Below are 72,089 nucleotides of genomic sequence, written 5' to 3'. Positions count from 1 at the left end.
ATGCCTAATATCCTTCCCTCTCTTATATTCTGTTGTTGAAGCTTACCTCTGTAGTTCATTTCAAATTTCTACTTTTTGCATTTTCAGGATTCCCTCAGTTGGGTTTCCTTATTGATTTGCTTTCCATTTTCAGGTCTTGAACAATTTTATTCATTTCCTTACAATCTTTGTGCTTTTCTGAATTTCATTATGAGACTTCTTCATTTCCTCTTTAAGGATCTCTAACACCTTTATCCAGGCAGTTTTAAATGTGTTTTTCCTGTACTTCAGCTACGTTGGAATACTCAGGTCCTGCTGTGTAAGGCTCTAGTGCAGTCATAGTGTCTTGGCTGTTATTGGTTTTGTTTTTCACCTTGATATCCAGGCATCTAGGATTGGGAAAATATATTTCTATGTGGTGATAGCTGATTTTGTCTTTGTTGGGTAGGTGTTTTGTTCCTTACTTTCTATTTTCTCTTTGGTTTTTAGGAGTGGATGGTGTTTGTGTATAATCTGCTAGGATATTTTCTGTGGGCTTGTAGGCATCTTTCCTGGGAGTTTCAGGTAAAATGTGTTTCTGGGCATTGGGAGCCGACACTTAAGAATGGGATAAACTAGGTATGTGAGAGGGTTGCAGGAAAGCAGACTGCTTCACCAGTGTCTGCTTATTTATTGTGCTTGGAATGGGGGCAGAGAGCGAACAGAGGACACCCCAGTAGGTCTGCCATGAAGGGTAAATGAGACGGGGAGTTGGAACAGAAGGAGAGGTGGAGATCTGCAGTCAGTCTACTTGTGTTCCATGCAGAACTGGCCTGAGGGCTAGCAGGGAGTGCCTACTGGAGTTGGGGGCTGAGGCAAAGCAGCAAAACAAATCTGGGTAAGAGTGGTCAGGAGGGGAAGGATTATGGGATTTACAGGAGAAGTGGGCAGGTAGGGAAGAAAGACTGCAGCAGGTGTTCTGTTGCAGTGCTAGGGCAAACTTGGGGATTGGCTATAAAGGAGCAGATGCAGCTGTGAATGTTTGTAGTCAGCCTTCCTGCTTCCCTGGAAGTAGTCACCTGGGGTTTAACAGGGACTCACTCGAAATATAAAATTTCTATCCTTCAAAGAACACCATCAAGAAAATTTTAATAACCTGCATTGGGAAAATATTTTCAAGTACGTATGATTATGGATTGATTTTAAAGTGAACATAAATAATAATACAAAGACAGCTCAAGTGAGAAATGAGCAATCAGTGTCATGATTTTTCAGAGAAAAAGGTGGAAATGGCAAATAAATACATAAAAAGTTGTTCATATCATTAATTGTTATTAGACAAAGGTAAATCACAGACCTCTTGAAATACCAGTACCTCTAGGATAATTCAAATAAGGCCAGATTGCAACTAGTCTTGGACAGAATGTGGACAATTTATAACTTTCATGTAAATGCTGATAGAGATGTAAAAGGATTCAATCATTTTGGAAAAAAAGTTTTGTTCCTGAAAATGCTAAACATGGTAAGCATTCTCCTACACACACACACACACACACACACACACACACACACACACACACACACAATATATATATATATATATATATATATATATATATATCCACACAAAACTTGTATATAAACACTTAAATTACATTATTCATATGGCTCCAAAGGGGAATCAATATCTACAAGGTCATAAGTGCATGAATATTGTATATATCTAAACAATTCACTATTTAGCAATCAAAATGAATGAAGACACACACACACACACACACACACACACACACACACACACATACATGAAACTTGAAAACGTGATAAGTGAAAGAGGCTAGACACAAATGAGCACCTACATAACTAAATCTACTCACATGAAGTGTATAATAATTGGCAAATGATATCAGTGAAGATAGGCTAGGATTTTCCTATGCCTGCTGGAACCAGGAGGAACTGAGAATGATAATGTGTGCAAGGTTTCATTTTGAAGTAATGGAAAGGCTCAAAAGTTAATTGTGATGATGTTCATACAACTTCATCAGTACACTAAAATTCATTGAGTTGTTGGTAATTCATATGTTTTGTCAGTTATAGTTCAAAAAGTTATCACATAAAAGTACAATTAAAAGTAGACACACAAAAGCAGAACGATTCGTGATCAGCAGATCCACAAAAGAAGTCAAAGGATGTCATACCGGAAGATGGCTAATTAATATAAGACCTGAGACTTATAAATAACAGTGTTTCTCTGACACAATAGGGCAGATACATATAGGAACTCACATGGACTGTGACAGCATGCACAGGACCTGTAGATGCTCCAGCAAGACAAAACCCCAGCATGAAGGAGGGGAGGTGGGTACAAAGTCTCATCCCTGGTTGAGGAACTACTGCATTTGATTGCTACTGAGAGAGGAAGAGTCAATTTGTTTCATTGGTGTGACTGACACCTGCTGTATCAATCCCACTTGTGTGCACATGCCCCACTCAAGAGTAATTGGCCTAAATAAACTGAATTAATTTTTTAAATAATGGGCAGAAAGACACAGACAAACATGCATACAGAGAAGGAAGGAGAGAGGAGAGAGAGAGAGAGAGAGAGAGAGAGAGAGAGAGAGAGAGACAGACAGACAGACAGACAGACAGACAGACAGACAGACATAAAGACAGACAGACAGACAGATAGACAGAGGGAGACAGAGACAGAGAGACAGAGAGAGAAAGAGACAGAGACAGAGACAGAGAGACATGGAAAGAGAGACAGAGACAGAAAGAGACAGAGACAGAAAGACAGGGAAAGAGAGACAGGGACAGAGAGATTATGCAGTTGGGTGGGTAGAGATGTGAGAAAGGATCTTAGAAGAGTTGGGAGAGAGTAGACATATGATCAAAATATAGTCGATGAAATTGTTAAATAATAAATTAAAAATTATTTTAGAAAAGTAAAATATAAGAGTGCAAAGATCAGGAGAAAAGAAGGTAAAGTGCACTACTTTGAGACGCTTATACTGAATAAACTAGTGTACAATCTATTAAAGATAAACAGAAAATGTGAAGATGCATGCTAAAACTCAAAATCAATCTCAGAAACAATCAAAATGGAGCTAGAGCTAATGTGCTAACAAATGAGAATAAATTGAATCATGAAAATGTTCACCTACACTTCCAATTCTGGCCCTATGAAGAAGATATACTTTATTTTTACCATTATGTACAACTACAACGCCAGGTATTTTATAGGAATCAAACAAAAGAAAGCCCCAAAAGGTGGAAGGGAGTCAGACTAGGCGAATTTTTCATAATGCCAAAGTAGTTTTTTCTTGTTTAGCTCATGTTTTCTAGATTGAATGCTGGAGAATCCAGAAACCAGAATCACCAATGGGCAAATCAAGGTGCTAATTAATAAATGGGTGGTTTTCCTAACTCAGAGACAGGGAATTGGCAATGTAGAAAGACAGAAAACATCTAGAAAAGAATTGTTTGGTTGTAGAGGCACACCCCTGGACATCCAGCCTTCAGGAAATGGAAACAATGATAACTGTGGCAAGTCTGGGCTACATAGCAGAGGGAGAAAGAATGAGGAAGAGGAGAAAGAGGAAGAGGAAGGAATATGAATACGAACACATTCTAATTGCCTCTCAAAATATACCTAATCCTTCAATTATGACCACAATTGTGAGATGAGTTTGGAGGCTCCCATTTGTGCTTGATTGTTGCAATGTTTTCATAGACATGAGGCTGTTCCCTTTCTTCCACATATAGTGAAGATACCTCTGAAATGAAAGCTTAATGGCTTATTTGAAGTGACTGTCAGTTAGGTGTTAAGAATCTGCTTAAAGGTCCCAGGGCAAGGAAAAGTGAGTAGCTGTCCTGCTTTAGCCATTTTCTCAAATGCCAATAAGCCATATTTTGGGGTAGTATGTCCTTAACTTTTTTAAGCAATCACACTATTGAGGACACAAAAGGAGCTGACCTAATGACTTCAGAACAGAACATTATGCTCTAAAAAATAAAGGAAAACGCTGCATATTTTTAATCTTACAGGTCCCTTGTGTATATATTATGGCTTCTGGCCCTGTTTTTTTTTTTTAATGGGATTTCTGTGTGTGCAAATCCATGTGCCTCTGTATCTATATGTGTTTATTGAAATTTTTCTTTGGCTCCCTTTTCTGTCTGTCTTGTCTTATCTAGCTTGTTTGTTTTTATTTTATTTTATTCAGGATGCCTGCATTCTAATGAGAGAAAAAGAAAGGGTGTATATTCAGATAGGCGGGTGTGTGTGTGTGTGTGTGTGTGTATGTGTGTGTGTGTGTGTGTGTGTGTGTGTGTGTGTGTGTGTGTGTGTGTAAGATCTGGTAGGAGTAGGAGCATTGGAAATCAGAACCAGAACATATTGTATAGAAAAACATTTATTTTCAATAATAAAATTAGCGTAAAAAAAGAATCTTAGGAAGATCAATTGAATCAGACATAGTCTAAGAAAAACTATGCTAACATGGTACATTTAAAAATCTCCAGCAAATAATCACCACCTCTATGGAAATGCTTCCCTTTAGATGCAGGGACTGAGACACCCATGGAGAAACTCTTCCCATCACTTTTCTTCTTCAGTCCATGGGTCAGGAGCATAAACATATCTTTGGAGACAGGATCCCACTATGCAGGTCAGGCTGCCCTCTAATGCATAGCATGTCCCTGCCTAGGTCTCCTCAGTGTTGGATTAAGGGTGTGCACCACCATGCCAGGATAATAACATAAGGATCTTTGGTGAGAGGACCTCTACCCTTCACTTGGCTTGTAGTTCTGTTGCATTTATTGGGCTCAGCAAGTGGACCAGCAAAATCTGCTTCTCTGAGCTCCAAAGCTGAAAGCACCTGGGGAACAGTAAGTACAGAGAAGGGTTTTCTCTTCCTTACTCGTCAACCTCAAAACTACATCTGTCAAAGAGTAGCATGGTTGTCTTCTATCCCATCTCAGTTCTTTCCTTGATCAAAGAAGATTAAACTGCTGTTAGAGAAAATGTCTGAATGCTCAATGTCTAAATCCATGCAGGAGAGAAAATAGCCTAAGGACAGAAATGTGTGACCCTTTCTTTCCCTCTCAGTTTATTAAAACAATAGACTCCAAAGAATTAAACTTTCCATAGGAATCTTAGACTAGGGCAGGAGAACAGTTGAATCCCTAGTATCAGCCAAAAGGGGATGTTTGTCTTCCAGGGAAAAGCTTCGGACAACTTGTCAGGTTATAGTGAAGGATAGATGGGAACCAGTCAATGATGGGTTAATGAAAGGTAGGGTTCCAGCTTGACCAGGACTGCTGGGTTATGCATACCTTTTGCCCTCTATTTAAACAAAAACCACATCTCAGGGTCTCAGAAGGCCTTGGGACCGCTAAACCAATTCATTTGTTCCTCTTCCTCATAAATATATACTGAATATCTCTCCTTTCTCTTTTTTTATTTTTTTTACTGCATGTCGTTTTAATTAGCATAGTGAGGATGAGTGGCTGAGCCTAACTTCTTGGTGTTGTCAGGACCCAAGCTTGTACCCTTCAAACCCCAGCAGCACTAACACCATACCTGCACCCCAATGCATATTCTGTTATTAGAGCCAACTTATCTTCCTCTCAAATTTCCTACAACTCCCATTTCCTTCTCAAACCCATAAGGGTTTGAATCTCAGTGGGTTAGTGAGTGTTATTTTCTGAGACCACCCTATGGATGTAATAAATGTGTGTCCTTTCTCCTGATAATCTGTCTACTACCACTCCATTTTTAAGTTTCAAATATCAAACATCTGGATGGGAAAGAGCATTCTTTTTGAATCCAACATAGTTCTGTTAAGTAGTAATTACCTAACGTTGAGTTTTTCTTCTGCATCTGTCTTAATAATAAAAGATCTTTGAATGATTTGCTTAAAATCTTGAAGGAATCATGATCTCAAACTTTTACAAATGCTTATAAATTAAATAATCTTCAGGCACTGTGGACATATGAAAGGCTGTGTTAAAGAAGACTGGATATTTCCAAAAGAATACAAGATCCAATGTGCTAGCATGCCAGTATGTATACCAACTTTTATTGCCCCCATACTCACACTTCCCAGTGGAAAAAATGTTTTTCCTTCTCTGAATCTATCTACTTTGAACTTTCCATGGAAAAGGATTATTATTGCTCTAGTGAGGTATTGAAGCTTCCAAAAAGGCGATTAATTCATGCACATGTCTCCAGAGAAGTCAGCTGTCTTTTTATTTGCTGAATGCATTCAGCATAAATAGCATAGGGAGTAAAGAAAATATATGTTCCTGTGAGCCATTACAGAAGAAACATTGATGCAGCTCATTTCCTAAATTTATACCTCCCTTTCTTCATTCATACTTTTCATGTACTTACTCAAAGGGAGGTACTGACAGAGTGCCTTTCAGCAGTCAAATGTCCTTGTAAAAATTGCCTGGTCAATCATAATTTCAAAGAGCACCTGTAATACTTCTAGTCATTTCTTTCTTGAGGAGTAGTAATAAGCCTAGTCTCTTCTACTCCCCGAATAACTATTATGTTATTAAAGGGCACTGGAATTTTAGATGGACTTTTAATGTTTTTATACCTTCAAAAAAAATTGGAGGTTAATGGTAGCTGATAGAGGTAGCAGAAATAATATCATAGAATACCTTAATAATTTCATTAACTTACCTATTTAATAAAAATGCATTGAGTACTAATATGTGTCAGTACTATGTTGTAAATAAAGTATTTAGTTACTGTATTTCAGTTAAAATACATAGAATTCATTTTTACAATATTAAATTGAAAAAGCATATGTAATATTAATGTGAAATGATCCATTTTTCATAATTTTTATCAGTATGGAAATCACCAACAAAACAGATTGTTCTTGGGCCAAATGCTGCACAAACATAATAGTATTATGAAAAAGGAAATATTGATAATATCAGGTTGACATTCACCTTACCAGTGAGAGATGCACATGAGAAATGTATAACAAATATAGCTAACGTGCCCTATCATAGGAAAGACTTAAATGAAGACCCAGGCAAAACTGTATTTTTATATTTCATGTTTAACTGTACTTTTGGTGAAGAATAGACATTAATGAAGAGATATGGTTTGACAGAGGCATGATTTAGCAATGATGATGCAATGGAAAGAACTCAGCAAGCCTGTTTATTCAAGTTCTCTTCTGTGTCTTTTCATGTCATACTTCCCTGAGTACAGGATAGAACACTTAGAACTTGGCAATCTCTAGGGGAGAAAGAAGTGTTAGATGATGACCTATCTAGATTGTATGGCTTTCTTTAAGGATGATGAGTCTAGAAAGCTTCCTGTTTTTGAGAACCTCCCAGTCTCAAACTAGTTTAAGATACTCTGCATACCAATGTGCGTGTCTGTGGTATCATGCATGGTATGAGATTCAACACTACTGTTGACATGCACATCATTAGCCAAGTACCTTCCAACATCCTATAACTCAAGACCTAAGACTAAATTGGAGATGCAATTTCAGACGTAATCAATGACATAAAACTCATAGTTGCCAGTTCAAGCCACCTTGAAATATAAACAGAGGACTGGGGTAAAGCAGGTCAAGAATTCAGGCTTACTCTTTCACTAGAAAAAAATCTAACTATATTAGAGCAAGCAGAATTTTCTAGCAGATATCTAAGTCACAGGAAGCCAAAGAAGCCACTGCTTAACCAGGAACATTGATATATCTGGTATACCTGACACTGGCTTTATGGGGTTGGTCTTGAGAATCAAAGTAAAGTGCAGAAGATTAAAAAAACACGGTGTAGCTAATGGAACAAGCTCCATCAGACATAAATGTGCACTAGTCCTTCACCCTCGGGTCTTGAGGGAACATGTGGGAAACACATCCCTGAGAATTTATAATTGCAGCATGAATTTCATAGGTACTTAAAGACACTTGAAGCTGTAAGGTTGAAAATTTTGAGAATTGATAACATCTATATACTCCCTTTACAGTATGAATTCATATTAATGGTTAACATCAAGGATGCCATGGAAATTTTCTTTTAGAAAGTGGGCAATTCATGCCAAATGCATACCATACCTGAATAAATACCAAATTCTCTCTGTCTCTGGCTCTATCTCTGTCTCTGTCTCTCTGTCTCTGTCTCTGTCTCTGTCTCTGTCTCTGTCTCTCTGTCTCTCTGTCTCTCTGTCTCTCTGTCTCTCTGTCTCTCTGTCTCTCTCTCTCTCTCTCTCTCTCTCTCTCTCTCTCTCTCTCTCTCACACACACACACACACACACATACACACACACACACACACACACCAGACAAGACGAACAAGAACCAGTAGCTATAATCAGACTACTTGAAAACTATGCCATGCCGTCAAAACTTTAGATTGTGGAATTATCGGAAGAAAATTATAAAATAATTTGTTGGAAAATGTTTAAGAAAAGACAAATGTGAACTGGCACAACAATGGTCACCTTTAGTCCCAGCACTAGGGAGGCAGAGGCAGGCTAATCTCTGTGAGACTGAGGCCAGCCTGGTCTACATAGTGAGCTCCAGAACAGCCAGGGCAACATAATGACACCTTATTTCAAAAGATGGAAAAAGGACTAGCTTGAATAGTATAGGCAGAGCACAAGAACTTTTTTTTAAAAAGTCTAAGCATGTTTGTGAAAGGTTCTACTGGAACTTCCAACAAAGAAAACATAATACATGAAATTCAAAACTAAATAAATGAATTCATTAGCCAATCAAATACAAGTGAAAACATTTAGTGAGAGGGCAGATGGGTGAAAAGAAATATCTCAGGACGAAGGACAAAGGTAAAAGAAATTTTGAGTAAAAGAGATCAACTGGGAACATTAATTTTTTTTTAAATCTAGTCAGAGTTCAAGAAGTACATGAGTGACAGTAAGGAAGGACATATTCTTTAAAAGATTAAAAATACTAATTTTTGAATGATTCAAATTCAACAATCTAAAGATGAAAGAAGGTTAGCAATGGGCAAAGAAATGTCAATTTCTAGCCTTGTAAGTCTACGAAATATCAAAGGAAAACAGTCTAAAAACAGCTGGTCAGGAGGTAGATTTGGTGGGAAAGAATAATGACAACTGCTCTTTTAGTGGCTTCTTCAAAGCAGGTATTTTTCTTTCTAAGAAAGAAATAGGAAAGTTTCATTTCTAGGAAAGAAATAAGAAATTACATTTCCAATGTAATGTGATAGAAATAATTTAAAAAGAAGTATTCTATATGAAGTGAAAATGTTATTTCAAGAGTTTGAAATGTAAAAAAAAGCCTTTTTTAAAAAAAAAGAGTGAAGATTTTCAGGAAGTAGCTTCTTGCTAATATAAATTCTAGAATTAATAATATCAGCTGAGGAAAAGTCTATTTTGGTGTAAGTTTTGAGAGAAAAGAAAGAATGAAGATCAACAACATGCTTAAATATGGGTAAGCATTGGCTGGGTAGAGCATTGTATTGCATAGAACAACTATAGCAAAGTCAACTAAAACTAGAAAACTAGATTTAAAAACCCAAGGAAATAAAATAACTGCCAAAGGGGAGAATAAATGGAGTTAAAATGTGTCATTTGGGAGAAAGGTAAGTGTCTTGATCATATTCAGGATGCATTTTCCTATTCATCTTGAAGTTTTTAGTGTAAACAATAAAAAGACACAAAGCTTGACATCTACTCTGACATTAAAATCATGAATCTGGGAAAGTGAGTTATCCTGAAGAAAGAACCCTGAAATGAACAAATAGATACTAAGCAAAAATTAGGGTATGTCAATAAGTATAGTTTGTATTAATGGATTAAGTGCTTAAATTAAAAGATCAAAATACATATAATACAAACATAGAATTTATTAGAGGCTAACAGATAAAAGAAGTTGCATGCGAATAAAGTACTCAGAGCTCAGAGCTAAATTATGATAAAATCCTAATATATAGAAACTTTCTGTGATATACTAAAGCCATACTTAAAAGGAAACTAGCCATAGAAAAGAATAAAATAAAAAATTAAAGATCTAAATGATGATCCTAGAAAAAAAACCCTTAAAAAAAAAAAGGAGTCACAAATGTCTAGAGTGATCACTCAGCAGTTAAAAGCCCTTTCAGAGGATTCAGATTTTGTTTTCAGTTCCCACATGGTGGCTCAGAACTGTCTATAACTCCATTTCCAGAGGATCTGGTCCTTTCCTGACCTTCACAGTCTCCTATATACAAATGATGCATATGAATACATTATAGCACATACATATAAACAGAATTAAATATTTTAAGCATCATAAAATCCTAAAGAATCTAGGAGTGAATTGAATGATTACTTTACAGAAATTAAGTGATATAGGAAAGCAAACAATATGGAGATGATTAATCAAAATGTTGGATCTTGAATAAAGACTTAAATTAAGCTGGAGAGATGGACTGAGTAAAGGAGCTTACTATCTAGCATGATGATCTCGGTTTGATCCACATATTAGAAGGCAAGTACAAACTTTCCAAAATTGTTCTCTGATCTCAACGTGTGCACCATGTAATGAATGCACACACACACACACACACACACACACACACACACACACACACACAGACACACATTCAGTGCACACACAATGCATTTAAAAATATTTTAAAATATTTATTTATGTGTTTTGTGCACATGAATGTAAGCCCCCTCAAATGTCAGAGGAACTGGATTCTCCTGGAGCTGGAGTTGGAGGCAATTGTGAGCTGCTGGATATGGGTGCTGCGGAGCAAATTTGGGTCCTCTGGGCAATACATGCTTTTAACTGTCATTGCTTTGTCTTGTTAATGTATTAGAGAAAAAAGTAAGTCTGAGGAAGTTTATGCAAATGATAAAAAGAAAGAAAAAGGAAAACACTACAAATAAGAATAAATAACTCAAGATATAGAAATATTTCTACATATTATATGAATACCAAAAAGTAACCAAAATTAGTCCCCCAAGATAAAACACAAATTCCTAGGAAAAATTAACATAGAGCAAGCTAGTTTGTGTTAACTTAAGATGGTACATGTTGAAGTTACAAAAATTCCCCAAACTTAGCAAGCACATCAAAAGTTTTTGTCCCAGTCATGGCCATAACTTTGAAATGCATAATGTCCTCAGTCTATTAATTTCAGACTGATCAACAGCTCATATTTCCAGGAAGACAGAAATACTACTCACTCTGGCATTGGAGATTTTCTGTTCACATTTACTTGGTTCACCAAGGTATAGTACCATATCAAATTCCAAAAACAAGGGGCATAGTATTATATCAGATTTCTGAAAGGACTATTGGGCTATGTGTAAACAGTTTAAAAACTAACTCTCCAAAACTCATTCCAGAAAGGTTAGAAAGTAGCTGGGCATGGTGGAACACACCTTTAATCCCAGGACTCATGAGGCAGAGCCAGGTGGATCACTGTGAGTTCAAGGCCAGCTTGGTCTACAAAGTGAGTCTAGGACAGCCAAAGCTATGCAGAGAAACCCTGTCTAAAAAAAAAAGGCAGAAAGTAATTACTCTGATGTAAGATTTGAAATTTAAAAAACAGGTCTTGGTGCTTTGAACAGAGATTTCTAGAATATAGTTAAAGAAGAAATACTTTTTTTGTCTAATTCAAACTTTTCTCTATAATAGAAAAATTGGGCATTATTTTATGAGGTTTATGAAAGGGTGGAATAATGTGACCCTTTCTGTTTTAGTTATTTTTTCTTCTTCTGTAGCAAAATGTCATGACCAAAGCATCTTAGGGAGGAAAATGCTTATCTGGCTTACAGGTTACAGTCTATCCTTAAGAGAAGTCAGTGTAGGCACTCAAGGCAGGAACTTGGAGGCAGAAACTGAAGTAGAGGACATAGAGGAAGGCTGCTGTTGGCTTGCTTCTATTGGCTTGCTCAGCTTATTTTCCTATATACTGTCTAGGGACTGAACCAGTGAGGTTGATCCTCCCACACCAAGCATTAATCAAGGAAACGTCTTACGTCCTTGCCTACTAATATTCCTCTTCCCAGATAATGTTAGCTTGTCTATATCAATGCACTATTCACAATAGCCAGGAAATAAAACCATGAAGAGATAAATGAACAAGAAATGTGGAACATATTTACAATGAAATTCTATGCAACAAATAGGTTCAACTGAAGATTATTCTATTGTGACATAAGCCAGACTCAGAATGAGAAGTGTCACATTTTTCTCACATTAAAAGTATATGTGTGCATGTTTTAATGCACATGAATTTTCAGGTCATGAATGTAGAAAGGTGATAATGATAGGCAAGGGAGTGACTTACAAGAAGTTGTGACAAAGTATAATGGAATACATGTTTTAGGAAAGCAGAAGTTGAGACTAGGAGTAAGAAAGAGAAAAGCCAGGTGGAGAAAGGGAGGGGTCACTGAAGGGGACATTGTAAGAAGCAACAAATAAGAACAGTGAACGATATGTATGTTTTAGTTACCATAATGGCACCTATTACTTTGTATGTTAACCTAAAATTAAATTTTAAAGCTGACAAAGAAAAATAAAAAGAACATATAGATAAATCATTAGTATTGATCAACAGTTTACAAAGCTTGGTAGAATACAAATACATATAAAGGTTTCTAGGACCCTCTGGGTCCTTCTATTTCCCCATCTCCTATATTTCTCTTACCTTACATCTCAGTAGGATGTCCTCAACTCTATCTCAATCTCCTGGTAAGTGACGACTTTTGTGGGACATGCCTTTTGGGCTAGTGCCCAATTATAAGTAAGTAGATGCCATGTAAATCTTTCTGCTTCTGGATTAACTCACTTAGTATGATCATTTCTAGTTCCATCCATTTGTCCACAAATTTTTGGATTTCTTTGTTTTTAGTAGCTGAGTAGTATTCCATAGTGCAAATGTACCACAGTTTCTTTATCCATTCTTCAACTGAGGGACTTTTAGGATGTTTCCAGGTTCTGGATATTATGAATAAGGCTGCTATGAATATGGTTGAACATATGTCCTTGTTGTGTGCTGGAGCATCTTCTGGGTATATTCCAAGGAGTGGAATAGCTGGGTCTTGAGGAAGCCCTATTCCCAGTTTTCTGAGAAAGTGCCAGATAGATTTCCAAAGTGGTTGTACTAGTTTGCATTCCCACCAGCAACGAAGGAGTGTTCCTCTTTCTCCACATCCTCACCAGCATGTGGTGTCACTTGAATTTTTGATCTTAGCCATTCTGATGTGTGTAAGATGGAATCTCAGAGTAGTTTGGATTTGCATTTCTCTGATGAATACAAGAAGAGCATCTTGACAGGTGGATCAGGGCCCAGGGGTGTCTTCTCAAACTATTGCACTAACGAAGGACAATACAAGTAGTAACCATCAAACCTCTACTCTGATCTACCCAATGGACAGGACATTTTCCGCAGTTATGTGGGGACTGACTCTGACATGAATCTGGTGCTCCATATTTGACCACCTCCCCTTGGTGGGGAGGCCTGATGGCACTCAAAGAAAGAATAAGCAGGCTACCAAGATGAGACCTGATAGGCTATGACCGTATAGTGGGGGAGGAGGTCCCCTTTGGTCTTAGACCTAGGGGAAGGGAGTAGGGTGAAAGTGGAAGGGAAGGAGGAACGGGAGGATACAAGTGATGGGATAACAATTTAGTTATAATCTGAATAAATTAAGAAAATTAAAATAAAAAACAAAAAGCAAATACATATAAAAAGAATTGCATTTAACTGTGTAAGGAAGAAAAATATTTTCCTTCTACCTTTCTGAGAACTTGACTGATACTCCTATAACAAAAGACAGAATAATAAATGGAAAACATACAGATCTATTAAACAAATATTACAGGACATAGATACCACAATAATGAAATGAAGACCCAAAGAACAGTTGAAATTGTATAGTGTCGAACCTTGTGGTGCAGTTCTATAATCCCAACACTAAGAAGACAGAAGCAGGAGAACCACAAGTTCAATGCCTGCCTGGGCTACAGAGGGAATTCTAGCCCAGTCTAAAAATAAAATGTAAAAAACCAAAAAAGCAAGCAAGCAAGCAAGCAAACAAACAAAACAACAACCTGTGAATATGGTAAGTAGTAGAGCACTTGCCTAGCATGCTAGAGGCCCTGGGTTCAATCCCTACCACTACAGACACCAGTGAGAAAATTAGTGTTGATGAAGACTGGAGAGTTCTGGATAAATATGATAGCTTAGAGGCTGTGTGACATAGGAGCAATACACTCCAGAAAACTGAGTATGTCCTGTGGGTTCAGATTTCCTTTAATGTGTCTTTGCCTTCAGAGATGAGGATTCTCCTTTTCTCTCATAGCATAGTGGAGGAGAAAAACTTTTGCCTAGGTTCTTGGTTTGAATGGTATCCTGTTGTAAAAGAGATTATCATGAAGAAAATAAGCAGAAATTTACAAACATGTCTGATTCCTACACACATAGGAAGCATCTGGGGATGAGTATGGCTTTGGATTCTACTTTGAATATAATTTTCAACAAATAATAGTAAATTTTTGAAGAGCTACAAGACATAGGGAAGGATTTTGAGACATTATGAGTAGTGACATAGGAGAGAAGACAAATAAATGGCAGAGAAAAGCTGTTTGTACACACATTCCTCTGGTACCAATTCCAGACCAGTGATGCTGTCTGCAATAATTAATTGCTATTATTCTTGTGGAGAATATCTTTCGATTTCAGAAATCTTCATCTTGCTTTTAAATAAATAAAGGAAGGGCAGAGAGAATCTTCCTTCATCAGCTTCTCATCTCGGCTCAATGATCCTCTGTTTTGAGGGTTACCATATTGTGGTGTGCCATCGAGGGATCCTCTCACATAATGCTTCTTTAGTGGCAGTTGGTCATAAAGTTCTTCATGCAGATGCCATTTCTTACACTCTTTCATATTAAAGTATTCAGTAGGTTATAATGCCGAATTTTGAAGTACAGTGTCCTGCATGAATTCATCAACTGCAATAATAGATAATGAATATTGTTGTAGTCATATAATGGAATATCATGCAGAAGTGAAACACCAAACTATTGATGCTTCCAAAATGAATAAATATTTTTAAGATTTTAAAACTTTTAAATTGTGTGTGTGCTGTATGTGTGTATCTGCCTGTGTTTGCCTGCATATGCTCATGCATGTATGTGAGGTGCGATGGAGGTCAGAAGAGGTCATCAGATTCCCTGGAGTTAAAGTTACAGGCAATTGTAAGTCACCCAATAGATTTGCTGGTCCCTGAACTCCATTCCTCTTCAAGAGCAGCAAGCACTCTTAACTGTAGAGTCATTTTCTCAGCCCCAACACTGACAAATCTTAAAAACACTAATTGACAGAAGCTAAACAGAAAAGAATGCCATGCTGATTATCTATTGCTACATAATATGACAATAAAAACTCAGTGGCTTAAAGCAACTTCTACCTTAATTTGCTTGTTTGGGAGTCTGAGAATGTCTTGAGTAGATGGTTCTGGCTCACAATATCTCTTGAAGTTTTAATCAAGGTTCACTTGGAGTTGGAGTCATCTGAGATTGAACTGAGGGCAGATCATGCCTCCAAGTCCAATCTCATACATGGCTTTTGGCAGGAGGCTTCAGTTTTTTGCCAGATGAGTTCCTTAATAGGGCAACTAAGTAGTTTTCCTTGGAATGAGCAATCCACTGGAACAAGTTATACAAGAGAATATGAGGGAAAGATACTGTCGTAAGTTTTTTTTAAAAAAAATTGTAATAAACATCATGAGCAAAAGCTACTTTAGAGAGAAAATGTCTGCTTAAATTGGCAGCATGTGGTCCCTCAAGAACTCAAGGCAGGAACATGGAGGGGTGCTATTTCTTGGCTTGATCATCATCGTTTTCTCTTCCTGCCTTTTTACACCACCCAAGACCATCTGCCCACGGGTGGCACTCCCTACATTGAGCTGGGCCTTCCCTCATCTTCATCAGTTAAGAAAATGCACCACAGGCTTGCCCAAATGCCAATCTGGTGGATGTATTTTCTCAATTGAGGTTCTCTCTTCCAAAATGACTCTGGATTACATCAAGATGACATAAATTTAGCCAGCATAGATGCCAAGAGTCACTTTCCTCTATGCTGCTTATCTACATGGAAAATGACCACAGAGGGGTGTGAATACTACAAGACAATGATCATTGTGAGCCATCTAGGAGAATGGCTTAGCCAGGTCCATATTTTATGATTATAATTATATAAAATTATAAAACAAAAAAGAGAAAGTGAATGAAAGGAAATACATTAATGATGCCCATTAAAGATACATTCCTGCAATAGGACATAATAACAGTTTCTTGAAGCATTTATATTATTATTATTATTATTATTATTATTATTATTATTATTATTATTATTATTAATGTGTGTATGTTTGTGAGCATGCATACAAGTGAAATTTCAGAGGACAAATTTTAGGAGTCAGTTCTTTCCTTCTGCTTTGTTGCCAGGCTATTTTTTGTTTCTGGCCTATGAGTTTCCAGGCAATCTCCTGCCTCTGTCTCTCATTTTACCACAGGAATACTGGGATTTCAGATGTGATACTGCTTTTGAAGTGGAGACTAGAGATCAATCTTAGCTTGCCAGGACTTCATGGATGGCACTTTTACCCACTGAAGCATTTCCCTGTCACCTAAAAATATTTTATATCTTGATGTGGGTTATGGTTGCATATATTTGTCAAAACTCATTGAACAGCACATTTGGAGTATAGACATCCCATTTAAGTAATTTATATCTCAAACACTTTATTTCTAAAAAGGGAAATAGAATTTAAATTAAAATGTCATGTACAATAGAATAAATATCAAAGCATTCAAGAATATATTTGACAACTTAACTAGTAATCAAGGAAATGCAATTTAAACCTTACAGTTTATTGCATTTCAGTTAATAAACATTGAAAGTCTGATAATGGTTAGACTAGTGTGGAGTAATGGGAATTCCCAAGTATGGCTGGTGGGAATTTAAATTAGGGTCACCACTTTTACAACAATTAGGCATTGTCTAATAAAACTGATGTTACATTATATTTCTGATGATGTATTCAAGAGAAATTCTTTCATATTTACACCCCAATGCAAGAATTGTGACCGATAGTATTTATCAGATGAACATTTGGTACCTTATTGGTGGAATGGTGTATCATTTCTGTGTATTTTAATGGTGGAATGGATATATCAACTGTATTATATCCAGAAAATACTTTTCAGAAGTGAAATTAAGGGTAAAATGGCTATAAAGCATAAAGTAAAGGGAAGAAGTCCACCAAAATACAAGCATGAGTTTATTCATGTAAAAATTCAAACACGTGACATAAAAACTAGTATTGTGTAGTGTCTCATACTCAAGTTAAAATGTTCTGGGGGAAAATAAAAGAAATTATACTACACCACAACAATGTACTGTGAAACTTTGTTCCCTGGAAAGATGTTAAGAAAAGCCCATTTCACCAACATTCACATTGGGAACTCTTGAGTTCATTGGGCTTCCATAGAGAGCATGAGTTACCACAGAGCAGCTGTGCTGGAAAGTATTCACCGTGCATGAATGATGGCTTCTCCTAAGCAAGAAGATGTTAGCCTTATCCAGACTATGTACTACAGGACACCCCCAGTTCTGGAGTCCTCCTGCAATTAAAGAAGTGAAGCATCACATGCAAATATCTGTTGAGTTGCGGGAACTTGAGATGTGAGTAATGGCCTTTCCCCACTCTCCCCTGTGAGGGAGCATCAGTGGTTAACAAAACAACCCCAGCTATGATGATATTCTGCAAGCAAGCACAGCATATCTGAAGATAGCTATTGTTTTCTTCAGAGAATAGCCTTCCTGCTAAAAGTGGGAGAGGGAGGGAACGAGGGAGGGAGGCAAAGAGGGAGGGAGGGAGGCAGAATAAGGTGATGGCTAGACAGACTAAATGTGCTTACATTTCTCTTTTAATACAGGTGGTAAAATAATGAAATTCAGGCGTGCTATTATTTTCCATAAGTATTTGATATGTAATTATTCTCTAGTCCATTTCCCTTCATTTTTATTTTAGTTATATAAGGCAATGATTTCTGCCTTCAATGTGCTTTCCCACAATGGTAACTAGTTGGTGCTCCTGTTATAATGGTGTGTCCATAGGATCTCGGAGGAGGTGGCTGTGTCTGGTCCTCATCTCTAAAATTGTGGTGGCCTCCTGTAATGGTGTCTTTTCAAGGTCATTTTGCCTCAGAGTCCTCAATCTTGAATTGTGATTAAGCAGGTGCTTTCTGAACACACTATATTTTGTTGCCTAGGTTGAAAGGAATGGACCTTGATAAGCAGAGTAGCAATTTGACAAAAGAATAAAACACCCAAGATTCTTGAAAGGAGTGAGCTAGCAGTGCTGTGACATTTATAATTCCCAACAATGCTGTTGGAATAAATATAGTTGCTATTTCAGCATGCCAGTGTCATTACGCGTTCCCTCCTAATTTCTCCTGTTGGAACTTCCTCACACTGGAACTTGAGCTCAAGTTCCTTAAAGCTGGATGGGAAGACTGTGAGGACTGATGGAAGAGACTCTTGCAGTGCCTTTTTCTCACAGCCACTCTTCATAGTCCTAGCTACTCTCCTGACAAGGGTTGCACAAGAGGCAAATCACCTTCTCTTGTAGTTGCTTGTTTCCCCACCACTGCCTCTTCAGAATCTCAGACACACCCACACTTACAAAGCCTACAAAAAAGGAGACCCACAGCCTGTCCATCTTCCAAATCCCGGCCATTTTACTTGGATACTGTGATAATTTGTTAGAGTGTAACCTACCTGGAATATTCTTCTTGATTCTAGTAGCCCAGGAAGAAAGGTTGATGTCAAAGAAGAATTTTATGTCTTCCTCAGAGTTCATCAAGAATGAATCAATAAATGAGGCTCAGGGAATCCCTTGCCAGAGGAATGACTCTAGGAACTCCAACCCACTGGATTCAGCCACTGGTCCATTAGGAGTAAGATGAAAACACTATGAATAGAAGAGTGAATTATTATGTAGCTTGACGTAAACTGAAAAGACAGCTGACCTGCCTTTCTGAGCTCACAGAAATATTAGGATTAATTAGGAAGAAAAGCTTTTACATACACAGATGCATAGACTATGTGCTGTGCAAATCTGTAGTTTGGATTCTGTTGGCATCATCTTGGTGCCAGTGGCCATGGCTTTGGGTAGCAATGTCCATTCAGCGTTCATTCTAAGCATGAGGTTGTTCCTGGCAAGAAACTGGGACAAATGGAAGTGTAACTTAAAAGACTGGGCCTTTTGAAAATATATAAATTCCAGCTTGAAAAGAGCAGCTGTTACAGTGGCACAGAGATATGTAGAAATATAAGATTATTAATTGGGATTTCTGCATGCATAATTAAAAGCTTAATAAGTAGACTTTAAAATTGTTCCTAATGTTTAAAACATTATGTATCTAAAATAAGTGAATTTTGACAACTTCAACTTTGCAGTATTATCAAAGATAATGTTTAGTCTCTGATTAAGGTTGTCTCACAAGCCAGTCAAATTTCAAATTAAAGAAGGAAACAGGACTGGAGTCTGTTGGATTCTCTAAGACATGTTAGTGCAGGCTGAGAACCCTGGAGACCAGCTTGAGTTTTGATGATTCAGAAGTCTAGGCTAGGCATTGGGGCTACAGTGCAAAAAGCTAACACAAGCCACCTAAGATTGGAGAGAAGCTAAATCAGCAAGTTCCTATGCTATCTGAGTGAAATTCATTTAGAATATACTTGACATAATGATATCACTATACCAGTAGATCCCTTTGAGCGTATGTTAGTACTGTTTACTAGTATCTTACTTTTTGCTTTTTGAGAGCATGACTATAATTCTTGTTAGATCCCTGTACTTAGCTTTGTTTTGCCACAACAGCAAACACAAGTACCTGAGAAGTGGCATGCCCATTCTACACCTAGATGATTCTTAATCTATGATTGATTGCCTGAGACTTTATTCAAGATCAAGGTACAGTGAAGACTTGGCCTAAAGTTTCATCTTTGCTTATTTTCTTTCTTCTCTGGACTGCCTTTCCTGATTTCTCTTCCTCCTCCAAACATTTCTTTCTTTCTTTTTTTAAAATTAAACACTTTTTATTTTTTACATATACATTTATATTATTACACATATATACAATAAACTACCTACAGCAAGAAGAACCACAAAACAATCAGGAATTATATGAATTTTACAATCATAATGTCTTAGCTATTTGTATTTGACAGCCTTGAAGAAAACATATTTCCTATCTTGGTGCTTCTAAAATTCTAAATGTAAATCAATCTCCATCACCTGTTGTCATTATCAACTTAAAACATCTATCTAGACATAAAAACATTTTAACCCCTAAACAACTAAGCTTCATTGTAAAACTAAGCTACCTGGTCTTCAACTCCATCAGAGACTTGAGAAAGTATAAACTTGATTACCTGAGTATGCTGGGAGTGCAGGTTAGTAGCTTCCCAAATGAGAAGATGACAGAGAAAGTTTGCTACCTGAACAGTCACCCAAAACTCTCTATAATGTGGGAGCACCTTCTTCAGCCTTCTGGCCTAATGTATCTGACATACATATTTGTGAGGCAGGAACTATTGAAGAAATATTTGCTCGCCTGCCATCTCAAAAAGTACTGTAGGGCAACTGAGCAAACATTTCTTTCAACAACGTCTTATTCCTTGTTGCAGGATTTGCTTCAGGGTAACTGACAATTTTGGTCAAGAGTTAACCAATATGTTAGATAGGCACTCCTTCCATTCAGGCAAAACCTTAAAAGGCTAGAAATTATAGTTTGGTGGGAGAATGCATGTGTAAAGGCCTTGGGTGCCAGTTCCATTGTGACCCACAAAACCTAAAAGACAAAGAAGAAGTATGAAGTTCTCAGGTTGCCTGTCTTTAAAATTCCTCTAATTTGGAAGAAAAATAAAAATTAGCTAAAAGGAAGTCGGATAGGTTTTGATATAAGCAAATTTCATTTCCTTTCAATGCTTGTACATTCAGAGGTGCTGAAAATCACATTTCATAACTAGATTAGTATTGAAGTAGAAATGGGACTCAGTGCCTGTCCATTAATAAATGCATGTATACTAGTAACCGCTTGAAAACAATCAACTTCAAATCGGGCTCAAATTGGCTGCTGCTGAGAGAGTGAAAATGAAATTCATTCTCTGAGCCAATACATAATATATTCTGCTTCCAGTTGGAGTTAGAAGAAAAAAACATAAAACTTACCCTAACCCTAACTGTCTTTCTTTTCTTCTCCCTTTTAGAGTTGGCTTAAAGGATAAAACACTGTTCTTCTAGATAAATTCATAGATACACTGGTAAGATTTCTGTTGATTAACTTTCAATCTCCATGCAACAGCATTTGACATAAATTGACTTCATGTTTCAATGCACAGCAAGATTTGTTGTTCATTTGGAATTAATGTTATTCTGTACTGTGTATTGTAGACATTGAGAAGCCAAATCAGGAAATCAGAACAAAAAAATTAATCAACAAAGGGGATTTTTCAGATCTCCTGCTTTGGAAACTCTAAAAGTTTAGAACATCTTCTGAAATTGAAAGATATATATATGTACATATATATATCTTTCATCTGTTCTTGCTGGATATGTGACAGTTTGGCATTAGAAGCATGCAGTTTTCTCTGAAAATTCTATTGTGGGAAATCTTTTTGTAGTAGCTACTTTGGGGAGATCTCTTCAGGCAATGAGATAAACAATTCCTTCCCTTTAAAAACTATTTGTAGTAACTCTTCAAGAATTTTATCCAATGCATTTTGGTCATATTCACCTGCCTTCCTTTCGATTCCCTCAGGTCCCCTCCCTTTACTACCATATACTTTATGTCCTCATATTTGTTAACCCATCAAGTCCAATTTGTGCTGCTCTTATGCTCTTATGTATGGGTCCATCCGCTTGAGCGCTGTCAACCTACCAGGGGCCCCACCCTTAAAGAAAACTGACTGTCCCTCAGGCAGCAGCCGGTAATTGGCAGTTCCTTCCTTTTTGTGTGAATGACTTCTACTTAATCACAGCATAGATGTTAGTATGTCACTCTACCTCCTAGATATGACAGAAATGGCATGGTCCAATCAGAACCCATACTCTGAGAGTTGGAACTGAAACTAATAGAATCCACCATCAGTCTGTATTGAGCTCCTTAAATGATGTGTAAAAACTTGGCAAGGTAGTTGTTGCTCTTTAAAGTTTATTTCTCATGATTATCAAAACAAAGTACCCACAACTAGGTATCTTAAAACAATATAAATTCATTCTCTCTCAGTCTGGCACATCCTCAGCTCTTTCACCTCCTTTCTTCTCTGGTGTTTACTGACAATCCTAGACATTACTTCACTTGTAGATGTATCTTGTCTCTGTTAGTGTCCACATTTTCCCTTTAAAAAATTATTTCCTATGGACTAATTATACCAGCAATGACTTCATTTCCAGAATATCTCTGTTGGACGACACAAATCAACCCATAACAGCTGAATGCCATTGAAGACCCTGAGACAAGGCTAGCACCTGAATCTATAGTCAATTCAGGGTCAGAAACTGTTAAAAAAAAATCAAACATTAGCCTATGGGGAAAATTGCAACCAAAACCAATTAGGTGGATTCTCTATGTTGCTCTTTTTTTCTCCTAAAATAAATATAACCCATGTAGAAGCTAGTGCTGGACATTTCAGTCTATCTTTTGTCTGACAGATATTTAACTCTGGAGTGAAATTGATGACAAGAAATATTTGTACAACTAAGTATTCTTTGATAATGTTCTGTTTCAATAAATTACAAGTCTGACAAATGGTGATCTATTATTTGACCCCAGATTGTAGACTTTTTGTGTATGTTTTTTGCTGCTATGGTTTGCTTAGGCATGTACAAATGGACAGTTTTCATTGCCATGGCTAGTTATCCAATATGAGATCATTGCCTATTTTTTGGACCCTTATGTTTCAAATAGGAATTTGTCCTGCATCTGTGAAATTGAAATTATTGTTCCTTTGTGTGCTCAGGATATCCATGTATATACCAGTAACTCAGATCTCAACCTGAAACCATACATTTGGAGACAAGAGAGAGTAACTCAGTGATACATTACATCAGTATCATTATAGCATTCTTAAGCTACCCAGTCCATCAGTTACATCAAAGGTCAGTAGTGTGGCCTGACACTGATGGACAGCCGCATGCTGGTCCAATTGTCTTACAAGAAAATGGCATGTCTCTTCATTCTTTGCCCTCCCATAATCTATATTTTGGTTGTCAGTCGTAGGACATGGTAAAGAAATCCTGATAGTCTTACTGGATATGGTTAAATTGGCCCCAAATAGTCAAAGACATCTAGAAGTACTTGGAACAATATGAGAAACAATAAGAAATGTCTTTGTTACCAGTGTATATTCATATTTTTCCTTTTCATGTCTATTTGTAGCTTAGTAAATAGCTGAGGAATGGATGGATGTATATGTAGGTGAAGATGAGAAATAATGGTGGAAAGGATAAAAATGACCAAAATCTAGTCCTAAAAATTACGAATGATACTTTATCTTCACACAGAAACTACGTATGTGCTCTATTTATAATTGTTCTACTTCTGTTTTTTTTTTTTAATTTTTGACTGTAGCATGGTGCAATACGCATGCAGTTGGAGATACGATAAAGTGGATGATACATCAGTCAAGGAAAATGCTAAATCTAATAAGTTTCAGGCACAAAACATTCAGGAAATCTGAGACATTATGAAAAGACCAAACCCAAGAATAAAAGAAGGAGAAGCTCAAAGGCCAAGGAAATATTTTCAACAAAATTAGACAAATTTTCCCAACCTAAAGAAGGAGAAACCTATAAAGGCTCAGGGAACATACAGAACACCAATTAGATTGGAACAGAAAAGGAAAGTCCCCTCAGGACATAATAATCCATCTTTGGAAGTTGAGATTACGGTTCATTTGACTGATGCTCCTGTAGACTGCAGTTGCTCTGCAGTGCCTCTTTCCACGTTTCATTAGGAAAGGAACCTCGAAGCCTGATGTGGTAGCTCACCCTGTGATCCGAGCACTAAAGAGGCTGACGTGGGAGGAAGGTGCTTTGAGTTTAAGGCCAGCTTCACAGTAAGTTCAAGGAGAGCTTGAGCCACATAACTATATACTGTCTCGTGTGTGTGTGTGTGTGTGTGTGTGTGTGTGTGTGTGTGTGTGTGTGTGTTTTCTTGCTTGCAGTTCTGAAAATTGGGAGGGCCAATATAATCTTGTTAGCTGCTGATGGGACTTTCTTGTTCAGTCACCTTGTGGGAAGCAACAGGGACAAAATTACTAAGGTTTTTGAAAGACATTCATTTATGCAGAAGCAATTCAGATGCCTCAAGATGTATCAGTTTGTTTTGGACTTTGTGTTTCCTCCTCCTTTGTATTTTATTTTTTTTAATTCTATAAGCACATACTGATGGAAATGCTATCCAATTGAGGCATAAATGATATAGTAGCCTGTCATTTTCCATTAGTAATAAGTAATAAATAATTGGCATAGTTTAATTTGGGGTAATGTAAATGGTCACATCTTTTCTTCATCAATTATGCAAGTATATATAGATATATAGGTAAGACAAGCATTTATTCATATTTCCTAATTATAACTTTTAAAATCTATAGACTTGCAATCCTTTATTTTTACGTTATTTTTAACTATATTTAAGTTAATTTTATGCATATGAGTATTTTCTCTGCATGTACATCTGTGTCTCACATGTGTACATGTGTACCCAGTGCCAAGAGAGGGCACTGGATCTACAGACAGTTCTGAACCACTTGCCATGGCTGCTGAGAACAGAACCAACGTCTTCGGCCAGAGAGGCCGATGATCTTAACTAATGAGCCATGTCTCTAGCTCCCAACTGTATCTCATATAAGTACAACAAATGTCCAGTTTAGAGTCCCTGTAAAATTATATCATGCTTCTCCATACACGCTAGCGTGATTTATGCACACATGCCCAGCAGACCTGTTGACTCAGGGAATCTGTACAGTATGCCTGCTTTCTGGCACGCAATCATCACTTAGTTAATGTTTGCTCTAGTTGTTCATCCTCTCTGATCCATCAGGCAGAAACCTCAACTTTCAGAACATTTTATTTAGCAATACGCTATGGACATTGCACTTATCTCACATATGATGCTTCCTTCCTCCCTCTTCTTCCTTCCTACAGACAGACACACACAAAGACACTCCGCAGGGTGACAAAGACTTCCTTTGAGGCCCTTATACTAAATTTAACTACTGTGCTTCCTTGTGTTCAGAGTAGAAGCCCCTTGGTGAAATCATTTTCAAATGGTACTGGAAATGCAGGCTTCAGACTGCCTTGCCTTTAGAGATTAAAATTCATCAGCTCAGCTGTGGATTTGTACTTGTTGACCATCTGTGGCAAGAGCCTCTGTCTCTAGTTATTTCAAAGGCAGGGCATCCTTTGCCTAGTGGTTGGCAGGTGGAACATTAAGCCTCCTTTGAGGATTTTCTTTAGTGTGTGACCTTAGTGAAGTACCTGCAAGGTCAGGGTCACAGCTTTCCCATCTTGTTAGGAAGAATACTCAGCTTCTTTCCACAGCTCTCATGTGTCTGCCTTCTATTCTAACAGATAGCTTGCACGTCATATCATCCCAGGCTCCCTTCCTTTAACAGTTATAACCATTTCTCTTGTTTTGTTTTCTAGGAGGCAGCATTCTACAGTGATTATGAATATGGACCTTGTTGGGGAAAGACTTGGATTTTACTCTCTGCTATATCAATGTCTAGCTATGTGTCCTTGGACATGGCCATTATATACATGTTTGCATAAGCCCTCCAACCAAGTTCAAATTGAGACTTAATCCCCAAGCCCAGGAATTACGAGCTGAGAACCTTTATGAAGTGATTCAGTCAGAAGAGTTCTGTCTTCCTGTGTGGTTGGAAGGACGCATCTAGGCATTTTGGAGCTTCAGCCACCTGCATTTTGAGGGCACAGCCACTAGGTGTCATCTTACAAGCGAGAAGCAAACCTTACCTGAGACTACACCTTCTAGCACTCTGATGGACTACCCAGCCATGCAAACTGTGTGAAATCGTTTTTACATTGTTTCAAAATTATCTTAAGCAGGATTAGAAAATCTTGGGTATGGAGCTCAAGAGGGAACATTGAGATGAATTGCGGAAGGTAAAAAGTTTATTAGAAAGGTCTACTGTGAGCTGACAGTCAGACAGCAGTAGAAAAGGGCTCTGAAGGAAAACCACGTCCACCAGGCAGTAGTGGGGGCGGAGGCGGGGGGGGGGGCGGGGGGGGGAGCTCCTTTCTCACTGGTCTCCGAAGAAGGGGGAAGGATTTGTAACAGGAGCCTGTAGCTAGGCCCTGAGGTTCCCTAGCAGGTGGCTAGGGGATGGGGGGGGGGGAGGGGTGTGAGGGAGTGGGGGGGGGGGACATTTGTAGTGTGTCTGAGCATACAAACTCACCTTCCCCCAAATGATGAGTCAGGCACCTGGAAGTCTGTTACCTAGGGAATCCCAGCCAGTGCATCTGCAAGTTATCTGTGAGAGACTAGGGAGACAGGAGGGGAAACAGCAGTATCAACGCCTGAGCACCAGTCTGGTCTGGATTTGAACATGGATATTTTGTCACAGCAGCAAGATTTGGACTCAGACAGACCTTTAAGTCTCAGATCCTTAGTTTTCACATCCTGAAACTTGTCATATAAAGGTGGCATGAAAGCTAAATCTAATGACATATGAACAGCACTGCATATAGATGCTCAGAACGGAGCAACTATTTTGTACTTTGAAATAGCTGCTATGTTTTGAGTAATTCCTCAATAGATCAAGTTGAAATTTAGCTTCTGTTTTAATGCTATCAAGAGACGGGATGAAGCTACACATGATGGAACACAACCTATAATCCCAACACTCAAAGGCCTGAGGCAGGAAGAGTATGAACTTAGGGCCAACCTGGGCTACTGAGTGTGTCTGAGGCCAACCTGAATATGCAGCAAAGCCAACTCTCTCTCTCCCTCTCTCCCTCCCTCCCTCCCTCCCTCCCTCCCTTCCCCCCCCCTCTCTCTCTCTCCCTCTGTAAATGTACCCAAGAAAGCCAGAGAAGGTTGTCAGATCCTCTGGAACTGGAGTTGCAGTGGTTGTTACCTGCTTTATGGGTGCTGGGAACTGAACTAGGGTGCTTTGGAAAAGTACCCAATGCTCTTAACCACTAAGACATTGCTCCACTCCCATCATATTAAGCCCAGCCCAGTCCTAGAGTATTATTTTGTTATGGAACTTTGGGTTCTAAACTTGTACCCTAAGTCAGGTCTAGCTACCCACTCTCAATAAGGCAGTTTAAAAAGCCAAATTAAAAGTGGGTGTCAGAAGAGACTTATTTATTCATTATGACCACATTGAGAAGAGGGACAAACAAACCCAGGAATCCTCCAAGTCAATTTTTTGGGGCCTGAAGTGAGATAAAAATTTAAATATATAATGAAGAACATGCACATCTAAACAGTCCATGTGCAAGGTGTGGTCCTGCCCACCATTGACCCATCATTGTCTAGGCTTCATTCTTATCCTATAAGGGAATCGCTCAGGTTCTTGAAACCATATGAAACCTCTGTCCTAGAGTCAATCTCTCTTATCTGGCTGGCACAGTTTACTTCTCCCAGTATGAGAATCCTGGGGAAATTTCCATATTGTGTGTGTGGGGTGGTGGTGATGGTCATATTTTTCAATAATCAGATTGAGAGATATGAGTGACTTTTTAGAATATCTTCATCTGTCATGTCTATAACATTCTTCAGAGTAGGAGACAGATCTAAAGAACTCTGTACTTCACTTGCCAATAGCTAGGGTCAGAGGGACAAGATATTGTAAGTATTTTAGGCTCTGTGGAGTGTGTGTTCTTTGTTGCAACTTTACTAAACTGCGGTACACCAGTGAATAAGCATGGCTTGGATCCAGTAAAGCTTTATTTACAGAAACAAGCAGCAGAATAGATTTCCACATACACTTTAGTTTACTTATTCCTCAGCACTAGGAAAACAGCCCAGGGCAAGGAAAGAACATGGTCATCTTTGGAGGGTGATGTTTTCTTTCAACAGTGTGACTGCTTCCAAAATCAAGTACAGGTCCATACAAACTGCTGCTTCTAGTGTCAACCTCTGGACCACTTTCACATTTACTTGTCATTCCTTTTACTCTATTATTCCTCATATATGTATGGAATTCCTGTCCTGTTTCAAGTACTTTTTAGTCAGAAGGCATAGAACGATGATAGTTCTTTTCTAATGACTGTTAGATTCTGGTGGAAGACATCATGTACCCATAAATATTTATGTTTAGTTATCAAAGGGGTGATGGAGAAAAGTATATTGCTCATAATCAGGGCTGAGGCGGTTAATTAGATACGGAGCTATTAGGAAGAGTCACTGTAATAATGGGCCATTTAAACAAAATCTCAAAGCTAATGAATCATGTGACTGTGGTATTGAGAACAGGTGAAAATCTGGATGTGGGGGTATGATTTTCTTGGATTAATGCAGAAACCTCAAGGGAGTTAGTGTGGCTGAAGTCCAACGAGTGCTCAAGCATAACAGGAAATAAGGTTAGATAAGTAGGCAGTAATCAGATCAAAAAAAAAAACCACCGTTCTGGTTGAAAGTGTAGCTTTCTGTGAGAAAGCGTGATTCAGACTGCTATGAAATGGCCTAGGGCTGCAAGACACAGGGCCTTGAAGCAGGAATTGTTAAGTAAACTGTTTCATAAAAGAATTTCCCCCCTCAGGAAAGCTGACTGCTGTCTCAAATAAATTGATTTGAAGGAATTTCCTGAAGCAAATTCTGAAGCTATTGATTGGTTCTCTGCTTGTCTTTCCAGGGCAAGGTTTTCCTAGAACAAATGACCAAGGCATGTTCACAGATGTAGTTTTACGTCTTAATTCTAGATGCAGTGTCATACTGAGACAGGTGGGCATGTTTCTCACATTGAAAACATACTACTACATTATGATACATACAAATTGCTCTCATGATCCACTGGTGATATTATGACACAATACCATTGACTGCTTAATTTGTTAAGAACAGAAATCTCTTCACGCACAAGTCTAGAAGCTAGGAAGTTAAACATCAAGCAGCCAGCATCTAGAGAATGCCTTTTGTTGAAACATCCCATGCCAGAATGGCAAAGGCCAGGCTAGAGCTCATGCTTTCATGAAAGGCTTTAGGAGTCTCAAAGCCCCATCACTTAAAGAACCTCCAGTGTGTGTGTGTGTGTGTGTGTGTGTGTGTGTGTGTGTGTGTACACATTCATAAACATAAAATAAAAAGAACTAAATCCTTAAAAGATAAGAATTGTGTAAAGGCAAATGTCAACTTCACCAATTATTTTTTTGTTTTGTTTTATTTTGTTTTTTCGAGACAGGGTCTCCCTGTGTAGCCTTGGCTGCCCTGGACTCACTTTGTAGATGAGGCTGGCCTCGAATTCACAGTGATCTGCCTGCCTCTGCCTCCCAAGTGCTGGGATTAAAGGCGTGTGCCACCACTGCCTGGCTAACTTTACTCATTAACATGGAAATTTCTGCGAGTCACTTTGCTGTTTTCATCCTCAATTTCCTCATTTAGAAAAACAAAGATTGTAAAAGATTGTAATAGTACATGCAGCATTTATTGGTAGACTGTGATTGTTATATCACACAGCTTTCCATATAACAGACACACATACAATTTAGTATGTGATTTGTATTGCTGACTCTGGCTATTTCATGCCCCATGCATCATTTATTATTCACATTCAACTGCTGAGAGTTCCTGCTCACTACAAGTTACTTCCTGATTCCATCACTTGCTTACTGATTTCCTTTGTCTGGAAATAGTGTTGCTTTTGAAGACCTCCGCTGAGGCTCCCCATCTCAGAAAACTTCCCTGAAAGCTATTGTAAGAAAAATGCCACAGTGAGGCAGACAAACTCGATCTCAACAGGCTGTGACTGCTTTATTGGAACAGCAAGGGATCTCAACGTTTCTTCTAGATGAAAGTTGAGTACACTAAGAGGGCTTGAATGACGGGTGTATATGCACACACACATATGCGGGTAGCTACCAGGAGGTTACAGGCATTTTTTTGTGTTTTGACTGGAAACAGTATGAGTTGTTCTCAATACATGAGCATATTATTTCTGCAGGTAGAGTGGAATGGTTAGGCTAGGCTAAGGTATTCTTTACCGCTAGGGTTATTGCCCCATAAAGCCTGACTCAATTCCTCATGACCTGAGGTTATTGCCCAAGAAGCAACACTAAGAGACACTGTGGTCATATAGTGTCCTTGAAGTCAATATCCTCCCTTATGACTTAACATACTGGTGCAAATGATATAAGCTCTGTTTCCTAGACTACCAAAGCTCATTAAGTGGAGGTAGGGAGGAGGCAAGGGAATTCTTACTCATTTATCCTTAGTACTGTGTGAAGTGCCTGAATTACAGCTACTTTACAAAGTCACCCTAAGTGGAAGATATTCTTTTTATTCATTTCTTTGTATACATATGCTGCTTATATATGTTTGTTGATGAAAATCTCAGTGCTTATCTCTTTTTTAAAATTACTCATTCACTCTACATCCTGGTCCTAGCCTCATCTCTCCTCACCTCCTGGTCCCGCCCTCCCTCCATGTTTCCCCTAGTTCCCCTCCCATACTCCTCAGAGAAGGAAGAACCCTCTACCCACTACCCCAGCATATCAAGTCCCATCAGGATTGAGCACATCCTCTTCTCCTGTGGCCTGACAAGGTGGCCCCAACAGGGGGGAGTGATTGAAAAGCAGGAAATAGAGTCCATGTCAGAGTCATCCCCTATTCCTCTTACAAGGGGACCCATATGAGGAACGAGCTGCCCATTGGCCACATCTGTGTAGCGGGCATAGGTCCAGTCCATGTATGGTTCTTAGTTGGAGCTAAGTCTCTGCAAACCCCCACTGGACCCTGGTTAGTTGTCTATGCTTGTCCTCTTGTGGAGCTCGTGTCCCCTAGGAGTCTTTCTATCCTTCCCAACTCTTCCACCAGACTCCCTGCACTCTACCCAATGTTTGGCTCTGAGTCTCTGCATCTGTTTCCATCAGCTGCTAGGTGGAGCCACTCAGAGGACAACTATGCTAGGCTCCTGTCTGCAAGTATAGCAGAGTGTCATTAATAGTATCAGGGCTTGGCTGTCTCCCATAAGGTTGGTCTCAGGTTGGGCCAGACATTCGTTGGATATTCCCCAGGGATATTTTTTTCCCTGAACATCTTGGAAGCAGGGTAAGTTTTGGGTTGAAGTTTTTGTGGGGGTGGGTTGGTGTTTCCCTCATTCCACTAGGAGATGTCTAATTAGATGGTGACCTTTTAAGTATCCATGATCCCTGCCACTAGGGGTCTCAGCTAGAGTCCGCTTCAGATAATCCCCGGAGCCTACCCTGTCTTAGGCCTCCAGCTTGTCACAGAGAAGCCCCTGCCCGAGAATTCTCTTGTCTCTGTGAGCCCTCTGTCCCCCCCTCTCTTACCTTGTACCCTCTCTTTAACCACATTCACTGTCTATTCTATTTCCACTTTTGGGTGGGATATAATAATCCTCCTTGGGCTCTCCTTGTCACCTTTCTTTCAGCCTATGAATTGTAGTATGTTTATCCTGTATGATGTGGCTAAAATCTCCTTATAATTTAGTATATACCATGTGAGTCATTCTGGGTCTATGTTATGTCATTCAGGATGATCTTTTCTACTTCCACCCATTTGCCTGAAAACTTCACAATGTCTCTGTTTTTAATAGCTGAGTAATGTTCCGTTGTGTAAATGTATCACGGTTTCTTTATCCATTCCTTGGTTGAGGGACATCTTGGTTGTTTCCAGTTTCTAGCTATTATGAATAAAGCTGCTATGAACATAGTTGAGCAAATGTCCTTGTTGTATAGTGGAGCATCTCTTATCTTAAAGGAATATGAGATAGTTTATTCGGGAGTCACATTAAGTGACCATAGTCCAGGAACACATATTAGGTTACCCCCACTTACATGTTCAAACATGGAAGCAGTTGCCTGAATCTTACAGTTTTATAGAACAAAGAAAGCTATAGATCAAAGGCACAATTAAATATATTGTCGGATACATGAGCAAGATGGGTATGGCAAGATGGAGGAAGCTTTGCTCTAGGTCTCAAATGCTATCTGATGACATTCCTGGTTTTTAGTTTTCTAGAAACTAGTTGTCAGCTAAGTTAATAGATTTCAAAAGACCTTCATCTTTTAGTCATAGCATGTTAGTTCTGACACAGAGATGGTCAAAGAATGGCTATTCCACACACTTCAGCCAGCCCAAGATAACGTAATTAGCTTCTGGACCTGCACTATCCCCATATCATGTTTGGAAAAACAGTATTTTTCAGACAGCTTTTTCCCAGGAATTTTATGTGAAAGGAGAAGGTTGATGCTAGTTTAGTATTATTGCAAAGGAGTGGGGTTGAGAGAGCTGCCTCAGTCCAGAGGTTAATTCCAAAAGTCTTTATTGGCTCAGGACAAAACATTCCCTTTTCTATACAGATAGATGTGCTTGTGTAAAATAATCAATGCACCATCTTTCTGGTGATATCCTGTAAATTGGATCCTACTTCTGCTACTTTCTAACTATGCAACTAGCTTGTTACTTCTCTCAGCAGGCCATGATTTCCTGACCTGGAATCCAGGGCCAATTTTTCTTTCACAGAGTTAGTGTGAAAAAATGTTAGAAAGGTTCCCAGGGCTATGATTCATACACACGAAGCACAAGTTATTTACATGGACCCATAGTTGTGGGCCAATTTGATGTGGAAAAGAAATGTGAACTATCACACATTTGTTTATAAACTGATTCATTTGGAAACTACAAAGCTAGTCCTTGGTGACAGCTTAGCACATCAGATTAATATAGGCTCTAAGATTTTGTGTGACATTTACACCAACAATTATGTGACCCAATGATACAAGAGTTTTCAAAATATTGTTCCTAAAAACAACCAATTATCTAAAAAAGTGAGTCTGACATATTTTATTTTTAGAGTGATAATTGTCTGTATGGCTCAAAATCAAGGTCACAACTCTGTGCTAATTTTCTCTGGCAAATAACAGGCTAGAGACTTAGCGTAAGAATGAAATGTTCTAATCTGGCCTCTTGGCAACAATTCTCCTTGTTTCACAGATGCTTACAGCCACCTTACTAAGACATCATCTGTCAATCCATGCCTAGAAGGCTTTCTGGTACCAGGATGTCTCACTTGGAAGAAGTTTAAGTCAAAGAGAACCACACATGTTCCCCACTCCTCTCCTACCTTCTGTTTGGAACTCAGAGAGCCCGGGTGGCATTGTTGTGAACTTTCTCCATCCTCACAAATGTGAGAAGAAGTTCCCACTTCTGTCACATAGGCTATGATGTTCTGCAGAGCTCTGGCATGATGGCTTTCTCTGGTCCTGGGGCATGAGCTCTCCTTACACTCCTTACCATGCATGTTGTCTTTCCTTCATGGTGTTAATAACTTTTCTAATAAACTCCATATTCTGCAATAATCTATCAAGATTCCTCTTGAGCCACCCACTGTGACAGGGAAAGATAATGGAGAGATTCCTCCATCTTGTATTCTTGTTGAGGTCATTGCAAGTTTAAGTAGAATCTGATCTCCTTGACAGAGAATCCATGGAAAATTACCCAACTCCATTCTGGGAACCAAAGGTCAGGACTTTCTAGTTAAATTAGCTTCTGTTAAACTTCTTGTTTGTGTAGAACCCCCTCCAGCTAACTGCTTGTCTCAGTTTCTGTTAAACTGCTTGCTTCAATAGCTTACTTCTATGAAGCCCACCCTCCCACCACAGCTGCTGAGCAAGATGCCAGGAAGTGGCTTCTGCCTTAAAAATCCACATGTTCTGAACACTTAGGGGAATACTTAGGTTCCTAAGCACCTGGGTGTGGTTCCAGACAGTTGGAATAAAGACTTTCAATTGGCTAGAAACTGTTTCTGAGTTGTCATCTCTGGTGGGGTACCAGTAAAACACCACCATATCTGAAACGTAACACTTGGCAAGTTAAAATATCACATATTATTGTTATGTTTTTTGTGAGTCAGGAGTCTAGGATTGTATGAATTGGGTTGTCCTCAAAAGGTTTTCACAAAGCTTCTGTCAAGATATCAGTCAGGGCTGCATTCTTCTTAAATGATCAAATGGGGAAAAATCCTTCATGCTGTTGGTAAAACTTTTTGCTGGAAGCTGGAGGATTCATATCCACGGCAGCTTAAAGGAAAAGTTTGATTGTAGGAAGTACACAAAGTCATCTATAGTCTATCACTTTTGTACTCTTGGATTGGATAAAAGCAAGCCATTGTCCCAGCTACTCTTCAGAGAACATGACACAGAAACATGGATACCAAGAAGTACAGATCACTGGAGGCACTTTAAAGCCTGTTCACCATTTATACAAAGTTTTTTTGTGTGTGTGTGGTGGTCAGCTGTCCATGACTGTCACAAAATACCTCAGACAATCAACTTAAAAGATAAAATGTTTATTTTGGCTCATAGTTTTAGAGTATCCGGTTCATGGTTGTTGACTCTTGTTTCTGGTACTATGATGAGGTGGGGTACCATGGTGGTAGGTGCAAGATAGATCAAGAGACAAAGAGGCCAGGGATAAGATAGGCCTTGAATGCCCCTTGTGATCTACTGCTTTCATCTAGACCCACTTCCTAGTGTGTAAACTGCTTCTTGGTACTCCACTAACTTGTGAGTTTGTCCATGGATAAATTAATTGGTGAGAATAATGCCCTTATGATCCAATCACCTCTTGACCTCTGAGCATTACTATTCTGAAGACTAAGCTTTTAGGGGATGTTCCAGATCCAAATTAAATGAACACCAGCATGTATGTGTTTTTGTGTGTTTGCATTGTGTGCATAGATGTTTGTGTTTAGTGTGGTGGTATACTTTTGATATAGGAGTGTTTTGCCACTATTATTCAAAATTGAATAGTCATCATTTATAATGGCATCAAGCACAAAGGAGATGTTCAATAAATATTTATCAAGGAGTGAATGAGTGAACAAATAAAACAGATGTTTTGCATGAAACACCTGTGTTTTGGACTATGCCAGCTTTTGTTAAACTTATATTAAATTACAGCATTCATACATAGAAATAGTGTAAATCATCTTTTTAGTGATAATAAACTCTAAATTGTCAAATTAAAGCCTTTAACAAGAGTTATGTAATAATTTTGAATTCAACAAATACATATAGCTCTTACATTTCTGAAGTCCAGTGACTTTTTTTATGAAGTGAAATGTATGACTAAATCACTTTTCTAAAACTAATTATGAAAAAATAGAATGTTGAGGAAGAATTTGAACACAATTATAAACCCTCTTTTCCATCAAATTTCTCTTCCTCTTGCTTGGGAAAAAATTTCATTTTAGCCTCTGAAGAGTTATGCCCTGCAGTCACTACTAATGACTGCCATCTGTTAAGAAGAAATTCTCGACATTATAGAATTGTGGGATTTTTATGCCTTTTGTGGTCCTTGGTCCAGAATATGGAGAAAACAGCACCTCATGACTTCAGCAGATGTTTGTCTTGTTTATGGTCAAATTCTAGTGTCAAGGAGCAAATCTCTGCTCTGCTCTAACAAAAAGCAAATATTTCGCATTCCATACAGTGGAGTATGAAAAGAAGAAACAAAATAGGAAACAACATCAGACTGTTTGGGATGCCAAATAGCCCATGGAGAGCTTTGTTTGTCAGGATGGCTGGGAACATCGGTGACAGGATGCCTTCTCACAGCTGCTGGAGCCCCTCTGATGAGAAGTCTTTATGGAAAAAATAGGCAATCAGCATTCTGCAAAGGATGACATTTTCTATTAAATTATCTCCTCTTTTTATATAACACAGCTGCAACAGCTTTATGCGGCTTTTCCTAATGATACCTCATCGTACAAGCATGCAAAGTAGCAGAGGAGCTTCTCAGCGTTCCCAGTACCCTCTAAATTCACAGGGTTCCAGAGTAATGACTTTCCACTTTACTTGAAAGACCCAGCTCTTCCTGACAGTCTCAGAAAACTGAGACAAAACAAACCATTAAAATTGGCCACTCAACATGAAGGGGCGATCATGCAGCTGTTTTATTGCACTGTCCTAATATAGACAGTGTGGCTTTTCAAGAAAGCTGGGGTGCATATTGCTCACTGAAGAGTTGGAGTAAATTAATGATCAATTAACTACCCTGGATTCCATTTTAGTGAAAAGGAGGTAGTTTTGTAGTTTCTGTGCCTTTGCATTGATAGATCAGTCTGATTTGTAAGTGGGCTGTCCTTCTGTAAACTGTTATTTTCACTGGTATATTGGCACAGTATCTCATACTATACATTTCTTGATAAAGGTATCTTTTGAAGAAATGTCCCAGATGAATTTATGTTGAGTACTTTTGGCTGTAGAAAAAGTTAAAGTGCTTACTTAGGGGCTGGGGCCTATAGCTCAGTAGTAAAGTTTGTCTAGTATGCAGGAGTCCTAAGTTCCTCACCAAAAATGACAAGAAGTAAACCAAGACTATAAAGACTAGGCATCAAACTAGCCAGCTTCCTTCCCCCCCCCCATTGCCTCCCCTTTCCTCCCCTCTTTTTTTGTGCTGGATATTGAGCTCAGTACCTTATACACAGAAGCCAAATGCCACAGAGCTGCATCCTGAGTCCACCAACTCCTAGGTGTAAACTTCAATAAGCCAAGTAAGTCACATAACTACTCAGAAGGATGTTGACTAGAAAGCGTATTTTAAAATTCACTTTGCAATAGTTAAGTTAAAAGGTAAACTTGCAATCCATCTGATGTTCTGGTTATGCATTGTTTCTTCCCATTGAGCATGTCAGATAGCATGCTGCATAAAGAAATATAATCATCAGTATGAAGCTTTTTTCCATCAAAAGTATTCACATTGTAAAGTGACGTCATTGACACAGTGATAATCCTGTTTAGTCAACCCCCTCTCTATCTGTGTGTCTCTGTTGCTCTCAGATCTGCTATATCTGCTACAGGCTCTCAAATTCCTCTCTGCTTTTCTTGGATGGCACCAATTTACCACAGATGTTGCTTACATATTTATATAATTTATTTATCAATTAAAATGAAGCTGCATATAAACAGGAACTGTGCTTTGGTCACCTGTGATTTTTAGTATGTAGTGAAATTTCTGGTACATTGTGGATCACCTAGAAATATTTCTTGGATGAATAAAAGAATAGAGTCTTTCTAGGAGAAGCTGAACTATCTAATTTATTTTTAATAACTGTGTATAAATTACTCATATGGGTGTATATACTCTAGTTTACTATCTCATTTCATTTTTAAGTGGTTTTTTTTTCTGCCAATTTTGCAGTTACTGTTATGGCGTGTGTGTGTGTGTGTGTGTGTGTGTGTGTGTGTGTGTGTGTGTGTTTGTGTGTGTGTGTGTGTGTGTGTGTGTGTGCATGCATATGTGTATAGTATTAGACTAGGATCACATAGCTTTATGTATTATAGGCAAATGCTATATTACTGAGTGATGCCCTACACTCCTTTGGCTTAGTGTTGTTGATATTTGAAATATGTTACAATATATGTGTACTGTTTACTTTTTGCCAACTTGACACAAACTACAGTCACTTGTGAAAAAAAGAGCTTGAAGATGAAGAAGAAATTGTCTTCATCAGATTGACCTGTGGGAAAGTCTGTTGGACATTTTCTTCATTAATGATTGAAGTGGGAGGGTCCAACCCACCATAGGTGGTGTTGCCCACCCCTATGCAGATGGGTCCTGAGTTGTAATAGAAAGCCAGCCAGTAAACAACTTTTGCCTGTGGTCTCTGCTTTGGTCCCTGCCTTAAGCCTCTGTCTTGGTCTTCCCTTCATGATGTACTACAACATGTAATCTAAAATAAACCCTTTCCTCCTCAAGTTGCTTTTGGTCTGTGTTTTATCACAGCAACAGAGAAACAAAGAAAGGCAATGTGAAATATGTTAAATGTTACAAAAAAAATAAAATAGCCTACACCATTCTGAACAAAAGAAGAAAAAAATTATTGGTTAATCTTAGATTGGCTGATATATCAGTCCAAAGGATGTGAGACTAGATTTCTGAATGCTAATGAGGCATTTTATTTATTAATGATTTGATGTCAAAGTCCCTAAATTAAAATACTCATGATGTTTGCATGTCCTTAATTTGTTCTTTTTCTGATTTAAAATATTTAGTGTGGGTATAAATTACTAAAAGTCATTCTCTCCACTGTTTTCATAAGATATACAAACTTCCATTTGATGACTTGCTGAAACTTCCACCTTTATGGCTGGTAGAGGTGCTAATACAGCAAACCTGCTGTGAAAAATACCATCATTTTGCAATTGTTGTAGAAATGAAAGCAGTATTGCAAGTCCATCCTAATTACAGCCCAGGCAGCAGTGGTCCCCACGTAAAAGCCACTATATCACAAGCTTCATTCTAACAGACAAAAGTATTTCTTACTATATTGGGGAATAGGTGTTATGGGTAATTGAACATAAAATGTGTTAGTGGATTTAATGTCAAATATGGTTTCCCCTCTTTCTTCACACTTTGTCTTCTGAGTTTGGAGTTACCTATAGTCAAGTGAAGTCTGAAAATATTAAATGAAAGTTTCTGGAAATGAACAAGACATCCTTCATTTGCTTATTTATTATTTGTTTATTCATGGTTTATTTATTAAAGTATGTGGTTAGAATTGCTTTTTTGGCCATATGTGGTGACATACACCTTTAATCCCAGCATTTAAGAAGCAGAAACAGGAACTTTTGTAATTTCTAGGTCAGCCAAGGTTACAAATTTAAGACCTTGTCTCGACAAACATACAAATAAAACAAAAAACAAAAAAGAATTCTTTTTATTATTAGTTAATGTTTCTAGTTTCTTAGTTTGCCTAATTTTCAAAGCAAATTGTATTATTGGTGTGTCCATATAGAAAAAGATATGATGTATCTCATTTTCAGTGCTAATCATGGTTTCAGAAGTCCTTTAAGGTTCTTAAAATGTCTTCCTCATGGGTGAATAGGGACGACTGTACCAGCTTACAAACAATATCATTGTTTCAGTTTTTTGATACAAACTAGTCTTTCTTCAAATGGTGAAAATACAATGATAATGAAAAGTGAGATAGATCAGTTTAATGCCAATTGCACTGCTAAAATGAAAAGCTAATATCTTGTTCTTTCCAAACTGGAACACTGGGAGCAAAGACACCTGCTTTGTAAGACATAAGGAAGTATCACTGAGTAAGGACTCACTGCCCTGTGTGTATAGAAGCCAATATTCAAACAGAAGATTTTAGCAAAAAGAAATATCTTCATTGCACCATCAACTGATTAGAAAGTGAGGAGCTCAAATGTGCCCTCTCAGTTAGTAGCAGAATTGACAGGAAGAGAGGAGATCAGGTCACTTGCTTTTAAAAATATTTATTTTATGTGTATGAGTGTTTTGTCTACATGAAAATATGTGTACCACATTGTGTCTCGTGCCCACCTAGGCAAAAAGAAGATTTCAGACCTCTGTAGCTGGATGGTTACAGATGGTTGTGAGCCAGTATATAGGCCTTGAAGTTGATCATGGGTCTGATGTTGGAACAACAAATATTTTTAACATCTGAGATATCTCTCCCACCCCATATGGTTTTTTTTGGGGGGGGAGTTGTCAATGTTCCTAACAGGAAATTTTGAGCTTGTGACATCATACAAAAGTAATTGGCTTCTTGAATTTAGACTCATTCTCAAATTCTGGTTCCAATCCAGACAACTATTAACAGAAGATCTGTTTATTTCATGAAATGCAACTTGAGAATTTGTTATTCCAGGAATTTATATCTGCACATGTCCAGACCTTCTGTTATGTCAGAAGAACAATACACATGGAAGAGCATGTGATCATTGTAGTCAAGCCTGATTGAACCACGAAAATATTTTTCAGGGATGGCCCTGGACACTCCAGAATAGTAGTCTTAGAGCTGAGACATGAATGAAATTCAAAGGGGAAAACAAAACTTTGTGATGGGGTATAAGTCTGATTGTTCAAGATATTCTAGAATCAAGTATACTTGCTTTCATTTCTTCCTGACCTAGTTAGTAACTGCTATAGATATAATGTCTTGTGTACGGTGTGGATTCTCCAGCTGTCAATAAACAACTGGTTGGCTGACAGCTAAGGCAGGAATAAGGGGGAGAAGTTTCAGTAGAGAGAGAATGAATTCTGGGATAGAATGAAGAGCATGTAGGATTCACCCCAGATTCTAAAGAAGATGGACTATGAAAGTGAGCAGAGGTAACCAGCCACATGACAGAACTAAAAATAGAATAAATGGATTATGATCAAGTCAGAGAACATGACTAGCTGTATTGGCCTAGGGTTTTGTAAAATTATATTTAAGCCCCAGAGTCATTATTTCAGGAGTTGGCGTGTAGAAGGGAAACATGCATTTACACACTGGTAACAGAAATCAGTTTTGTTAGCTGTCTATTAGTGCATCTTCATTACTTTTCCACAACTGGGAAGCAGGGGAGGGAGAAAACATGTAATGGTAGTGATTTTAAGGCACCTTTCTTAGGGCCACTTATTGCCCCTACAGATGAAAAGATATGGCCCTGTACGAGTAAAGAAAGGTGGGTTGAGGACATCTAAACAGCCTAAATAATATTGTTGTCAGGTAGAAAATGAGCAAGTTGTGTCTAATGATCAGAAAAAGTGTCATTTAACTCATTATAGCACATGTCTCATTTATTTCTTTTACTCCACTACCCTGCTTTCTCAACCTTCCAGTAAACTAGCATGCCAATAGTGAGCTTAATGCGTGTTGGGTTTTCCTGCCTAGCTGTTTTTGCTCCACTGCATTAATCCTCCTTGCATGACTATTTCTCACATGGACTTCTTCTTTAGAGCTCACCTCAAAATTATGATGCTTTATGCAGTGTAAATTGAGACATTTTCCTTCTCTCCTTTCTTGCTTTCCTTCTGTCTCTGTGTCTCTGTTTCTGTCTGTCTGTCTGTCTCTCTCTGTGTGTGTGTGTGTGTGTGTGTGTGTGTGTGTGTGTGTGTATGAGAGAGAGAGAGATGTGTGTGTGTGTGTGTGTGTGTGAGAGAGAGAGAGAGCGAGAGAGCGAGAGAGAGAGAGAGAGAGAGAGAGAGAGAGAGAGAGAGAGAGAGAGAGAACCTTGTATCTGTGTCACACAGTGGGCTTGTTTATTATAGAACAATAATAACTTGAATTAACCTATTTTTCAAGGGAAATAACATGATGCTTACCAGTGTCTCAAGAGCTTCATGTTCCTCCTACTTATATATCATGGACATTTAATTGGGTAACACTAACCTTTGCTTTTCTCTTTACAAAGATCTTGTTCCTTTCTTGTTTCTATGCTAAATATCATTTAATGCAGGGCATTAATGGACTTTTGGTATGTTAGCTTTTGGTTTATTTTTATAGAAGAAAATGATTCATGATTTCCCCTTCATATTTCCAAATCTTTTCATTCACATAGAATATAGATGTGCCAACTGGCAAAGCCAACAGTTTCTCTATCTCTATTTTAATCACAAATTAATTCCATCAAAAGATCTACTGAGCATGACTTTCATATGTTGTATCTTAGGAATAAATAAGATAAAGTCCCCTCCGTCTAGTGACTTAGGATCTTGGGGGCAGTTTTAAAGCAACATCTGTATATTAAAATATGGTAGGTTCAGGGGACACATCTTACTGAGGAGGGCTATCAGATGCCAAGAAAGTTCAGCCTCCATGCCAGGGTTCTACCTGCATTTCTGGGTAGACCTTCCCAACTGGACCCCAGAATTATAGAGGTTAGAGCTCCCCACTCTAATCCCCTGTCTGAGGATCCAACTGGGACACATCCAGCAGAGGAGAGCAGGAGGATATTTCCTGAGTTCTAGCCTCACATACATTGTTCTTCCCACCTTTGCAAGGAGGGTTCTCTGGCCCCAGGATCATATAGTATCTGCCCAAGCTCTACTTACTTTCCCACGGAAGCCTGAAAAGGCTCCTGAGACACACTGTTCCATCCTCTGGCCCATGGCCCTACCTGCCTTACCAAGAAGGACTGCAGGACCCCAGGAACATCCAGCCTCAAGCCCAGGGCTCTACCTACCTTCTAAAGGAATCCTGTTGACACCAGAAACACCCAGCCAACATCAGGAACAATCAAGATGGTTAAAGACCAACATAAGAACACAACTAACAAGAGCCAAGGCAATATGGAATCACCAGAACCAAGTGATCCTACTACAGCAAACCCTGGATATACTAACATAACTGAAACATTAGAAAATGACCTTAAATCTATTCTTTGGAATATAATAGAGGCATTTAAAGTAGAAAAATAAATCCCTTGAAGAGATACATGAAAATATAATCAAACAGGTGAAAGAAATGAATAAAGTGGTTAAAGTCTTGAAATGGAAATAGAAACAATAAAGAAAACACAAATTGAGGGAATCTTAGTGATGGAAAACCTTTTTAAGTTGATAAAGATGAGATATTGATTTACATTCAGAATTTTAGATGCATCAAGAGAGGAAAGACAGTTCTCCAAGGTTGCCAAATACAAATAGCCAAACACTATGAATGTAACATTAGTATAATTCCTGATTGTTTCATGGTTCTTCTTGCTGTAGTAGTTTATTGTATATATGTGTAATAATATAAATGTATATGTAAAAAAGAAAAAAATACAGAAAAAAAGAGATCAGGAACTATAGATATAAGCATCACCAACAGAATACAAGAGATAGAGGAGATATCTCAGTTATAGAAAATAAAAATGGAAAAATTGATACATCAGTCAAGGAAAATGTTAATTCTGAAAAGTTCCTGACACAAAAAGTCCAAGAAATCATGGACACTATGAAGAGATTGTACCTAAGAATAGTAAAGATAGAAAAAATAGAAGATTCCCAGCTCCAAGGACCAGAGAAGTTTTTCAACAAAATCATAGAAGAAATTTCCTTAACCTAAAGAGATGCCTATGCACGTACAAGAAACTTACAGAACACTAAATAGATTAGACTAGAAAAGAAAATTCTCCTACAATGTAATAATCAAAACACTAAATAAACAGGACAAATAAAGAGTACTAAAATCTGCAAGGAAAAAATGCCAACGAATATATAAAGGAAGAGCTATCAGAATAACATCTGATTTCCCAACAGAGACTTGAGAAGCCAGAAGGACCTTAGCAGATGTCTTACAGGTTCTCAGAGACCACAGATGTCAGCTCAGTCTATGATACCCAGCAAAATTTTCAATGACTATAGATGGAGAAAACACAATATTTCATGACAAAACCAAATTTAAACAATATCTATGCACAAGTCTAGCCATACAGAAGATTCTAGAAAGAAAATTATAACACAAGGAGATTAAGTACACCCAAAAAACCACACAAAATAAATAACTCCACTGCCGCAAAACTAAAAGAAGCAACACACACACACACACACACACACACACACACACACACACACACTACCAACAACAACATCAAAATAACAGAAACTAGGAAGCGTTGGCCATTAATAACTCTCAACATCAATGGACTCAATTCCCCAATAAAAAGACACAAGCTAACAGAATGGATGCACCCTAAAATTACACCGGAAAGCTCTAGAACAAAAAGAAGCAAACACACCCAAGAGGAGTAGATGGCAGGAAATAACCAAACTCAGGGATGAAGTCAATAATAAAAACTGACTGCTATTAGCATAGAAAAATACTGGTTGAACAATGCAATTGAATTGGGGACTCAGAAATAAACCCATACACCTACAGACACTTGATTTTTTATATAGAAATTAAAACCATACAATGGAAAAGGAAATGATCTTCAACATATGTTGTTGGTCTAACTGGGTGCCAACATGTAGAAGAATGCAAATAGATCCATATTTATCCACCCTGCACAAAACTCAAATCCAAGTGGATCAAAGACCTCAATATAAAACTGGATAGACTAAATCTAATAGAGGAAAATATTTCTAATCTCAGAAATAACCTTGGACCCATTGGCACAGGAGACAACTTTCTGCTTAGAGCACCAAGAGCTCAGGCACTGAGATCAACAATTAATAAATGGGACCTCATGAAACTAAAAAGCTTCTGACAGGCAAAGGACACTGTCAATAATACAAAACAATAGCCAACAGAATGGGAAAAGATCTTCATCAACTTTACAACCAACAGAGAGCTAATATACAAAATATATAAAGAATTCGAGAAATTAGACACAAACAAACCAATTAACCCAATGAAAAATGGGGTACAGAACCAAACTGAGAATTCTCAATAGAGGAATCTCAAGTGGCTGAGACACACTTAAGAGAAATGCCCAGTGTCCTTAGTTATCAGGGAAATGCAAATCAAAATGACCCTGAGATTCCATCTCACACCCATCAGGAAAACTATGATAAAAAACTTAAACAACAGCACACGCTGGAGAGGATGTTTAACAAGGGACACACTCTTCTATTGCTGATAGGAGTGCAAACTTGGAAACCAATCTGGCATTTTCTCAGAAAATTGGAAATAGTTCTACATAAAGAACCAGCTATACCACTTCTGGGCACACACTCAGAAGATGTTCCTCCATACGACAAGGACACTTGCTCAACTATATTCATAGCAGTGTTATTTGTAATAGCCAGAGCCTGGAAACAACCTTGATGCCCCTCAACTGAAGAATGGATAATGAAACTGGTACAATTACACAATGGAATACTACTCAAATATTGAAAACAAGGGCATCTTGAAATTTGCAGGAAAAATGTATGGAGCTAGAAAAAAATTATACTGAGTTGGGTAACCCAAACCCCCAAATACATGCATAGTATGCACTCACTTATATGTATGTACTAGCCACAAAACAGGGGATGATCATGCTGCAATCCACAGACCCAAAGAAGATAAGTTACAAGGAAAACCGAAGGGAGGATGCTTGAATCTCACTTAGAACTGGGAATAAAATAGGCATTGGAGGATGGAGGGAACTGGAGAGGAGAGGGGATGTGGAGAGGAGCAGTAGTAGTGATTAGGTGTTGGGAGAGAAGTGGGGAGAGGGCCAGGTGAAAAAAAAAGGAAATCACAGGTGGGGAGCATCTCTGGGATATGCCAGAGACCTGGGAAAAGGGAAGCCCCGGAAGTCTATGGGGTCACCATAGTTGAGACTCCTAGTAGGAGAAGGTATGGAACCTGAAGTGACCACCTCCTGTAGTCAGGCAGGACTTGCAGTGGAGAGATAAGGACACCAACCAACCTACAAATTCGTCTCAAAATTTGTCCTAGCTACAATATTTTCAATGGACAAAGATGGAACAAAGATTGAATGAATGACCAACAAAAACTGGCCCTATTCAGACCCATCCCAGGTGAGAGAACCAATCTCTGGCAATACTAATGATACTCTGCTATTCTTGTAGACAGGAGCTTAGCATAACTCCTCCAAGAGGCTTCACCCTGCAGCTGAGGGAAACAGATGCAGAGACCCCCAGCAAACATTACACAGAGCTCAGGGAGTTCTAGGGAAGATGTGGGGGAACAAATCAGAGAGCCGGAATGGTCCATGACTCCACAAGAAGACCTACAGAGCCAACTAACATGGGTTCTTAGGGGATTATGGAGACTGAACCACCAAGCAAAGAGCATGCCTGGGCTGGTCCTAGGCCCCCTGTATACATATAGAAGATGTGCAGCTTGGTCTTCAGGTGGATCTCCCAAAAACTGGAGTGGGACCCTCTCTGATTCTGATGCCTCCCCGTAGATCCTTGTCCAGACCCACCAGACAATCAGCTGGGACCCTTGGACCCCTAGGGAGAGAAAGGGGGACAAGAGACGGGAAGAACAGACAGCAAGTCAAGGAGTCTGATCAAGCTGACCAAATTTTATTTTCTCACAGGCAATTATATACCATTGAAGCAGGAGGCTGAGTGGGGTGATCCGGGTGGGCAGTTTTCACAAGATATCAGGAAGTCAGGACGTTTGGCAGGGCGAGGGCCCCTGTGGTTCTGGGGCTGGGTGGAATTGTTAGGCGTCTGGAACCACAAGGTGTTATCTATAGACTTTGTTTCGTCCTCTGAAGGCCTCTGTAATTCCAGGAATACTGAGAACAGCTGGAGAGTGCCCTGAGGGAAGGGAAGAGGTTACAAGGCAGCCTTCTGGAATGTACCCTGAGGCAAGGAGGGAAAGAGGTCACAAGGCAGTCTGCCCCAGGTCCACTCAATGTATTATGTCAAGGTCCGAGATGCCTGCCAGCTGTGGTCTTGGCTCCCCACAGATCCTATTCCCTAGCTGGGCTGCCTTGACTGACCTCAGTGGGAGAAGATAGACCTAGTCCTGCAGTGACTTAATGTGCCACAGAGGGTTGGTAAGGGAGAATGAAAAGGGGGTATGCAAGCAGAGGTTGGGAGGAGAGGCAGGGCTGCAGTCAGGGTGTAAAGTGAATAAAGAAAGAAAAAAGGAGCTAAATGCCAGAAATATAGTTTAGTGGGAGAACTTATGTTTAACATATTTGCGGTTCTAGGTTCTATCCATTGTACTAAAAAATTAGTGAAATCTAGACTATCAATCCACCACATATTAACACAAATTCTTTAAAAAGTTTAAAATATCAAGTGGTAAAGTTAAAAATAACGAATTTCATTCATTTTATTCTAGTGTACCTTTTGGTATTTAAATAGATAGATTCACCTTGGAATACCTTCTTCAGCTACCATCATTAAGTGGCTGCAAAGTGTCATGCTGAATACTAAGAAGAATTAAAGTTAAGCATTATTCCAAAACTGATAACTTTGAAGAACAATCATCCATATCACTGTCATGTATTTTCAACACCATTCTTACTTATGATTTTTAATCTGCTAGTGAACTTTGGAGTGGTTGAAACATTTCCAATCTATGTTAGCAACCAAACTTATTCTACTTTGGTTTGTGTAGTATTGGGTTAATGAAGGGGGCTTGTCTTTTCTTCCTTCCTCTTATCCCTAATTTAAAAGTCATTTTTAGTTAATGACTACAGAACTGGAAGCCATAGGGACCCATGCACATTAGAAGTTAATTAAGCAGGAGTTAAGGACAAGTGTTTTCTTACTAGGGGGTATGAGTATCAGGAGAAAAAAAAGCCATCTTGACACCAGAGGTGTTTTGAAATAGAGTCAGGAACTTCAGGCAGAACTTAAAACTTGAGCCTTGTGGACTCAACCATCCAATTGTGTCTGGGACTCCGTGAAATTAGACAAGCAAAACAAAAATATTTGTAAATGAAAGGACACTAAGATTAAGCTGCTCATTGATAGTCTATAAATAAGGCAAAAAGTGGATGGCAAATTTGGCCCTATTCCTAGAGATGGGAGATCTGATATATAACTGAGATTTTGGTGTTGATTCCACATTTAATCTTGAGAAAAGTACTCACTTACTGGGAATGGGAAAATTCACCATTCTCAGATGGTTGTATCTCATATTTTAACATCTTGAACGTCTATGATTGTATTCTGCTGTGCAGCATTGCAATATAATTTGAAAGCTATTATTAGACTCCTACAAATGAAACCAAAGCGGCACCGATTAGTGTGTGACATGTATAAAATAAACATACTCTTAAAAACTAAGATGAAAACTTTCAGAAAACAGAATATTTATCCCAGCACAAATATATATCCAAACCCTTCTATAAGTCTGTGTGAATAAATGAAAAAAAGGGAGTTGCTTTTATCTTGAAATTATAGTGCCAAGAAAAATAGACCAGAATGAGCCAACAGATGTTTGCAGAGTTTAACCAGTTTTATCTGATAGATGTGATACTATCCTCATCAATGAAGATGTAAGATAAATCAGAGAACACAGATAATAATTTTATCTGTGAGTCATTATACTTCTCTGCTAAGTTATATTTCAAGTCCCCTTGCTTTTTCTTTTATTTTTAAGATTATAACTTAATTATAACATTTCTCCCTTCTCTTTCCTCCATCCAAACCCTCCCCTATACCTGTCCCCACTCTCCTTCAAATTAATGACCTGTGGTTTTAATTGATTATTATTGCATGCATACATATATGTATGTGTGTGTGCTATTCCCAGGGGAGGACCACCTCTCCTGATTCCAGCTTTCTTCAGTTGCCTATAGTGTTTTGTGTAGGGTTGAGGACGCAGGGGCATTTCTTCATTGTGTTTAGCATGTCCATTGGTGTTAGCCTTGTATAGTTCACATTTAGGATGCCACACTGATGAGATTTCATGGCTGTAGCTTCTGATGTTGCCAAAAGATACAATATCACAAGAAACTCCATAGTCCTTTGGATCTTACAATATTTTCATCCCCTCTTTTTCAATGTTTCCTGAACCTCAGATCTGGGAATGTTTTGTAGATTGGTCACTGGGGCTGAGCTCCTCAACTCTGCATCTTAATTAGTTGTAATTTTTTGTAATGTTCTCTGTTACAAACAGAAATTTTCTTGGTAAAAGGTGAAGACTACACTTATTTTTGGGTACATGAACAAGTGTCTATAGATTGTTGTTAGAAATTTTGCTGATTTATTAAATTAGTGGTTGTAGATTCTCCTCCAATAACCATGACTTCATTTGTACTGAGTGATTATCTAGGTTTCCAGTACCAGGCATGGTCTCCCACTTGCTGAGTCAGTCTTTTTTAAAAAAATTATTAATTTATTCAGATTACAACTCAATTGTTATCACATCACTTGTATCCTCCCATTCCGCCCTCCCTCCTGCTTTCACCCTATTCCCCTCCCTGAGGTCTATGACCGAGGGAGACCTCCTCCCCCACTATATGGTCATAAGCTATCAAGTCTCATCTTGGTAGCCTGCTTATTCTTTCTTTGAGTGCCACCAGGCCTCCCCACCAAGGGGAAGTGGTTAAATATGGGAGCACCAGAGTTCATGTCAAAGTCAGTTCCTGCTCTCCACATAACTGTGGAGAATCTCCTGTCCATTGAGTAGACCAGAGTAGGGGTTCGATGTTTACTATTTGTATTGTCCTTGGTTACTGCAACAGTTTGAGCAGAGCCCTCTGGGCCCCAATCTGCTGAGTCAGTCTTAAGTCTTAGAGAACTGTTTCTTACCACCAAGGTGTATGTGTGTGTGTGTGTGTGTGTGTGTGTGTGTGTGTGGTGTGTGTGTATCACAACTGCACCCTTATCCAAGAAATTTTGGACACTATGAAAAGACCAAACCTAAGAATCATAGGGATAGAAGAAAAAGAAGACTCCTAACTGTAAGGCCCAGAAAGTATTTTCAATAAAATCATGGAAGAAAACTTCCCTAACCCAAAGAAAGAAATGTCTGTAAATAAATAAGAAGCTTACAGAACTCCAAATAGATTGGACCAGAAAAGAAAATCCTCCTGCCACATAATAGTCAAAAAATGAAATGTACAAAACAAAGAGAGAATATTAAAAGCTGCAAGAGAAAAAGGCCAAGTCACATGTAAAAGCAAACTTATCATAATTACATATGACTTCTCAAGAGAGACTATGAGAGCCAGAAGGGCCTGGATGGAAGTCATGCAGACATTAAGAAACCACAGATGTCAATCCAGACTACTATAACCAGCAAAGCTCTCAATCACCATAGATGAAGAAAAAAAGTTATTTCATGACAAAACCACGTTCAAACATTACTTAACTACAAATTCATCTCTATAGAAGACACTAGAAGGAAAACTTCAACCCAAGAAAGGTAATTTCACTCAGGGAAACAGAGGAAATGAATAACCCCACGATGACAAAAACAAAAGAAAGGAAGCTCTCTCTCTCCCTCTCTCTCTCTCTCTCTCTCTCTCTCTCTCTCTCTCTCTCTCTCCCACTACCAATATCAAAATAATAGGCACCATTAACCACTGGTTATTAATATCACTCCACATCAATGGCCTCAACTCCCCAATGAATAGACACAGGCTAACAGAAAGGATGCAAAAACAGGACCCATCAATCTGCTGCATACAAGAAACACACCTCAGTAATAAAGATAAACATTACCTTAGATTAAAGGGCTGAAAAAAGGTATTCCAAGGAAATGGACCAAAGAAACAAGTAGCCATTCTAGTATCTAATAAAATAGAGTTTCAACTGAAACTAATCAAAAGAGATGGGGAAGGACACTTTATACTCATCAAAGGAAAAATACAGCAAGAGGATCTCTCTATTCTGAACATCTATTCCCCAAATGCAGGAGCATCCAAGTTCATAAAAGAAACATTATTAAAGCTTAAATCACACATCAAACCCCACAATTAAATAGTGGGAGACTTCAACACCCACTTTCACCAATAGATAGATCATTGCAGCAGAAACTAAATGGAGAAACAATGAAACTAATAGACATCATGAACCAAATGGACCTAACTGATATATACAGAACTTTTCATCCAATCATGAACGAATTCACCCTTTTCTCTGCACCTCACAGACCCTTCTCCAAAATCAACCATATAATTGGCCACAAAGCAAACCTCAACAGATTACAAAAAAGATAGAAATAATTCCTTGCATCCTATCAGACCATAATGGATTAAAGATGGATCTCAATAACAACAAAAACAACACCTACAAACTTATGGAACATATCTGGGTAAGGAATGAAATAAAAAACTTTCTAGAATTCAGTGAATCTGGAAGCAGAACATACCCAACTTTATGGTACACAATGAAAGCACTGCTAAAAGGAAAATTTATAGCACTAAGTACCTTTATTAAAAAATTGGGGGAGATCCCATATTACCAATTTAACAATGTACCTGAAAGCTCTAGAACAAAAAGAAGTGGACTCACCTACAAGGAGTAGATAGCTGGAAATCATCAAACTCAGGGCTGAAATGAATAAAATAGAAGAAAGAAAATGATTCAAAGAATCAACAAAACCAGGAGCTCTTTCTTTCTTTCTTTCTTTCTTTCTTTCTTTCTTTCTTTCTTTCTTTTTTGAGAAAATCAAGAGAATAGACAGGGGCTAGAGAGATGGCTCAGAGGTTAGGAGCACTGACAGCTCCTGCAGAGGTCCTGATTTCAGTTCTCAGCAACCACATGGTGGCTCACAGCCATCTATAATGAGATCTGGTACCTCTTCTGGCATGCAGATGTACATGCAGGCAGAGCATTGTATACATAATAACAAATAAATAAATCTAAAAATTTAGTTTTAAAAAAGAGAATAGACAAGCCCTTAGCCAAACCAACTAAAATACAAAGGGAGAGTAATCAAACAACAAAGTCAGAAATAAAAAGGGAGAAATAACAACAAACAGTGAAGAAATCTAAGAAATTATTAGGTCCTACTTGAAAAGACTATATGCCACAACATTTGAAAACCTAAATGAAATGGACAATTTCCTTGATAGATAACAACTACCAAAATTGAACCAAGATCAGGAAAACAAATTAAGTAATCCTATATCTTCTAAGGAAATCAAGGAAGTCATCAAAAGTCTCCCAACCAAAAAGAGCCCAGGGCCTGATGGATTCAGTGCAGAATTCTACAAGACCTTCAAAGATGAGCTAATACCAATTCTCTTTAAACTCTTCCACAAAATAGAAACAGAAGGAACATTACCAAACTCATTCTATGAGGCTATTGTCACCTTGATACCTAAACAACAGAAAGACCCTACAAAGAAAGATAAATTCAGATCAACTTCTCTTATGAACATTGATGCAAAAAAAATGCTCAATAAAATACTCTCAACCAGAACCCAAGAACACCTCAAAAATATTATTCACCATGACCAAGTAGGCTTCATACCAGGTGTGCAGGGGTGGCTCAATATATGGCAATCTATAAACTTAATCTATCAGATCAGTAAACTGAAGTAAGAAAACTACTGATCATATCCTTAGATGCTGAAAAAGCATTTAACAAAATCCAACACCCATTCATGTTTAAAGTCTTTGAGAGAGCACGAATAGAAGGCACATATCTCAACACAATAAAGGTAATATACAGCAAGCCTATAGCCAACATCCAACTAAATGGAGATAAACTTAAATTCATTCCAATGAAATCAGGGACAAGACAAGGCTGTCCACTTTCTCCATATCTTTTCAACATAGTACTTGAAGTTCTAGCTAGAGCAATAAGACAACTAAAGAAGATCAAGGGTATAAAAATAGGAAAGGAAGAAGTCAAACTATCACTATTTGTGGACAGCATGATAGTATACATAAGTGACTCTAAAAATTCCTCCAAGAAAATTCTGCAGCTGATAACCACCTTCAGTAAAGTGTCTGGATACAATGTCAACTCAAAAAATCAGTAGCGCTGCTCTATACAGATAACAAAGGGATGAGAAAGAAATTAAGGAAACTATACCCTTCATGATAGCCACAAAAAGTATAAAATATGTTGGTGTAACTCTAACCAAATAAGTGAAAGACTTATATAAAAAAACTTCAAATCTCTAAATAAAGAAATAGAAGAAGATATCAGAAGATGGAAAAACCTCCCAAGTTCCTGGATTGGGAGAATCAACATAGTAAAAATGTCTATCTTACCTGAGGCAATCTATAGATTCTATGCAATTTCCATAAAAATTCTTTACAGACCTTGAAAGATCAATTCTCAATTTCATATGGAAAAACAAAAAACCCAGAATAACTATAACAATCCTGTACAATAAAAGATCTTCTGGAAGAATCTCCATCCTGGATCTAAAACAGCATGGTACTGGCATGGAGTAGGCTGATTGACCAGTGGAATTGAATAGAAGCCCCAGAAATAAAACCACACATCTTTGGGCATTTGATCTTTGACAAAAAAGCCAAATCCATACAATGGAGAAAAGATAGCATCTTCAACAAGTGGTGCTGGTCTAACTAGATGGCTACATGTAGAAAATGCAACTGTACTCATATCACCATGCACAAAACTAAAGTCCAAATGGATTAACTTTAAACCAGACACTGTAAATATGTCAGAAGAAAAGGTGGGGAAGAGCTTTGAGCTCATTGGCACAGGAGACAACACCCTGATCAGAATACCAACATCCCAGGCTCTAAGGTCAACAATTAATAAATGGGACCTCATGAAACTGAAAAGCTTCTGTAAAAGGCAAAGGGAACAGTCAACAGAACAAATTGACATCCTACAGACTGGGAGAAGATCTTCACCAACCCTACTTCTGACAAAGGTCTAATATGCAAAATATATAAAGAACTCAAGAAATTGAACACCACAAAACCAAATAGCCCCATTGGAAATGAGGCTAAGAACTAAACAGAGAATTCTCAACAGAGGAATATCAAATGGCTGAGAAAGACTTAAAGAAATGCTCAACATCCTTAGTCATCAGAGAAATGCAAATCAAAACGACACTGAGATTTCATCTTACACTCATCAAAATGGCTAAAATAAAAAACTCAAGTGACAGCATATGCTGGTGAAGATGTGGAGAAATGGGAACACACTTTCATTGCTGGTGGGAGTGAAAACTTGTACAACTACTTTGGAAATCGATGTGCTGCTTTCTCAGAAAACTGGGAATAGGGCTACCTCAAGACCCAGCTATTGCACTCCTTGGAATATACCCAAAAGATGCTCCACCACACAAAAATGGCATATGCTCAACCATGTTCATAGCAGCTTTATTTGTAGTAGCCAGAATCTAGAAACAATCTAGATGTCCCTCAGTCAAAGAATGGATAAAGAAACTGTGGTACATTTACACTGTGGAATACTACTCACGTATTAAAAACAAGGAAATCTTGAAATTTGCAGGCAAATAGAGGGAACTAGAGACAATAATCCTGAGTGAGGTAACTCAGATCCGGACATACATACATACATGGAATATTCTCACTCATAAGAGGATGTTAGCCACTTAATTCAGTTTAACCACATTACAATACAGAGACTAATGAGCCAACCAAGGTCCTTGTGGGACATGGACCTAGACCTCCTGCTCAGATGTAGTAGATAAGCAACACAGTCTCAGTGTGGGTCCCACAATATGTGGAGTATGAACTACTTCTGACATGGATTCAGGTCTCCTAATGCTGTTCACTTTTACCCTGGCAGGGTACAGAGGACATTGGATAAGCTGAGTTCAAATGGTAGGGGAGGAGGGCTCCCCTTGCTAAGGAGTAGGGGAGGGAGGGAAAGGGGATGAGGGAGAGGATGGAATCAGGAGAGGATGAGGGATGGGGTGGGATTGGGAGGTGATGAGGGAGGAGGCTCCAATTGGTATGTAAAGAATTCAAAATGCAGAGCAAGCAGGTAAATACTATTGCTAATCCAAGTACATGGGAATAGCTCTGAGAGTGGCTGAGACATGAAAGGTTGTGTATAGACAAGGCTTCATGTTGGTCACAGATTCTCTGTGACTTATAATTAGAGGCCAGTCTTAGTTTGGCATGAAGATTTGCAGATGTCTTACTTCTGCTCATGCAATGAGCAGAGAACCAGCCTTAATTGCTCTGTACATCCTGCACACCTCATACCATCGCAATGTTAGAACTGTATAATGCTTGTGAGAAATTATGTTTTCAGAACAAAAGTCCTGGACACCGATGCTGGATCAGACCAGACAAGATTAAATCCTCTCAGCAAGCTGGATGCTGACATCCTGCATGCTCCATGTTTCAACCCCAGGTGCCTCAGTTGCTGTTACCCATCAGAACAGGACAGCTTCCAGGACAGATTTGTAGAAATTTTCTGAACCCAATTAGTCCAGCAGTTCAGACTGTCCCACACGGACTCCTATTAAGCTTGGAATTTCACAACTTTTGAAAAATGGACCACAAATTCTATCCCTGGCTGAATTAACTATTTTCCCTTTTTTTTTTTGGCATGGGGTGGGGGCATGCTTTGAAGGAATTATTTGCCCTAAATCAGCCTGAAGATTTCCCCTAAGGGGGCTTGGATAGGTTTCTGTTTACTTTCTTGGTCTACAGATGCTTATTTTCATTGGGAGTTGTTTATAAGTATTATTGTTCTTTTACAGAGAGGAAACTAGGTTTGATTCTGGGGCGTCTATCTTTTCTTTTATCTTTCTTTTGTAGGTAAGGGTATAGGAGCTGAAAAGAAGGAAAGGGGGATATAGAAATATAGAGGGAGAATAGAACAAAAAGTAGATTATTGAATCTACTCCTCATCTCAAAGCCCTAATTGTTTCTCACAAATAAGGTTATTTTTAAATTCAGTGGTATTGAATTTTGTATATCGATGCAAATCATGCTCATGTCAAAAACTAGTCTAATTTTATCACAAGAACATATACTCTGGGTCTAATAGATAGATATGGTTCTATAGATATATGTGGTAAAATAGTTAATAAGGTCTTCAAAAACCTCAGAGACCTACAGAATATGACATTTAAAGATCTTTTTATTATTCTAAAGATTGGGAGGTAATCTCCCTCAGGAACAGTCATAGGGGAGGGGAATAAGGGGAAAATGGGAGGGAGGGAAGAATGGGAGCATACAAGGGATGGGATAACCATTGAGATGTAAAAAGAATAAATTAATAAAGGAGAAAAAAGAGAGAGAAAAAAGAAACGAACATCATAAAAAAAAAGATTCTTTGACAATAAGACAAATTAACTGCTGGCAATACCCAGCCTGCCTCAAAGAAGAAGATAAGGATCAAAGAACCTCATTATGGAGTTGGCTTCAAATGTGGCAAACCAGCCACTGGGCAAAATGTCCTCATTTCTGCCACAGACAGAATTATTCTTAAAAACGGGCAAGTTTAGATGCAGGTAGAGTTGACAGCCAAACTGCCATGACAGGGTAAGCAAGTCTTCAATAGTTACTGCCTTACAAATATGTCTGTCATTTATAGTGGGCTAGAAGGCTGAAGATGATGCTCCAACATTATAGAGAGCGTTAGGTGACTATTCAGGCTGTCTAGGTCAGTTTTTCATTTTGGAAGCTGCTAATCTGCACTCCAGGTTCACTCAGGTAGTTAAGTTTTATCCCTTCTCATGTATCTGATGGGTTTGAAGACCAGATAGTTTAGTCTTTCAATTAAGCTTAGTAGGTTAGTGGTTAAGATGTTTTAAAATCAACATAGATGTTTTAAGTTAATAGACACGAGATATGATAGATATGAATCTCCTTTCAGAAATTGAGACCCAACAAAATATGAAAGATGTTTACTTCAAGTATGCCAAATACAAATGTCCAAATCACTATGAATGTAACATTTATAGAATTCCTGATTGTCTCGTGGTTCTTCCTGCTGTATGTACTTTATTTCACTCATGTGTAATAATATAAATGTATATGTTAAAAAAATAAACGTAATAAAAAATTAAAAAATATGTAACAAAGTAAGTATCACCTGTTATGACAAATACAATTATTGATTTAGTACTGGTGATGGATGGGATAAGAACATTGGATTTTCAGATCTGTACTTCCTCTTTTTGAGTATTTCAAGCCATCAGGAAAAGTAAATTACCAAATAGAAAAGACTGGGATTTACAAGTGGAAAATAAGTATAATATGTCTCATAACTTTGTGGTGGTATGGGAGGATGGAGTAGAAGTTATGTCAATTACATTTCTTACAGAACCAGATTAAAGGAGGGTAGTACTGTTTTGGCTTACAGTTTCATAGGGTACAGTCTATCAGAGCAGGGAAGGCAGCTTGGCAAGAGCAATCCACAGCTGTATTATCAGGGATATAAAGCAACTGCTTTTACTGTTTACAGACAGTAAACAGAAGATTTGAACTGTGAATAGGGCTAAACCATAGCTCAAGAACCATCACTGGTAGCTTACTTTCACCAATTACATTCACCTATTAAAAGTTATGCAATCTTCTCAAACAACTCAAAGATGAAACATTATTTTTCCTCTAAGATTGGGAACAAAGCAAAGATTTTTATGGTCAAAACTCTTATTCCATAAAGAACAAACGACCTAGTGTAATAATCAAATTAAGAAGAAATGATGGACTTCAAACTTCAAGAAAATGAAACTGTCCCTATTTTTAAATGATTCTATGTAGAAATCTCAATCTACCAACAAAAGTTAGAAAATTTCACACACACAAAAAAGCTTTGTATAGGCTCATCACACAGAATTCAATTGTATGTTTATATACTAACAGCAGTATATGGAAACCGAAAGTAAAAACACAAACCACTCTTCAGGACATGCTCCATACCTAACAGTATTTGGGTAACACAAATTGGATTGATGGGTTCTGCAAAAAGAAAAAAGAACACAAATTTAGTAGGTGCAATGATAGGAGTAGATCTAGAAAGAGTTGAGGTGAACATGATCAAAAGCCATTGCACGAAATTCACAAGGAAGTAATTAAAAACACTATATTTTCAACTGGATAGAAGAAAAATCATATAAAAGATCTGTATACTAAAAAGCATAAAATGCATCAAGTGTCTAAATGAATGGGGAGATACACTGTATTTGTGGATAAGCATTCACCATAATAAGGATGCTGAGGTTCTGCAAATTGATCTACAAGTTCAATACAATTCATTTAGTTTCTAGAAGCTTCTTGTTGATGTAGATAAGCACATCCTAAAATTTATATGGAAAAGTAAATGAACTAGAATGTTTAAAATAATTCTTGCAATGAAGAATTAAAGGACAAAAAATAAGCTTATGACTAACTCTGTAGCTATACTAAGCATGAAGGTGTATTGTTGGAAAGTGTGTGATCAATACATAGATCTATACAACAGAATAGAAAAATATACCAGCACAAATATACTCAGTTAGTTTTAAACAAAGGTACAGGAACAATTTAATGGAAAATATTTTAAAATTACTTTATTATTGTATATATATGAGTTTTGCCTGCATGTATGTATGTGTACCACTTCCACATATGCAGTGCCCACAAAGGTCAGAAGAGAGAATTAGAATCCCTGTGATAGTTGCAAATAACAATGAGCCACCACATTGGGTGCTCGCAGTTAAACCAGGTTGTCTGCAAGAGTGGTTAGTACTTATAAACACTGAATCAACTCAACTCTATCAATGAAAGAAAAATATTTTTAACAAACTGGACTGAAAATTACGCACAGAGAGAGAGAGAGAGAGAGAGAGAGAGAGAGAGAGAGAGAGAGAGAGAGAGAGAGAGACCTAATCCATTATGTACAAAAGTTCCAATTAATTTAAATGTTCAATGAAAAACATAGAACCATGGTATTCTTATTATTAGAGACTATCTTTGGGAACTACTGCTAGACAAATATCTAGTGCTTAAACATGACATTGCAAATATTTTCCATTTAAACATATTAGGAAACTGGACTTCATTAAGGTTAATGACTTTTGCACTGCAAAGGACCTTATTGTGAGGCTAAGAAGATAACCTTTGCACTAAGGAAAAATATTTACAAATCCAAAGTCTTATTTCTAAAATATATAAAGAACTCTCAAAACTCACCAGACTGTTTTTTTATAAAAGAATTATGAAAATACAAATAGAAATAAGCACATAAGATAGATAAGTTCAAATTAAGGCTGCAATGAAATATTTCAACCTACATTTTAGGAAACCAAGATAGAACTAGTGATAGTACCAAATGTTGCCAATAATGTAATGAAATTAGATTTAACATGCAATGTAAATGTGAACATCATATGGTGTACTCTAAAAAATTGTCCCAGAATTTCTTTCAAAACTAAACATGAAAATAGGTGATCCAGCAAACACATTGCTAAATATTACCTCAGAGAAAACATACAATTCCATTAAAATTCATAGTGATGCAATTTAGAAAACCAAAATACTAGAAAAAAAAACCCCTCAAATTTCCCTTAGTGGGTAAAAGGGTTAAAAATTCCAGTATATATGTACACTGTAACACTACATAGCAATACAAAGGAATCAACTTATTTTGTATGCATCTCAATTGGATTGAATGGACATTATGGCTCATGAAGAATATCTCAAATGTTATATTTTCACAATTCCATTTATATGACTTCCTTGAAAGAACACAACTACGGGCACAAAAGGACCATAGGTGCAAATTCAAGGCAGTAGTATGAAGAAGGCATTTTGTGACATTGGAATAGTTATGTATTCTGATTAGAGTGATGCTTATACTAATCTATAAATGAGATTAAAATATATGCATGTGTGTGTGGGTGTGTGCATAGTCACATTCACACATGCAAATTAATAAAATGATGAAAATTGGAAAAATATTATTTTTGAAAACCTCCTTTACTGATATTTGCCTTAATTCAATATAATTTGGGTACATGCTGCTAGGAATGAAACCTAGGCCTCTATAGATGCTAAGAAAGTGCGGTGGCACTGAGCTATGTTCTAAGTCCTAGGGTGTATTCTTGTTAAAGCTAATGTGACAACATCAATTTTCTGATCTGCAATACCATTATTTTATAAGATGATCTAATTAAGGAAAACTCAAGGATGGGCATATGGGACCATTTGTATTCTTTTTGCAACTATCTGAGTATCTCTTAATTGCTCCAAAAGAAAACATTCTTTAACACAAAACTATGATGAAGTGGCCTGTTCTTGAATAAATATTTATATCTGATATGTTTTCTGGGACTCTATGATTGTTTTCTCACTAGAAAAATTGAAAAAGACCTTCAGGTAGCAGCTGGTGTGGGATGAACCGAAGAGCATCCATTATATTTATGAGTACTTCCAGTCTCTGTGCAAAATTAACAAATGATTCTGGCAGAATTAAAGAACGATTTACTATAAAAGTCACTTATAGCCATTTTCGGTCCCTCTTTCAACCTCACCTCTGTCTATCCATCCATCCACATAGCTTGAACATGATGAATGACATGGAGTAGTTTTTTTTTTTTTCTGAACAGAAAACATACCATTATAGTTCTGAGTCTTCTTGTAACTCTTCTTTGCAGAAAGGCAGCACCTCCCATTCTTTATTACTAAAACTCAAGGGCCTGTGCTTGTTTTGGGACCTGACCCTGGCCACATAAAATTATTTTCCCTTTATCAAAGAAACTACCATATTTTAAATTTTTTATTCACTTTACATTCTGATTGCAGCCCTGCCTCTTCTATTCCCACTTCCCCTTCACATACCCCTCCCTCAGAGAAGGGAAAGATTCTTGGATGGGTACCAGCCTTCTCTGGCACAATAAGTCACTGCAGAACTATGTGCATCCTCTTTCCCTGAGGCCAGACAAGACAGTCCAGCTAGGGGAATGAGATCCAAAAGGAGGCATCAGAGTCAGAGACAGTTCCTACTCCAGTTATTGGGGGACCCACATGAGACCAAGCGGAGCATCGTTATATGTGTGCAAGGGACCTAGGACCAGTCCATGTATGTTCTTTGGTTGGAGTTTCAATCTCTGTGAGCCCCTATGAACCCAGGCTAGTTAGTCTTCTTGTCGAGCACTTGACTCTTTTTGGCTCCCTGAACTGTTACCCTAACTCTTCCATAGACCTCCTGAGCTCTGAGTAATGTTTGCTTGTGGATCTCTGCATATGTTTCCATTGGCTGCTGGGTGAATCCCCTCAGAGGAGTTATGATAGGCTCCTGTCTACAAGCATAGCAGAGTAACATTAATAGTGTCAGGGGCTGGTTCTCTCCCTTGGTATAGGTCTGAAGTAAGGCCAGTCTTTTGTTATCTATTCACTCAATCTTTGCTCCATCTTTGTCCTTGCACATCTTGCAGTTAGATGCATGACATGTACTCACTTATAAGTGTATAGTAGACATAAAGTATAGGATAACCAGGCTACAATTCACAGACCTAAAGAAGTTAAGGTAGAAGGGGGGCCCAAGGGAGGATACTTGAATCTCACTCAAATGGAGGAAATATAATAAGCATTGTAGGTGCATGGAGAGAGAGAGAACTGAGTAGAGGATTGGAAGGGGAGTAGGGCTGGAGAGCAGGGCAGAGAGGGCCTGGTGAGAGAAACCACATTGGAGGTGGGGTTATCTCTGGTATTTGCAAGAGACCTTGGATAGGGCAGAGCTCAAGATGTCTATGGGGCCACCGTAGCTGAAACTCCTAGCAGTGGGGGATAGAGAGCCTGACATGGCCACTTCCTGTAGCCAGGCAGGACTTCCAGGAGGGATAAGGAAACCAATAAGCCCACAATATCTTCAATCCAAAATTTGTCCTGGTATTTAACTTCTTAAACAATTTTTTCTAGTATAGCCTTGCCAATGTTAGCTTATCTTGCCATGTCCCAGTTTCTAAATCTTCATAATTAAAGTAATGATATTTGTCACATTACAGGACTGTTAGAAGGATAGATGACACAGCACATAAGCCATTTAAGAATGGGCTGGTGTAGTGTGTATGCATGCTGGGAAAATGTAAAATAAATTATCTAAAGTAAAATCACATCATTTTCTAAACAGATGCTGTGTTCCACATTTTATGTATATTGAAAGTTAGGGTGCCATTTCCAAGACTTTCTCAATTCCTAGAGTCCTTGGTGTTTCTGTTGATTCTTTTTTAATGACAACCCTGGGCGAGAGAAACAACCAACCATTCTGTTTTTTAAATACATGATCTATGCAACTTCATAGTTGTAGTTCGTAGTGTATTATTTTGTTTCCTTTGAAGTTAAGTTATTTTATGATATTCCTTGTGACTTTACTGTAGCACTCTGGGACACCCAAGCATAAAGATTTGGAACCATGTTAATGATGGGAATACGAAAAGAATAAAATATGTTCCCTTCTCTAAAGGAGTTTTAAAGTTCAGCTGTGTATATGCAAACCACTGTCTGGTTCTAGTGAACCACATGCTTCACTAGAAGTATTTCCAAACTCTATGGGAGCACATAAAGGGAACAGGAGTATGGAGGTTGGCAAGAAAAACCACTCGTTGAGTAATTATTAGTTTTGCATAGCAAATGACCAACTGGAGAGCAAAAGGAAAATAGAGAGGGAGTAGAGTCAGTCTAACCCAGCCCCTGTTAAAATTCAAGGATATTCAGAGGATTTTTCACTTTGTTGGTAATGACTAGAAAAAGAAGAGTAGGTCTAGACTGGCAATACAGATGATGCAGATGAGTGTGGCAGTCAGGGAAGGCAAATATGGATTGGTCTACAAGAAGGATCCTGCTGTGAGAACTGTAGACCAGCAGTCTCTCTATGAGGGCTACTGCAGTGTTTCTGTTGAGGCTACACTGTGTCCATGATGTTCTACCCAATAATCACGTGAAACAGGCACCTAGAGCTGGCCTGCTACTACCTGCCATAAGTCATATCTGATGTTCACCTTTTGCTCTGCATTCCCTATTAGACTTCCTGAGACTTTTTCAAAGCTGTGCTACCCTATAGGCTCTCTGTCTCTCTTACTCTCCCTCTCTGCCCCTCTTTGCCTTACCTTTTTCCTCTCCTCCTTCTACATGGGTTGATTTGTATCTAGAGAGATGTAAAACCCAACCACAACCTTTTGGTCTTCCTCTCTGTACTTTTTTAAAAAAATGTATTTTATTAATTTATTCTTATTACATCTCAATGGTTATCCCATCCCTTGTATCCTCCCATTCCTCCCTCCCTCCCACTTCCCCCTACTCCCCTCCCCTATGACTGTGACTGAGGGGGACTTCCTCCCCCTGTATATGCTCATAGGGCATCAAGTCTCTTCTTGGTAGCCTGCTATCCTTCCTCTGAGTGCCACCAGGTCTCCCCATCCAGGGGATGTGGTCAAATATGGGCACCAGAGTTCATGTGAAAGTCATACCTCACTCTCCACTCAACTGGAGAATGTCCTGTCCATTGGCTAGATCTGGGTATGTGTTCGAAGTTTACTGCACATATTGTCCTTGGCTGGTGCCATAGTTTGAGCAGGACCCCTAGGCCCAGATCTACCCATCATAATGTTCTTCTTGAAGGTTTCTAGGTTCCTCTGGATCCTAAGTGTCCCTTAGTAGAAGAATGGATAAAGAAACTGTGGTACATTTACACTATGGAATACTACTCAGCCATTAAAAACAGGGAATTCTCGAAATTTGTGGACAAATGAACTGAACTAGAAATGATCAAAATGAGTGAGTTTACCCAGAAGCAAAAAGAGTCAAATGGTATATACTCACTTATATCTGGACACTAGCCCAAGGGGCATGTCCTGTGAAAGTCTTCACTTACCAGGAAAGTGGGTCAGAGGGGAGGACATTCTATTGGGTCTCTAGGTGAGAGAAGCATGGGAGAATGGGGAAATAGAAGGATACTCTCTGTTCTTACTGAAAGAAATATCATTCATTTACCATTTCATCTTGGAATTTGCTTTCTTGAGGACCATAGCTCATAGAGTGGTTAAAACGGATAGGAATTTTTGTTCAATCCTCTGTTTTTACATAGTTTTAGTTAAAGTAGAACAGACAACAAAATCCTGCAGTCGCAGTTGAGATATTGGCAAGAGGGATTCTATTCTTTAAGGCTTTATAGGATATGTTCTGACTATAGACCTGTATAATGAGCAATTGCTTTGACAGACTGTCTCAGCACATAGACAAGGAAACCCTTTTCTGAATTAATTCACAACAAGTGCTTTGGTAGAAGTTGCCCAAAGCTTCCCCTATCAAGACAACCTAAATTGCTAGGCATGGTGGTGCATGTTCTTAATCCCAACACTCAGGAGGCAGAGGCAGGGAGATCTCTTGAGTACAGGGCCAGTTCCAGGACAAACAAGGCTACATAGAGACATCTTGTCTCAAATCAACAACAACAATAGAGTATTTAAATTACTTTGCTTATCCCATAATCCTGAACTGCTTCATAATGTAATCATCCTACACAGTAGGATAGATCTGGAATAAAAAATAAGTAGATAAATATAGGTTAAAATTATTTGGCAGATGACAGTGTGATATAAGGCAGAAGATAAGTCAGAATCAGAATGGAAAGATTATCTCTATGAGATTTATGAGTGCAAAGCTTCCTGGTTAGGAAACAGGGAGCCATCAAAGTTATAGAAGTATAAATGATGCTTTTTCAAGCACGGGTATTACACTAATGGCAATTAGGGAAATAAATGGACAGTCAGGAGATAAACTGGGTTGAAATCCTGACTGGGGGAGGTAAAAACCACTATGAATTTATATCTGTTGGCTTGAAGGGCCTTGCAAAGTAGCATCCATGTCCAATGGGTAGAGCAGTGTGTTTCATTCTTGAAAAAGATAGAGGGTCTCTGCCTTCACAATATTGGCCAGGTGCCTGATGAATGTGACTGTGCTATTCTCTTCTTGCTTGCCTGTCATAGTGGAGGGTTGTGATTGATGCAAAAATGCAAACAATCACTGCTAGGAGATGTTGACTTTCTTTCAAGGCAAAGGTCATAGACATTTATGAAGCGGGTTACATAAAGCAGGAAATAACCCAGCATGCCCTCAGTTAGAGGTCGAACATTGCAGGACTCCATTTTGCCTGTTAGTCTGGAAACTGGCTTTGTTCCAGCCCGTTCACCCCTTGCAATTCATATTCATACTGACTTTCAGTGAACCCTTTGAGCTGCTGGGAAAATCTATCAGTTTCCCAAATTAATTCATTCTCCCATTATTCTTAAGTGATTATCCTCATGTCTTTCTTGCTTTCAACATGCTAAGAGCCCCCGCTTTCTTTTTCGTGTTTAAGGAATAGCCTTGCTTCTTAATTGATGAGAAAATAGAATCATTCAAAACAGTATTTTCTTTTTCTTTTATTTTTGAGATGTATAATTTAATTACATTTTCTCTTCCCTTTCCTCCTTCCAAACCCTCACATATACCACTGTCTGCTCTCCTTCAAATTCGTGGCCTTTCCTCCACTAATTGTTATTGAATGCATATATTTTTCCATCAATTTAGGGCCAAGTTTAGGTCAAGTGGACCTCAGTACCATCCTCCAGATGTCTTAGCTGTGTTTCCGATGGAGGTTTATTCCTTTATTATGTTAAAGAAGCTAAAGTCACAAGAGGATTCAGATAGTGGTTTCTTGCCTTGACACTTTCATAAGAGTCTCATTTTAGAAATAAGCCTTTAAGGTCTAAATTCCCTGTCGTCTAAAAATATCTTTGAAAGATTCTTGAGTCACCCAAAGGCATGGTATGTCTGAGTTTAACTTACAATCTTTTATATTAATTGGTATTTATGCAAAAGGTTGTAGACTATTGGAATATATTAAATAGTGTGGCAGTCAGTGTGCAGATGCGACATTCAAAACAGTTTATCTTTAAAATACATATCAAATTACTCATGGCAAATGAGAGAGGTGCAAGTGCTGGTGTCTTCCTGCATCCTGCAAGCTTCATCTCATGCTGCTTCACTGTGATTTATACCAGTAGACCTGGTTATTGTAGGGACTGAACAAGATACATATGAATAAATGCCCATTCCAAGTCCTAATACACAATAATTGCTCAGAAATGTTAGCTGGATTAGAACTGATAACTACTTTGATCACAGCAGCAGAGAAATATAGAGAAGAATCTAACCCCCCCCCCAATTCCAGCTTTTTCATTTCCTTGGGTATAGGCTCTATGGAGTCACCTTTTGGGTGTATGGGGATAGGGCATGACCACTGAAGTTGGTAATTCTTGTCCAATGTTGGCACGGGTAATACTATCTTTGTCACTGTGTGTGTGATTCTGCCTAGAAACTTCTTATTACAAAGGAAAAATCAGCCAGTATTTAAAAAAAACCCATCTTGACAACATTCATTTGTTTACTTAGCTATGCACTGTGGATCAAACTGAGGGCTTTGCACATGCTAAGCAAACATTCTATCCCTGAGCTGCAGCCTGACAATCCATTCTGCCTCACTGTCCAATTTTCCCAATGTCTTTGGAGTACTTTACTCTGATGTATGAAGGGCTGGGATTGTCTGAATTTTTCTTCCCTTGCTCTTTCTTGCCATTTAGAACTAGGCTTAGAAACCCATGAGGAGAATATTAAATACCACCTCTTTTTTTTTAACAGTTCAAACTTCCAAGTGTCAATTCAGAGAGTGCTTAGGCTACCAATATATTTATATATAAAAGATTAAGACTTGTTTGGGAGACATGTCAATCTAGTAAACTGAATACAAGCACTAATTGTAATTTTCTAGCTAATGCTAATAAGCTGCCAGTGAAAAGGATTATGAGAGCAGAAGGAGGGGAAGAAGAGTAGAAATGTCCAAACTAGAATGGGAAAGGTGCTTGCTACCAAGTGTGAGGGCTTAAATTCAATCCTCTGGACTCCCAAGGCAGAAGGAAAAAGCAAACTTCCAAAAGTTGTTCTGTGACCTTCACATGAATTCAATGGCATGCGTGCATGCACATAAAATAAATGAATGAATGAATAAGTACAGGAATAAGTAGATGCAATATAAATGCACAAAATGGAATGGAATATGCGAGGGGAAGCTGTTCGAATAGACAGAGACAGCGTCTGTTCAAGATCATAGTGTGGAAAGCACAGGCACATTATGTAAGGAACTCTTTTCATTCTTGTGGCAAAATACATGACAAAAGCAATTTAGGGATGGAAGGGCTTATTTTTGCCTCACAGTTTGAGAAGATAGTCCATCCTTGTGAAGAAGGCATCGTGACAGGAGTATGAAGTAGCATTGTATCCACCATAGTCAAGAAGCTGAGAGTGTCGAATGGCAGATTTCAGCTCATCTTATCCTTTTTATTCACCCCAGAACTCTGACCCAAGGAATGATGCCACCCACATTGAAGGTCTTCTCCTTCAATTAATTCAACCTAAAAACTCTCTCACAGAGATGCTGAGAAGTTTGTTTTCCAGCTGACTCTAGAGTCTTCCAAATTAACAATCGGAACACACTCTCTCTCTCTCTCTCTCTCTCTCTCTCTCTCTCTCTCTCTCTCTCTCTCTCTCTTCCAAGATTCAGGAATAGAAGTGGGAGTTGTCTGGGATGGAAAGTATGTCTTAGAAGAAGAGACTTGGTTTATATTTATAGAAATAATACGCCTTCCCAGAAAGAAATCACTTCACATATTTAGAAATCAATGAAGCTCTTTAATAGTGCTTGTCTGGCTCTGGCTAATGTTCAAAGAGGAACTGGCATTGAATAGAAGATTTTACTAGCTTATATACACCTTAGGCATGTGCATCCCATATATGCTGTTGTTCTTAAAGCTCTTTCATGTCCTTGCTGCAGGTTACACTTTACCCAATTTAAACAGAGACAGGAAACTGCACATCTGGCCACTTAGACAGATGGGATACTTATACATTGATGTTATTGTCAGAGGTATTTCTTCAGTATAACAGTGTTGTTCTTTTTGAATAGTTGTTTCCCTGGGGCATCTTGCCCATGTGCAGAATTAGTCCTTTCCTGAAAAGAGCAAAGGGGACTTCATGGCAGACCAGGACTTAATGAAGGTTGTGAACATGTGCTGCCCCCTTGAGATGCCCCTTTAGAGGCAAGTTCTTTAAGGATGGGATTGATGTCAATCCTTAATCAGGGTTATTTGTTTTTGTTATGGAAATGGAGCTTAGTTGGAGATAAATATTAGTGTCCAAACATTAGCAGAAATTTCCTCATCAACCCTCAGCTTTCAATTATGGTACATGATTTTCTTTCTCACAGTTTCTAACAAAGCTTCTTAGTATGATACTTTTCTTCTAGTCCTAGAGCTAAATTCTGCTTTGTATAACTTATTTCCTAAGTAAATTTATTAGTAAATCTTTTATAGCATCAATTTTACTACTTCAAGTTTCTCCTGCATCAACAGAGTGCACGAGCAGCACTTAAGATTAACCTCACATTCATCGAGGCTGGTGGAGTGGTTTAGTAAGCCCTTGTTTTGCCACCCTGACAATTTAAATTCAAGCCCCACTTTCCACAGTAAAAGGAGATATCTTAGTTTTGAAAGTTTTCCTGTGACTTCCACACATGTGCCATGGCATAGTCACACTTGCACTCACAAACACATATCATTCATACAATTTTTAACAACAGTAACAATGATAAATAAAAGCTAAAGCAAAATTACTTACAAATCCTTACCTTGATCCAGGTGTGGTGGCACACACCTTTAATCCCTGCACTTGGGAGACAGAGGCAGGTGGACAGCTATAAGTTCGAAGCCAGCCTGGCCTATAAAGCGAGTCTGGGACAGCCAAGGTTACACAGAGAGACCCTGTCTCGAAAAACCAAGCCAGCCAAACCTAAACTAAACCAAACCAAACAAAATCCTCACCCTGGTCTGTGGCAAAGGTCATAAAATGTACCCTTCTATAAGTGTGGATATGGTTTTAATGTATCTCCCAAGATTCACATTGAAATTTAATCTTCATTTTGAAGTATTGGGTAGGTTGAAACTTAATCTGAGTGTGATGGAGGTGATTAAGGTGAGATAAATTTGTTTTTTTCATGATGAGATAAATTGGTTATCGTGAAGTCCCTGTTAGTAAATTCTAGTGGTTATATAAGAAGAGGGAATGATACAGGAAATGATACCCACACTTGTCCTTTCTCTTTCCATGTAAAGTTCTGTGCCAGGACTGTGCAAGACAAAGGATGGTTACTATATATTAGTGTGATGTTGCACTCCTCTAGGACCATAAGCCTGAATAAGTCTCTTTTTCTTAAAATTTGGCCTGTGGTCTGGTGTTATTGGCAAAAGTGAGCAAACTATTGTCCACTCTGTAGTGAACTTAAACTTGAGAGACCATGACATAAAGCATTTTGTAGGGCTAGTTACAAGGGAAAAATCTAAACATAAGAACCATGACACACACACCTCCACCTTCATTTCCCTTTTTCTATTGGAAAAGTCTTGCACAGAGAAGCCAAGGACATCTTTAAGAGAAGAAAGAAGCACTAATTCCAAGGGAAACAATAATTAGTCTTACAAGAAACTAAATTTAAGCATGGCAACTGCACGGTTCAAACAATTGTGTAAAAGTTGTAACAGTAATAAAAACAAGGAAGGCTGCTCCTTACAATAAGTAAGGTGGGAGAAGGAGCAAACAGGAAGTGTGAGTTTTAAAGTTGACCTGGATTGGGATGCAGGGGGAATAGAATACGCCTCTGCCAAAAATGAAGGATGGCTCAGCTGAGGCCAATTAAGAAGCAACTTTCCACACACTTGCTCTCTGCCCCCCTCGTCCCCCACCCCCACCTGAAAAGCAGGGCACAGGTTTTCAAATACTATCTGTATCCTGACTACCTCTCTAACACGAACACTGAAGACAACTTTAGACCCTTCTTGACCTGGTACCAGAGAAAAAGAGATGAACAAGTTTTGCTACCCAGCTCACAAGTAGACTATCGTTTTTTACCCCAAGCTGATGTCCTTAAAAGCTCCAAAATCTTCTTCCTTTGTTTTGTCTCTTTTTTTCCCTCAGGAATTTATAATTCTTTGTTGAAAAGTACTGAGATTCAGAACCAGCTGTTCAGCACTCTTCCAACGTGTAATATCTTCCCTGGACATATGTGAATGTGCTTCTACTCCCCTTTCTTTGCTAACCTGACTTTGATGTCAGGGGTCAATTTCAAATACAAGTCTAAGAGTGAAGAATGCTCACTCGCTTTAATGTGGAAAAGGAGTGTCTAAGAGAGCAGAATCTTCATCTTCCATAGGAGAAAGTCAGTAGAAAGTATTGAATACAAAACTAACAAGGGGGCAGCACTTGGGATGCTGCAAGTGTGGATGGAAAGCAGAGGTGTAGCTGCCTTGGAAGGCTAGAAAAAGACCAGCTGCTTAAAACTCTGCACATGTCAAATTGCCTGAGAATGCTTCTGGCAATTTTATATACACCCAGATAATTTTAAATGGCCACCTATGGCCTTTTCCATGGGTTTAGAAAAATGGATGGCCACTTTTACAGTTTTTCTTTATAGTTAATGAACTAATCTTTACATGTACCAAGGGTACCATATATTACTTAGTCACTGGAGTGTGTTGTGCCAGCTATAACAATCTTTATGAAAACAAGGGCAGAAAATTAGGGCTTTAAATTACAGAGACTTTGGGCGATTATGGTTAGGAAAATAAGCCCACTTATAGGGACAGTAGCAAGGAGGTCCATTGTTATCCATAATAGAGTAGGGGCTGACAGTATTGTCAGTATGTGGCACACAACTGTGTTTGATTAACTTCACAGATATAATAGCACAATTCCTCTTTGTCCCTAGTAAATGACTCAGGTAAAACAGGCCGATATGTTAATGTCTATAAGCTGTGAATTTGTGCTTGCCTATTGTACAGTCACTCATACTACGTGCAGTTTGATTCACATTTTACCTGAATTTCAATACACATTCACTGTGGATATTAAACTGTGAGCACTTTCAGCCTAAAACAAATATTTCAGGCATATTTTATTAATTATTTGAAAACACAATACAGTGCTTTTTTTTTTTATCACATTCGATCTAGCTGAGCTTCTCCCACATCTTACCCTCACTTCCCTACAGACCCCACTTCATTTTCACTCTTTTTTTTTCTTTTGGACCTATAGCCCATAGAGTACAGTTTTTCTTGCTCAAATACTCTCCAGTGGGAGGTCTGTTCTGGAGTGGAGGAACCAGGGGCCAAGTCCTTTCCCAGCAGTTATCAAATGCCACTAGCTCCTTGGCTAAGGGTAGGGCTTCTTGCTGAGACTTTTGTCTACCTTTTGCCTGTGCATGTCTTATGCACGCTGTCACAATCACCATGAGTTCTTATGTGCAACTGCCCTATTGAAGCTGAGAAATAGTTCCCTGAAGCCATCCACTTCTGATTTTCACAGGTTTTCCTTTTCCTTTTCATGAAGATCCCCTTTCACCTCCAGAAGAGGTGTGTGATATGGACATCCCATCTGAGGACTTAACAGTCTCTTGTTTCACTCCTACGCCCCCTTCTTAGCCTCTTTTTATAGACTGTCATTTCCTAGGCTAGGTAGGAGCTATAGACTCACTGCCTAGATTTTCTAGTTCCCATTTCCGTTTATTCCACGCATTGCTGTAAGTTAGCATGATACTCCATTACTAAAGTCCAAGCCCGAGTAAGTCACCTCCTAATGGCTTCCCTTTACCAGACGACTAGATTAAAAAGCCTTTTTCCTGGAAATGTCCATAGTTCAGAGTTTCAGTATGGTTAACTTAAGTGTCAATGATTATATAAATCTTCAAAAAGCATATCCTGTCATATCAATCTTCAATATAAGCTATATTTTGAGGGAATCTATGTAAATTATTTAAAGTAAATTTAGCATCTTCAAAATATTACTTCTTTTCCATTAGTAGTAATATTTTATGCAACAGAGTACTTTTCCTCAACAAATTATAAATATATCTGGATTTATTAACCTGAATGAAGACTGTGTGAGTCAGTGAAAGGATTGCATTGTAAGTAATTCTCAAGTTCTTCCCCATATAAATATTCTTGTGAGTGTCACACATGTAAATGAAGATACATGAATGAAATCTTGTTGTCCTCATGAGCCATATAGTCTGATGTGGAAAGTCAATGTGTAAGATATATTGATGCTTAGATATGACAAAAATTGTTGTGGGTCACAGAAGAGGTAAGTAAACAGGACTTTGGGATTTACAAAGTGATTTCTGAGTTAGATCTTGAGGGAAATGTTCATTTCTTAATTCATCATTGATGCACAGACAGAGCCTTAATATATTATTCTTCTAAAAAATTTTTCAAGTTAGCAAACAGTATGAGAGGATTGATTATGGCTTTTCAAAAAAATTAAGATTTGTTTATTTTATTTTAATGTGCATGGGTATTTTATCTGCATGTATGTATGTGTGCCTGGTGCCCATAGAGATCAGAAGATGGCATTGAATTGCCTGGAACTGGAGTATGGATGTGCACAAACCACCATGTGGGGGCTGGGAACTGAACCCGGGTCCTCTGCAAGAGCACAAGCTCTTAACCACTAAGCCATCTCTCAGGTCCCTTAAAATGGCCCCCTTTTATGTATGTGTCATTAGTTCTAATTCATCTTTACTCCTCTAGTAACAGGTCTTAAAGAACTGCTCCTCCCTATTGAGAACAGACTTGAAAGTAGGTCAAGGCCAGTAAGTTGAGGCTTCAGCATAAAAAAAAATTAAGACATTCACAATATAGGGTCAGATGAAAAGGAGAAGAGGGAAGGATCAGGCATGGTTTGTGAGG

This window comes from Acomys minous, assembly GCF_964271855.1.
Source record: "Acomys minous genome assembly, chromosome: 7".
Lineage (NCBI taxonomy): Eukaryota > Metazoa > Chordata > Mammalia > Rodentia > Muridae > Acomys > Acomys minous.
Note: the sequence above shows the minus strand (reverse complement) of the source record.